General features: G+C 44.3%; 1 protein-coding gene across 4 annotated transcripts in view; it reads left to right on the forward strand.

Annotated features, from left to right (window-relative positions):
- The first annotated feature begins 70,738 nt into the window (after window positions 1-70,738).
- Window positions 70,739-72,089, forward strand: part of OSBPL2 (oxysterol binding protein like 2) — a 214,866-nt gene continuing 213,515 nt past the window's right edge. For all 4 annotated transcript variants that reach the window (XR_015869405.1, XR_015869392.1, XM_088442733.1 and 1 more), the window contains exon 1: window positions 70,739-70,843. The gene's annotated coding sequence lies outside the window, so the exon portion shown is untranslated. The remainder of the gene's footprint in view (window positions 70,844-72,089) is intronic.

Raw genomic sequence — 72,089 nt, forward strand, 5'->3', positions numbered from 1 at the left:
ATATTTTGGAACCAACATTCCCTATGTTCAAAGGAGTTGCAGTTTGAAAAGCATGAGAGTGCCGAGTTTGTATGATATTTTTTTATGTAGATGGTGTGGTCACATACCAAGGGCACCCCAGATGGTCGAGTGCCGTGGATTGAGCCTGTCGTTTATATATATTTAGTGATATAATTAATCTGCCTACCTCTTTAATGTCCCCCCCCTGTCTGAAGTGCCCCGGTTCCCCCATAGCCTTACACCCTTTTGCCGGCCCCTGTGCCCGGTATTTGACTTGGGGAGGGAAGGGTGTCAGTGGGCGGGGCTTCAGCCGGACAGCTGCTGTCACAGGGAAAAAAAGATTCCTGTCTACAGCAGCGCAGCAGTTTCTGTCCCAGATCCTCGGGGCCTGGTACAGGTGTCCCCTTTGTCCCCCATGTCATTCATTTTGCAAATAAATCCTCACTGTGAGAAACAACGAAAATGTAACTTGACGCATGCACAGTGCGACTCAGACAATCAACTTTTGTAAACATCGCATTGCCTCCTTCTCTGAATCTTCCCCATGGTTCTATCTTAATTTGGAAGTCATAGAGTAACATTTTGTTTTACTTATTTATTTATTTTGTAACTGGAGCTCTTCCTCCCCGAGGGCCTGTCTTACATCCACCACAGTCTATACAAGGTGGCTTAGACAGTCAAGTAATTTGCAATTTGGGTTATTTATGAGAACAGCAAATTAATTTCTCTTTGTATAATTAATGCAAAGTAAAAGAGATTAATTAGTGTCTGAATTTAGAGAGGAGCGCTTCACGTGTTTTCTGTCTCCTGTTGCCTGTTGCTAATTATTTGTCATTAATAATAATAATGAGGGAATTAAGACAGAAAAGGGAAAGAAAGCAGGTGAATGGCTTATATCATCATAAATACTTTTGAAAAGTTGGTGAGTAATACATATGTTTATAATAAATAATGTAGTACGTAGGTAATAATTCTGAATGATGCCTATTCCGGATGATTATGCAGAGCCTATTCAGTAATTCAGTAAAAGTATAAAGAGAATTTGTAGACAATAGTTGCAATTAGATCATTCTAATGAAGGGCTTTCTCTGATAATAAACATACATATGTACTTGATTAGTGGTATAAAAAACAGAATGGTAGTAATAGCGCCATCTCTAGACAAGCCTTTGAAAAATGCACAGCTGGAAAATTATATAAGCCTCAATTGAATATACCAAAGAGAGGCCCAGGGCTTGAAATGATCTGAAAATACTCAACATTTAACAGAGGAAATAATGTGATTTTATTTATACAATTTACCATAGTGCACCCTATAAGTAAACTAAGCAGTTGCTTGGCTTCCCCCACAAGGCACTGCACCTTGCACTATGGTGTTCAGATGTTGACCACAGTGTCTGGGACTCCAATGGCTATATTTACTAAGTGGAGGTTTTGCAATCTATGGATTTACTAAAGCCCAAACAGACAAGATACTGCAGAGATGCCAATGTTTACAATAAAATAAAACATTGTTTCACCATCAATGTTTTTATCAGTATAGAAATCCCGTATTTAGTAAGAGGCGTGTTTAGAAACTATAGAATGTGAAAAAAGTTTACGTTAACACTCATTCACTGTCTTGGATCTAGCCAGAATTTTAAAAAAAGGTGTTTGCACTTTCCCCAAGGTTCTTCTATGTTTCTCTTCTCAGGGATTACTAACGTCACTGATTCAGGCTCAGTGCAATTGCCAGACACCATACACCTAACATCCCAAATCCCAGACCGCTCATAGGGCCTGATTCTGCAAGGATCGCAATTGCAAAGCTGCACGCAGGCTATAGATATATGATGTATGCACACAGGCAGCTTTGCAATTGCGATCCCTGCAATTATGGTAATGCTGCAGAAGGCATCACGCCTCCTGTGCATTACTTATCCGAGCTGCGTTGTCCAACACAGCAACGGATAATCTGCATACCATCGGCCGGCTGCGGTGACCCATGGGGTCACGCAGCCAGCCATCACAGTTGGGAGGAAGAGGCTAGGAAATCACCGTCAGTCAACAGAGATCCTGGCCTCTTCCCTTCCCCCCAATGGAGGTGACACGCCTCCATTTCAGGAAACAGAGGCCATCGCTGCCCCCTCTTCGCCCACAAAAGGCAGCAGACTATCAATCACTGACAGTCTTCTGACAGTCTGCAAGTGGGATCGCATACCTGTTCTGCACATGCGCAAAACGGGTCATGCACCTGCGCAAATTCCCGATCATCGGGAATCTGTCTTCAGCAGTGCACTAGTGTGCACTGGTGAATCAAGCCCATAGAACCCTCTTAGACCCCTCTCCAATACTTATGGATACAACATGTCCTTCCCTTTCTGATTTGGGAGCCTTCACACAAGACAAGACTATAAGGGCAGAGTGGTTACAGGAAGATTTTCATCTTAATAAAAATATTCTAAAGAACAGAACAGCAAAACTAGCTCTTCAATAATCTGGTGCTTAGACAACATAACAGCAGTGTTCTATTGTACATCAACAGGATGGATGGCACTTACTCTGTACTCTGTACAATGAGGCTTTGGAGGTTTGACACTGAGAAATTCAGAGCGATAGTATTATAAAAGTGACTTATGTACCAAGGAAGATGAACAATAAGGGATATTCCCTTTCAAGGCAACAATTAACCCTAGACAGGGTTACATTGAAGCCAAACCATTTTGGAACATACAGTTACAGTAGTTCTAACATTCAGTAATCTTATAATTAATTTATTTGCCACTCCATTCAATGGGCAAGCTCTCTTCAATGTGTTGAAAACTTGGTCCAAGAGCTCAAAATCGAAATCAAATCGAATCAGGTGCCTATTTTAACCAATTTGGCCATCCAAAGTCTGTTTCCCACTAATAACTCCACTAAGAAATTTGGTTCTAAATTTCTGCTAGGGCTTTCTGAGGAGTGTTGTTCTTGATATTCTCCCAAAATGCATGTTGATTACAACATTGCTAGGATGCTCATAGACTTACATTTAGCCGATTCCACTGCAGCCTTGATTAATATTTATTGGGGACCATAGAATAGAGTCAGATATTGGGCTATGCTTAATGACTTCAACAGGTGACATTCCCAAATGCACTGAATCCAGAGTCTCTCACTCCTTAAACTTGCTCTAGACTTTCTGGCACATAAATATAAATAGAAATTACTTTGGCTACCATTAGATTTTAACGGTCAAGTCTAGAGCTTATGATTTGTCATTTTTTTGCCCTGTGCTTTTTATCATCTTTAGATTTGACTACAGACATACTGTATGTTCTATATTAAGGAAATTAGTTTATCCATTAGATTTAGTATTTGTAGCCAGGGAAGTTGAATGACTTTAACCAATATATCTGAACCATGGTTATCTTAAGGTCTTATAGATTATCACATAATTTTAAAGGATTGAATTAAAACTTCTCTTACTGTAAAATCCTATGGTGAAATTTTATATCATTAAAGATGATAGAAAACCTAACTTAACTCTAATGGAGACCAAGGGCCAAATGTAATAGGGTGAGAGTTTAGAAAATGTGAGAGTTTAGCAGTAAAACTCTCACACTAATACATTGATCAAGTTGTATTTTCAAAACAGGAAACATCTGGATGAGAGTTTAAATCTTGAGAGTTTTTTGAGTCTGTAGACATGCCAGTTTCCATGTTCTGTGACTTTATTACATTGGCTGAGTTTAAAAATGTGACAGTTTTCTCAACCATTTTCTAAACTCTCACCCTATTACATTTGGCCCCTAGTGTTTAAGAAAAGATTAGGTTTTGCCTAATGGCATATAAGGGTGATGTGGAGGGGTCTTATTATTATTATTATTATTATTATTATTATTATTATTATTATTATCATTTATTTATATGGCGCCACAAGTGTTCCGCAGCGCCTTACAAAGTACATAAACAAATTGTAGACAAGCGACTTGCAGAACAATACAATACAGGACATGGATAATATATATTGCTACATTAGCGACCATAATACCCAGATAAGCAGCAGAGCATAAAGGGAGGGTGGGGGCTGGGACACTGAGGGGGGTTAAAGGGAGGGTGGGGGCTGGGACACTGGGGGTTATAGGGAGGGTGATAGCTGAGACACTGAGGGGTTACAGGGAAGGTGAGGGCAAGGACACTGAGGAGGGTATAGGGAGGGTTGGGGCTGGGACACTAGGGGGGGTTACAGAGGGGGTGAGGGCTGGCTGGGATACTGAGGGAGAGGGAGGGTGGGTGGGGCTGGGACACTGAGGGAGAGATACAGGAAAGGTGAGGGCTGGGACACAGGGGAGTTAAAGGGAGGGTGGGGCTGGGACACTGATTGGGGTTACAGGGAGGGTGGGGGCTGGGACACTGAGGGGGGTATAGGGAGGGTGGGGGCTGGGACACTGGGGGGGAGATTACAGGGAAGGTGAGGGCAAGGACACTGAGGGGAGGTGTATGGAGGGTGGGGCTGGGACACTGAGGGGGGGTTACAGAGGGGGTGAGGGCTGGCTGGAATACTGAGGGGCAGTTAAAGGGAGGGTGGGGGCTGGGGCACTGAGGGTTAAAGGGAGGGTGATGATGGGGACACTGAAGGGAGTGAGGGTGAGGGCAGGGACACTGAGGGAGAGATACAGGAAAGGTGGGGGCTGGGACACTGAGGGGGGTATAGGGAGGGTGAGAGCTGGGACACTAAGGGGCAGATACAAAGAGGGTAAGGGCTGGGACACTGAGGGGGAGATACAGTGATTATACATATAAGTAAATAAGGTGCACACACTTACCTGATAGTGTTTGGCAGTGCCCCTCTCCTCTCCTCTTCAGGTTCCAGAAGATGCAGCTGTCACATTGGGTCTCCTCCTGCTCCTGTAGTAGCGCTGCTGCTCTTCTTCGGCACTTCCAGGTCTTCCCTTCACACACAGCAGGCAGGGGGGCGTGTCAGGCAGTAGCTGTTACTAGAGGTCCCGCTGGTCCTCTAGTGTCTGCTGGCAGAACATGGCCAGTGGACACTAGAGGACTAGCAGCACTTCTAGTATCATTACTGTTCTTAATGTCTTCTCTATGGCGGCGGCCATTTTGGGAAAGACATTTTGTACACTAGCGTCCAAGTGGACGGCCAGAACAGCCCACTTGACCATCAGCCCTTCTGGCATTTGCCAGAAGTGCCCGATGGCCAGTCCGGCCCTGGCTGGGACCCGCTCTGTTAATCCCTAGAGGTGAATCCTTGGTTGGTAACCGAGTAGACAGGACTTTCCTCTCTGTGAGGGAGTTTCCCAGCTGCTGGACTTGGGGCAGTTGTTCTCCTGTCAGCAGGGCCAGATTAACAATGGGGTGGATGGAACTTCAGCTCCAGGTCTCACTCTCCACATAAAAATAGGCCCATTATCATTGCAGCAAGGTGACAAACAGCTGAATCACATAGTCGGCCAGAAATCTTAACTATTAAAATGGTGTTTCTATTTTTTCTCACAAATCACAGATTTTCCCCTTCTCAATATAGGCCATTGAACATTTACAGCCCCAGGCCCATGTAGTCCTTAATACAGCCCTGCCTGTCAGCCATGGTTAGGAGAAGCAATGCTGTTTTGGCAGTTTATTCTTCAAAGGGGGCTGGGCAAGTGGTGGAACTTCAGTTAGGGTGCCCAGAGGGAGTAGAGACATTTACACCGTACACAGGGCCTCATTTATTAACAAGTTTTATCACCAAAACGAGTGATAAATATCACTGTGTATGATAAATGGTGCTCCAGCCAATCAGCTCCCAACTGTCAACTGTTAGAAAAATGACAGTTGGGAGCAGATTGGCTGGAGCCACAGTACGTACAGACTGTGTTATACAGCCTATTTGAATGGCTGCACACAAGTGAGTTACACCGCTGGGCAGCGTAAAATATTATTTACAGTATATAAATAAAAACACAAAGCAGTACACTGGGAATTACTGGTGAAGCTATGACCAAGCAATTAAAATGTAATTAAAGGCACTGGGTCGTATAGCCATGTGTAAATTTATACGATGTGGGGCACTGGGCAGAGCCTGATTAAGGGGGGAGGGGGCATGGTGCCCAGGGCCCCATTTGTTAGTGTCCCCCTACCCCAGCCCGAGCACACTGCTGAACTATGTAGTCCTGCACTTTTTTTTCTTAAATGTTTTTATTTGAATTTTGAAGGTATTAATTACAAAATAATAATAACAGAGATAATCACATTAATTGATATACAAGCAAAGAAAAATAGTAATACAAACAATTGGTTAACAAATTATCATTGAATGCTATCCTCTCAAGAAGGAAGAGTGAAATGAAGAGAAAGGAAGAAAAAAAAAAGGGGTGATGGGGAATCACCCATAGCCCAGTACACCCTTCATATAATCTAATACATTAATCAAGTTGAATAGGAGAATCAGATTTAAATATTCTGGTTTCATACCATAATGTTGTACATCAGCTGTGAAATTATTGTTTAGTCAAAATGTTTAAGGTGTCAATAAAAGATTCCCAAACCCAAAAAGAACTTCTCAATGCGTTTTTCTTTATGGAAAGATGTCTCCATCCAGTCCAGTCCTGGGCATTTTCTAAGGGCTGGACGTTGAGTGGGGATGGGACGGGCCCAATGACAAGTGAGGGTGGTCCTTTACAGGAGGGGGAGGACTGGAGGAGTGTGGGCGGACCCCTCTTTCTTAAGTGCCCCAGATTCCCAGAAGAATTAATCCTGCCCTGAATAATAATTTATATTGCTGGAACTTCAGCAGTTTGTTTATGTGGGTACACAACCCAGACCTGTATTCACTGATTTGCACTAGTATATTGCTTTACATATTTGAATGTATGCTAATTTGCTTTTTTAATATTGACCTTTTATGTGGAACACTTTTTGATTTTTATTTAATAAATGTTGAATTGTTACTCTTATCATCCGCATCATTATATTTACTGAATATTTATATATTTCAATTGGTAACAGCCATTGTATTTATAATAGTAGTGAAAACGTATTAGTGTTGTATCATCATTCCCACTATACTATCTCTCTTATAGGACTCTATTTACTACAATCCGCATATTGAATGCGGATTGTAGTGTGATATTACCGAGTGAATTCGCATTGCGAATTCAGGCAATATCACAGGGATTTACTATAAATCCCTTGCAGGGACAGAGCTTGTGATAAAGCTCTGTCCCTGTGGATCCCATCCGCACTCTAGTCACGGTATTTTCAGAAAAAATACTGCGACTAAGAGCCCGCGCATGCGCCGACCCACCGTCGCTGCTACCCCCCACCGACGCTAAGCCCCGCCCCCTGTGATCGCGGACCCCTGCGACCCCCCCTCCCTTCATTACACTTACCTGCATCCTCCTGGCCTCCGGTGATCTTCTCCGGGCTTCCCGATAAGGTGATCTCCCATATTGCACTGGGACACGATCACCTGATGACCGGGCCGCAGTGCACTATGGGAGACCAGCTGACCGGAGAGGAGCCATCACCGGAGGCCCGATCACCGGTCCCTGGATTCAGGTAAGTAAAAAAAAATGTTTCAATTTTTTTTTTCTTTTTTTTACAGCAATCAGCTTGCGGGTCTGTTTAGACCACATAGCTGACTACTGGTACCGGCTCCCGCCTCTGCTCTCCCCGTTAGAGCAGAGTGGGAGCCCGGTAACCGGGGGAGACCCTGGATAACGCCACCTCCAGGTGGCGTTATTATCACAGGGCTTCCCCGGTATTTTTTTACAATTTATTTTTAGTAACTCTGGTCGGATCACATTTCCCATTACAATTATGGGAAATGCGATCTGCTTTACTAAAAATAAGTGATACTTAGGGGTTGGAGTAGAATTTTACTAATTCTACTCCAATTGCCCTGTAATAACTACAGGTGAAACTAAAATAATGTGAAAAGGGTGTGAAATTTTAGTAAAAATAATGTTAATAAATAGAGCCCATAGAAGGATGATATTACAGCCGTATTGGGCTCACTAGCCAGGGCCAGTGTGGATCACTTTTTCTTTTTAAGATGAGATAAACTGACATCTGTATACATTTCATAGGAGAGCATGCAATGCTGAAATGTTCCAACAGCTTCTAGTGATCTTCTTCACAGCAGCTTCATAATCTCATAAGTCATAAGTGTTAGTGATTCTGTTTTTTATTTCTTTTTATTTTAAACTTATTTGCATATTTCTATGTGTCATTTTGATAGTGATTCTGTTTTTTATTCCTTTTCATTTGAAACTTATTTGCATATATTTGTGTTATTTTTGTACATTCTAAGCATTTTCAGTAATTGTTATCAGAAATATAAAGGTGCGCTTAGTCCCAAGTCAATTGCTACAAACTGAGTGATAAAGCGATTTAGTAGTCCCACAAGCATAAACGGAATCCAGTGTCCATATGCTGATTCCCTTGAACGCACCAAAGTCCACACATGAGACCTGCAGCTCCCCTGTATTAATTAATTTTGGACTCCCACGGGCTGATCAACCTGTAAGAATAAAGCAAACTGGGAGCTTCCTTAGTGCATTAAAGTTTTAATGACATAGGTTAAAATAACACCGGGTACTAGATGTGAGTCTGTGGAGGTATGCAGAGGCATCTGTGGCCAGATGGTATGTGTATGCCCATCTGATCGCCTGTCTGTGAAGACGGCGGTTGCCTGGAGGAGAGGTAGAGGTCATCCGTCAGGATATTTTCGTATATATGGAAATAAATAATACGAAAAGAACGGAATGTGTAGATTCTTCTATTAGATAGTATAATACTAATAAAATGGACGAAAAAGCTAACCCTTCAGAACTGCACCTTATGGGAGTTGGTGTGTACTGTCCCAGTGTGCATCTACTTGTAGGTAGGAGGACTGTATGTGTTAAATGTATCACAGACCACTTAATGTGTACTAAAAACTACTCCCGTATGGGTAAGATAGCCTGGGTTATACACCTGGCTTACATTCGTAGGAGTATTGCAAGACGTGTACAGGTTATTTTCAAACTCCAAATCTGTACTAAAAAAATACTTTTGTATTGGTGGAACAGCCTAGATTACACACCTGACTTACATTTGTAAGGTGTGTTGCCAGACGCATAAAGATTTCTTTCAAACAAATATTAACGAAACTTTCAGCCGCCAGGACCAACGCGTTTCGGGATCAAAGCTCCCTTTATCAAGGTCAGGTGTTGTCTAGATTTGGATTTCAGGGAGATATCCTTCATTCTATTTCTGCCATTTATGCTGGCCCTTCCGCCCATATCTTTAGCAATGGTTTCCTTTCTTCTCCTTTCCCAATTTCTAATGGCACTAGGCAGGGTTGCCTGTTAGCCATTGAACCCCTTGCCCAAACGATTTGTCTGTCCTCAGCGTTCCCTGGGCTTTCAGTTTACAATATTCCCCATAAATTGTGTCTTTTTGCTGACAATGTTTTATTGTTTGTAACTAGCCCGGAGACCTTGTTGACTACCCTACATACTATTCTAGATAACTATAGTGCTGCTTCATATTACAAATTGAACACCACCAAAACTGAAGCTCTCCCTATCAATATTTCCTCCTCGACTTTTCAATCTTTGAAGACACATTTTCCTTTCATCCGGAAACATTCCTCCCTATCATATTTAGGTATCTCCATCCCCTCTAGTATTAAAAATGTCCATAATGTTAATTACATCCCCTTATTGACCCAGTTGACGTCCTTAGCCACAGCTTGGATGCATTACGAGATCTCCTGGTTGGGTCGCCTGGCAGCATTTAAAATGATGTTGTTACCAAAACTGATGTATCTGTTTTGTGCTATTCCCTATGCAATCCCCCGTACATTACTACAACAGATGAGACGATTGATGCTTTCTTATGTTTCGAAATGTAAGCCTCCCAGAATGGCTTAAAACCGTATGACTCGCTCGAAACCTCAGGGGGGTCTGGTTCTTCCTGATCGTCTTAGATATCATGAGGCTGCCCTACCCTCCCAATTGTGTAACTGGTTTCTGCTCCCTAATTCTAAGACCTGGGTGGATTTGGAACGTGCTCTAGTTGAAGGTTTCCCTCTCCCTGACCTCTTTTGGCTACCCTGTCAGCTCCATCCACAACCTCCACTGTTCCCCACAGTTGTCCTCGATGTCTTAAGAATTTGGGATCTTAAGCACAAGACCTATTTTGAGTTTACCCTTCCCACAAGGAATATTTCCCTCCAGGCATTAAATAGATATTTGCCCCATTGCATATCTCTTATTGGATGCACCTAGGTATTGACTCTCTGACGGATTACTTTCCCCATCTTCTATCTTACCATTTTCTGATCTTTGTTTAATTTAAGTTATTCAGTCTGGTTCTACTACTTTCAAATTAAACACTGGGTTGATAGTATGTATATTGATTATAATGTGTTTCAATCACCTCCGGATCGAGTATTAGACAGGTTGACTAGACCTTCTTCCCGTGATGCCATATCTTACTGGTATCGTTTATTGTCCCCCCCAGATTTGACAGATAAGTCCCTAGTTCAGCTTAAATGGGAGACTGATCTTAAACTTACTTTCTCCCTTAAACAGTGGGAATCCATTCTCCTTTCTTCCTTTTCCCTCTCTAAATGCAGCAATCATACTGAAATTCATGTCAAGCTTTTAAATAGATTGCACTTAACGCCCTCTAAACTCCATCAGATATGGCCTGTGACTTCAAAATTTTGCTGGCGTCTCTGTCATTCTGATGGTTCTATTTTCCATATTTTTTGGGAATGTCCTGTTTTGCGTTCTTTCTGGCTGGAAGTGTTTACCCTTATATATGATGTATTCGATCTCACCTTAACCCCGGACCCCTCCTTAGCCCTCCCATATTGGTATCCCTCCATTGTTCCTAATCTTCCCGCTATGTCCTTGGTCACATTTTAGTAACAGCCAGGGCCACCATAGTCCAACACTCCCCCCTTGCCCTCCTCCATTTGCGAAAGTCATTTCTAAAACTCAATTTCATTTTGAAATGGAGACTAGGGAGGTTCCTTATTCTACTAACCCTTCTTCCCCTATTACGAAATGGCTTCCATGGCACATATATGTTACAGAGGATAAGGGTGCCCCTCCTGTACATACTACTCCTCGGAGTCCCTCCCCCGTTTTTAATTTTGATCTAATTGATACTCTAATGGTCAGACGATTGATCAATCTATCTTGTTATTTCTGATTTATTTATCTACTGATGCCTGTATGTTCCCCCCTATTCTTTTTTCTGTACCCCTACAATTTATGTTTGCATAGATTCAATAAAAATATATTGATGAAAAATAAAATCATTCATTTTAGCTTGGCCTCTGTGTTCTTTAAACAGATCCATAAGCCTGTGGATTGCTAAGGTACACGCTACAATATGCTACTATTATTGTTTGAAAAATGATAATAGCGGTACCTGAAGTCTTAAGCTGGCCACACGTCTAAAGATTATCTGTCCAACCAGCCAACTAGCTGATTAGTTGGAATGAAAATCTGGTAACGTATGGGAGTAACTGATGATCAGCAATTTGCTCCTAAATGCTTGATCTAAACAATTTGTTCAAACAAGTTTTTGTCCGTTTTCCGGTGTTTGGGAGCAAATTGCTGATTGTTATTTGCTTTCATACCTTACCAGATTTTCATTCCAACCAATCAACTAGTTGGATGGTTGGATGTAAGTTGGTCTAGCTTTAGGTAGAACTCAAGGGCTACTAAGTGCAGTGAACCTTCCATAATTAACCCTTAGTGGTAGCAGTGAGATTTGTGATATTAATAGCGAGTTACTGACTTGACCATAATCACTGACAACAGTTTTCAGATTGACATATCTAGGAACTGGCTGATTGTGACATATGTGATACAACTTTTTATTTTTGTTTTGTTCTTTTTCACTGCAATGTCATTAAAAAATTAAAAAATTACCTGATTAAAAAATAGCATTTTTTCAGTAGGAGTCCTCTTCTATCACCATACTGTGGAACTGCTGCTGACCTTGTTAAATAGGTTTTCCAATGTAAGGTCACAGGTTTTGCCTGCTGGAGGGCTTCTTATGTAGGGTGAAGTCATATTTCAAATTATACCCCTTCATTTTGCTCCTGTTTAACTGCTGAAAGCATAACAATTTGCCCTGCCATATTCCCATTTGGGGGTATACCCATACAAACTATCTGCATAAGCATTTGGAGGACTATTGGTCCACTTGGGAATTGAAACACTCATGGCAGCAAACATATAAACATAACATTAGCGCCTCAAATAACAACTTGTGTGGAATTTTAAAATGCATGTAGTTGGAGCAATCATCATTGCCATTGAGCATATGTAGCGATCAGGTTATTTAAATAGGAATTAGGCGCTCCACCCCCTCGTACAGTGGGATCTCCCTTCACTCCCAAATGCACAATTTCTACTCATTGCTCATTTATATATTTTGCCCTAAGGCACAAATCTTTTTTTGCATGTAAGTGGGAGATGCATTTCTTCACAGCCCTAAATTCATCAAGGCATGCTGTGATACGCCCTAGTGCTTCCTTTCCACTCCAGCATCCAGCAGTTGGTGCCAAGATATGCATAACCCCATTTGACCCAGAGCACTGGAACAAACATAGTTGACATCTGAAAACACAAATTCAAACAACATGTCAGACGCAAACATGTTTGACATAAGTTGTTAACAAGCCGCTAGAAGGCTGAGGGGGGGTCTGGTTGCCGTCCTGGTGGCACCTCCAGTTTATGGGGTGTCTGGAAGGAACTCCTTACTGCCTGGAGAGGCATCCAGAGATCAACTTCTTATTCCTGTTCTCCTCTACTGTGATGTCACATACGCCTGATGCTCAGCTTCATGCTCCAAGCCTCCTGTTCTGTGATGTCATAATGTCACATGTTTGGCACAGCAGAGGGGGATTGGTTGGTAAGACGCTACCCACCTATATAACCACTTATATATCTTGATAGCTGCATGGTACACTTTGATTATATGTGTTACACATCTTAATAGCATGTGATAATTATTTCTCTGTTACCTACACTTTTCTTATAGACATCTTTGGTCTGGCTACTGATACCGATAGTTTTCTATAATCATTACTATCTACACTTTTTTTTTATTTTACATTTTTTTAAATACATTTAGGGGTAAATTTACTAAAGTGAGAGTTTTTAGAAATGGAGATGTTGCCCATAGCAACCAATCAGATTCTAGCTATTTTCTCCTAGAAGGTGCTAGTTAAATGTTAAGTAGAATCTGATTGGTTGCTATGGGCAACATCTACACATCTAAAAACTCTCACCTTAGTAAATTTACCCCTTAGATTTTAACATTCTCGTTTGGTCTGCCATTATATCGTTTTGTTTTTATTCTCCATTAAATGACAGAATATACTAATATACTGTAGCAGTATATAATGGTTCTCCTGTTTTGCTTTACCTGTTGAACAAAATAAAGATATTTTAAATATGTTATGTAGAGCAGGGCGATAATGTGTAACTAGACAAACAGCTTCACAGTTGCTTAACTTTCTCTTTACATTTGTAACCTGACAACACATCCCATAATACACTGATTAATTCATGTGCATTATGTTAAATATTATCTAGCATTGTCTTTTGTGCAATACATTTTAATTGGAGTTTATTTTTATGGTATTCAATCTTAGGAGACAGCAGCATTTATCTAAAGGCTCTTGCTGTTATCGCAGAAACTGACAGCTGAAGGCCAGCTCCTGAAATCAATAAAAAACTGAAAAAAAGAAATGCAGGATAACAGTAAAGGTGGGTACACACCTGACAGATATATCTGCAGATGATGGTCGTTCATACACACTGAACGACCATCACCTGCTTGCTGCAGCTGGTCCCGTCGACCGGAGGGCGGGTAGGGGGCGTGGCCTAATCGTGGCAGGCATGGCCACGCCCCCTTCATGGGGGAAAAAACATTTGCGCCGCGCTGCTAATGGGGGGTGTGATCAGTGTGATCGCTCCCTCCTTTGGCATAGGAGACTGCTCGGGCTGCTGCTTTAGCAGCCTCGGACAGTCTCCCAGTGCAGCCCAGCACACAGCAGCACCTACTGATCTCTTTCCCCAGGATAAACCAGTTTCCTTCTTTACACTTTTCCCTAAGAAGATTTATTATTTTATTAATAGTCTTTGGGTCTAATTGAAAGTTGCACGCAATGCCAATTTTCAGGTAATTGAGCGATTATAACAGAAATGTTGCGGAAATGTGATGGGCGTTCCTGGGCAGTGGCTAGAACTGCATGCAAAATGGCCCGTTCAATGGACGTATAATGGGAGTGTTGTGGGCGTGTCAGTGCAAACAGCCGCAGGCATAGAAGGCCATGGTCAGAGGTAGAAACCCAACCTGCCATACCAATGGTGGCATATAAGGACATACCAATCAGTTTTACAGCATGCACGGGTGCTAAAAGTGGGCGTCTCAGGCCTTGCACATTCCACTAAGGGAAGGAGTTTGTAGGGCATTTGCATAAACTGACAGACAGGCTACAGCCAATAGACGCTGCTGTGTGCGCTTTATATCTTCTCACAAACATATAGATACGATTCACCAATGCACATCAGATTCATACGTCACTGGTTCAGTTTGAGAGAAGTTTTCTTAAGCTGTAGAAATACTCATCGATGGTCCTCATATTTACAAAATGTGTACAGATCCTCGGGGTATAAGTTCATTTATAAAATACTAAGATTCATTATACGGGATGCAGTTATCATGCCGACGGACGGGATGCCGCCAGACAAAATACCGATGTCGCCATTCCGCCGCCTGGGCATAATGCCCATATCCCGATGGACATCAGGATACCGGCGTCAGCATTACGAACTTCTGGATAGTGGGTAAATATGCGGGTAATCCGGGGATGGGGGTGGTTAGGATTAGGCACCCCCGGGGGGAATTAGGGTTAGGCACCCCCCTGGGAGTGTTAGTTTTAGCAAGCAGGGAGGGGGGGATTAGGGTTAGGCACCCCCTGGGGAGGTAAGGGTTAGCATGCGGGGAGGGGGGATTAGGGTTAGGCACCCCCCAGGGAGGTTAGAGTTAGGCACCCCCCGAGAGACTTAAGTTTAGGGTACTGGAAGGGGAGGTTAGGGTTAGGCACCACTAAGGGTGGGTTAGGGGGTACTGTCGGGCTTCCGCAGGTGGTAATTTGAACCGGCGGCTAAAGAGCCATCTGCATTTCAATACCATTCCCATTAAACAAGTGTTTCCAAACAGACATATTGTTGAATTGGCATCTGCCCAGTCCAGATTCCCACTATGTTCTTCCTGGCATTTTACAGTCACAGACAAATTATTCCATACTATTAGTTTGCGTTAAGGGCCTGATTCAGAGCTGAACGCTCTGACCAGAGCGCTCGCTCTGAATCAGGGCCCTCCTCCATGAAAATGGAGCGGCCTCCTGACTGCTCGCATAGCTGTGGGTGACCACCCACAGCATATGCGAGCGGCCAAAAAGATGGTCGCAATGGTCTTGTCCATCGCGACCATCGGACTTGCGACGGAGACCCTGCGGTAGGGTCTCCCTGCCACAAGCCCTGGAGTGATTTTGGCTCTATCAGAGCCAAAATCACTCCCACTGACATCACTCGTGATGTCAGTGGGGCCGGCTTCAGACGGTAGGCGTTCCCATGGGAACGCCTCCGTCTGGCAGGCACGCCCCCGTCTGGCAGGCACGCCCCCGGCACGCCCACCAAAGGGGGCGTGCTGTCAATCAACATCGACAGCACGCCCCCTTTGGTGCGAGACCCGGAGTGATGGAAAGCCCGTCGCTCCCCGGGTCTCGCGCATGCGCACGACGGAGCTCCCTCCGTTGTGCGCATGCACAGTGGGGAACATCGACCCGCTTGCGAGCGTACTGCCGCTCGCGAGCGGGTCTGAATGACCCCCTAAGTGTATAACTACAACTAACAAGCAGAGTTCTGGAGATACACCTGATGTAGAATCTAGAAATATCTGCAGCCAATAGTTCTGTAAAGAATAACAGTGCTGTGTGGATAAAGGAAACTGAATAAAGACTGTGGGTATAAAGGAACTTGTCTCAAGATTTCATCTCTCTCAAATATCAGTAGATATTACCCTAATTACTTTCAGCTTCACTGGTGTATAATATACTGAAAAGTCATTTCACATGTATCCGGACCGGTAATCCGTAGCATTAACTATAAAAGACCAGGGGGCCTATTCATCATAACTTAAAATTCTCTGGAGGTAATTAGGTTTAGAACTTGCATGGAGGAATTCATCATTCCTCCTCCCCATAAGTATCTATTCCAAAAATCTGTAATTTTTGCGATGACAGTATTTCGGGAAATAGATAGTTTTCCCTATCTACACTACCTTACCACAGCTGTAATCTGTGCTGCGCATGCGCTGTTACTTTCGTAAAAAAAACCCTCCCCTCTCCGCATACCTCCCCCCCCGTCCTACACTTACCTGCTCGCTGCAGCTCCTCCGACTCCGGTGTCTGTTCAGACACATGTTCTCCCGGCAGAACACTGTACAGTTTAGAAGAAAGAAACAACAAAAAAAACACACAATCTAGCGCTGGAGACAATAAAACTAATCACTTACTTCCTGAAGAAGCCGGAGAAACGCATAGAAGGCTGTACGGCGGCGAGCCGTGAGTGTGATCACACTGTCGGTGCTGGCTATTAAACCGGACATCAGCGCTCAATAGCGATTACCGCTTTGGACATCGCATGAGGAGTCATCTCCATGCATTAGAGGAGATAGTCTTGATCCCCAAAACGTGAGTGCACCACGTATTTGTGGCAGTAATCTACTGCGGGTCAGACTTATTCCCCGGTCTCCACATAGTGAGGAGGCGTTTTATATACTGGAACCTAATTTTATCAGAACAGTTAATATTGCCTTGCTCTATGTTCATTGATTATTCAGAAGACTATCTAGTCTGCTAAACAGAGAGACTCTGAAATACTGGCATTTTTAAACCTGCAATTATTCTTGACCCTCAGGGACACAGGTGTCTTGAAGTTGGATTTATTTTTGATCTCTGAATCCGATATTACGCTGTGGTTTATTTATTTTTATTTCTCTTGTGCTTTATTAATTATTTGTGTTTTATTGCAACATTTTATTCAGTTTACCTTTGCATGGCAATTCTATATATTGATACTATTGTATTATAACGTTAGTTAGGCTGGCTATGGTAATTAGTCATTAGGTTTTAATTATCTGCTATATTGCCACCATCTCATCTATTTGTTGAAATTATTGGTTGTGACATATTTATGTCACCTTTGTTCCTGCTAGGGTGTATATAATATGTGTTTTTATTTATATTAAATATTGATGTATATTTATAAACATTGAGACAGCACTTCAGTGTTCTATTTTTTCTGGGGGGTTTTTCTAAACTTTATTGTGTTCTGCTGGGAGAACACAGTGTCCGAGCAGCCAGAATAGGGACCAGAGCGCCGGAGGAAGACGCCGGGGGTCCTGCACACGCTGACACAATTAAGTCTCACCTGCTATTCGCCACCTCACAGTGGCAGATAGTAACTCCATTAAATTCTGAAAATACATACTTTTCAGAATTTGATGAATAGCATAATTTCCATATCCCCACACTGATGTACTAATGTATGGGGAGTGTGGAAATTAATGCAGGGGGACTTAGCAAGGAGATATCAGTGATATCTCCTGTGTTAAGTCTCTTCATGAATACTAAAATAACGTTATTTAAGGAAAATGTCCTTAAAAACTTTATTTTAGTGTTGATGAATAGGCCCCCAGAAGTGATGATATTGTGGTATGTCTTTTTCTATTTAACAAGTACCTTAAATAATAGGGAGGGGAAGTTCAATACAAAGACAAGGTAAAATATCTTTCTCAAATGCATCACAGTGCAATTAATTTCCAGATTATTATTTTTATTGAGCCTGATTCAGCAGTGCACGATTATCGGGAATCTGCGTGTGCACAGGACCCGTTCTGTGCATGTGTAGAATGGGTTCTGTGTGATAGCAGGCAGAGGCGTTTACAGGGCTGTGAGGGGACGGCCTGCATTCCCGGATATGGCGGTGTGTCACCTCCGTTTTCCAGGGGGTGGCAAGGCCAGGATCTGCGTCCATGGATTCAGATTCCTGGCCTCCCATGCCAGTCAGCCTGTGTAAGCTGAGGGTCGCAATGGTGATCCCAGGCTGCGGCATCAGTCGCAGCGCTTAGGTCGCAGATGCACCTCCTGCTGCATTTACATTTTCTCAAGGACAGAATTGCAAAGCTTCTTGTGTGTGGCTTTGCAACTCATCCTCTGTTGAATCAGGCCCATTATCCCTTATTTACATGGTGCCACAAGGGTTCCGCAGTACCTTACAAAGTACATAAACAAATGAGCAACAAGAAAACAGTTAATAACAATGCAGGACAGGAACATGGTTTATAAACATTGCTGCATTGGCGATTATAACACTTACATAAGCAGTAGGGTGCCAGCAACCAAGTGTTAGGTGCTGTTGTGGAAAGTTAGAAGTAAACGATAGTGTAAGTGAGGGAAGGAGAAGCACATGAGGAAAGAGGGCCCTGCTCATGAGAGCTTACATTCTAAAGGGGAGAAGCAGACAAAGAGGAGTGACGCAGATGGGGCAGACAGTGAGGAAGGAGCATGGAGCAGTTGGTTAGGATAAGAACTGGAAGGCTTTGCTGAAGTAGTGGGTCTTGAGAACCCCTTTAAAGATTAGTAGAGAGGTGGAGCGTCTGATAGAGAGGGCGAGAGAATTCCAAAAGTTGGGAGCAGCACGGGCTAAATCTTGGAGATGGAAGTGGGAGGAAATAATCAGTTGGCAGGAGAGGCAGAGCCGGATTTAGACCTGATGGGGCCCTAGGCAAGATACCGATTTTGGGGCCCCCCTCCCTCAAACAATCCATATGACTATACTTTCAATGCTAATTCATGAACCCCATTCCCCACCCCTCTCCCATTTCCCATCACAGCACCCCTCTACTCACAGCACAGACCCCTTTCCCCTCTGAGCACCCCTCTCTACTCACAGCGCAAACAGCTGTCCTCTCACAGCACAGAAGCCCTCTCTCCACAAAGCACAGACCCCACTCAGCACACAACCCTTCCCCCACACACCACAGATGCCTTTCCCCTCTGAGCACCCCTCTCTCCTCACAGCACAAACAGCTCTCCCCTCTCAGCACAGACCCCCTCTCCCAGGGCCGGATTAAAGGCAGGGCGACAGGGGCGGTCGTCCAGGGGTCCCATACCCTGTCCCCTGCCACTACTGCCCTTCCCCTACTAAGACCGGCGGAGTACAGCATTTAGCTGTCTCCGCTGCGGTCCTCCTCAGCAGTCACCGGTGACTGCAGGCAGGCAGCGCTTGCTGAGCACTTTAACTCAGACTCAGAGCGCAGCGCTGCTTCAGAAAGCGGACAGGCTGCGCGGTGGGGCTGTACGGTACTGCAGGCGTGACGTCAAAGGTCGTGCTGCGCAGCCCCACGCCAGCCCACTTGCTCGATGGCCGCATCTGAAGACCACGGACGGAGGTGAATATACAGGAGCTGCAGCTGCTGTACCCCCGGGTCTGCTGCTGTGTGCTTGCCTTCACCTGGAGCCTGGAAGGTGAGTCAAATAATGTTTTTTTTATATGTGTGGTGGTGCTACTGGTTGTGGGGTTGGGCGGGCACAATATTAAATTAAATATATATATATATATATACACACACACTGTGCATGTGTAGTGTGTGTAGTGTGTGTGTATATATATATATATATATATATACATATATACATACATGCACATATATATATATATATAAATATATATAATGTGTGTATGTATATATATATATATATATATATATATTTAGATTTGGATCACTGATAGGGCCCCCTGTCAAGTTTGTTGCCCAGGGGCCCCGCAGACCTTAATCCGGCCCTGCCCTCTCCCCTCTTAGCACTGACCCCTCTCAGCAATGACCCCTCTCTTCTCTCAGCACAGATCTCCCCTCCCAGCACAGATCACCCCTCTCAGCACAGATCCCCCCTCTGCCCTTTTAGCACAGATCCCCCCTCTGCCCTCTCAGCACAGAACCCCCCCTCTGCCCTCACAGCAGACCCCCCCCTGCCCTCACAGGACAGATCCACCTCCCATCCCCTCATAGCAGCTTTCTCCCATTCAGTTACAGGCAGCTCATCAGCGTAAGAACTTACCTGCCTGGCCTTGTTGGCAGTGCCAGATTAAGGTCCACGTGGGCCTGGAGTTGATATTTATGAAAGGCCTATGGTGTGTCGCTGTAGGGGGAGGGACAAGCACCGCGTAGTGTGATGCGGGGGCATGAACAGTGTTGTGGGGATGTGGGCTGTGCAAGGGGCACTGTAGGGTGTGGCTAGCTGTGTGAAAATAGTGAATGATCAAACATTTTAGCCCCCCTCCATCAGCCAGCCACCAACATTAAGAAAATAAACACCAGAACAAACATTCAACAACAAAAAGTACTGACAATAAACAAGGCCAGGATATGTTATGTCTTACCTGCACTTGCATCCTTGACAACTTGCTCCAGATGTCAGCTGGTAATGCAAGTTCCGTTGGTGCTTGCCTAAACTTTGGCCTGTCTGGAAGAGATACTGTAGGTAATAAACACCTGCATTTAACCACTTACCTGGATGATAATATTTTTTTTTTACAATTTTGGGGGAAAAAAATATCAGATCATGTAAATAATAATCATTTAAACCTGATTCAGTATAAATTAATTAATAAGTATGCAGAATTTGTTAATACAATTATACTGAATCAAGGTTAAATAGCTGTCATTTTTGACTATTTAAAAAATATACAATTTTTGGGACATTTTTGGATTTTATTTATACAATTGAACACTAGGAGGCATAGGTCTTATTGCCACTTCCCTCCACATCTCTCATTGCCACCTTCCTAACATCTCCCTGATTGCCCCCTCCATAGTTTTGTCATTACTCCTTTCATAGCTCTCTCATTGTTAGTTTTCTCCATATCTCACACTGCTTCCCTCATATCTCACTGCTACCCACCTCCGCAGCTCATTGCCCCCACACCTCACCGCTCCCCCCTGCAGCTCACTGCCCCATTACACCTCACCACTCCCCACACCTCACTGCCCCATTACACCTCACCACTCCCCACACCTCACTGCCCCATTACACCTCACCACTCCCCACACCTCACTACCCCATTACACCTCACCACTCCCCACACCTCACTGCCTCCTTACTGATCAGACGGGAAGCAGTCGTGAAGCTGGCAATGCCGACCGCCAGCTTCCCGACTGCTTAATCCCAGCAATGGTTAAATGACAGGCGTCGAAATCTCGACACCTGTCATTTTACCTACGCAGGAGACCGGCGCCCGGCATCCCGAACGAAGGTATGCTGGGCACCAGCCGCGGACAGCCGCTGGGGGGGAGGGTTACGGATAGGGCTCCCGGAGGGGACTTAGGGTTAGGCTAGGGGAAGGGGGGTTAGGGGTAGGCACCCCGGGGGGAGGTTAGGTTTAGGCACCCCCCAGGGGGACTTAGGTTAGGCGGCAGGGAATGGGGGGGTTAGGTTTAGGCACTTAGAGGGGGGATTAGGGTTAGGCACTTGGGGGGGAGGTTAGGGTTAGGCACCCCACCGGGGGGGTTAGGTTTAGGCATTTAGAGGGGGGATTAGGGTTAGGCACTTGGGGGGGAGGTTAGGGATAGGCACCCCTAAGGGAGAGTGAGGGTTAGAATAGGTTAGTTTATACTTATCTGCCGACGTTCGGGATTTCCACCTGTGGCGTGCTGCCGCTGCTGGGATTTGTACCGTCGGCCATGCGGCCAGCGTTAAATCATACTGATCCCGATCAGACTGCCCGCTTCACATATCACGGCACCCCATAGTTCACACTGCCCCCTCACTCCTCCCCCCCCAGCAGCTCACTGCCCCATCACACCTCACTGCTCCTCCTCACACATCATTGCTCTCCATGCAGCTCACTGCCTCCCTACTGCTCACACTGTCCAGTCACAGTTCACTGCTCCCATCAGCTCTCTACCCACATCACACCTTATCCTCCGCCCCATAGTTCAATGACCCATCACACCTCACTGCTCACATCACACCTCACTGCTCCCCTTGCAACCTATCATTCCCATCACAAGTCACTGCTCTCCCGACCCCACAGCACACTGCCCCCACATCTCACACTGCCCCATCACATCTTACTGCATACTGCTCCCATTGATGTGCCACCCTGGATGAGTTGCACTACCTGAGCCACTTGTGTGGGTTGTAGACTCCATCTCATGCTACCACTAGAGTGAAAGCACCGCCAGCATTCAAAAGTGACCAAAACATCAGCCAAAAAGCATAGGAACTGAGAAGTGGTCTGTGGTCCATCATGCGCATGCGCTCTGGGCCACCATCGACCCGGTTGCGAGCGCTCAGCGCTTGCGACCGGGTCTGAATCAGGCCCAGAGGTCCTTGTGATAGGTCACAGGACAGGGCTACAGCATAGCCAAACAACAGGACTTACGCTTGGGGGTTCAGAATTACAAAACACTAAACATGTGCGGAATCTTGGTTTTGTCCTGGATAGTGGCTTGACACTTAAACATCAGGTATCAGCCACAATCAAATCCTCATTCTTTCAACTGAGGAACATAGCCAGAATCAAGCACTTAATTCCCTCAGAAGATCTGCCTAAAGTCATACATGCATTTATATCATCACGCCCTCTACATCGGTCTCCCAGCAAAAGAATTGCACCGCTTGCAGATGGTACAAAATGCAGCTGCCAGGCTATTAACCAACCAGCCACGTTCCAGCCACATAACACCCATTCTCTACTCCCTTCACTGGCTGCCTGTCAGATGGCGAATTGTTTTCAAGATTGGCTTACTAACTTACAAAGCCCTACATGACCTGGCCCAGGGTACCTGAAGCAGCTTCTGATTCCTTACCATCCCTCTCGATTACTGCCATTGACGAAGGACTATTAACAGTAACTAGAATCTCACAGAATTCGTCTGGGAGTCAGGCTTTCAATTTTGTGGCTCCAACCTTTTGGAACTCAATTCCCTGCACAATTCGAGAGACCTCCACTCTAGAATCCTTCAAAAATAGACTCAAGACTCACCTATTCACCCAAGCATTTCACTAATGTCCCTTTTGTATTTTGTACTGTAAATGTAAAGCACTTTGAGTCCTTAGGAGTAAAGCTCTATATAAATAAAATTATTATTATTATTATTATTATTATTATTATTATTATTATTATTAAAAATGAAACACAATACAGTACATTTAAAAACACATCATTCCTGTAAAACAGGGGTCTTCAACCTTTGGCCCTCCAGCTGCTGTGGAACTACATAACCCAGCATGTCCTGCCACCCTTTGGAAATAACAGCATGCTAAAACTGTTGCAGGGCATCCTGGGATCTGTAGTTCCACAACAGCTGGAGGGCCAAAGGTTGAAGACCCATGCTGTAAAAGAAAGAAAAACATTAAAATCGCCAAAAATACACACGTCATTCCTGTAAAAGAAAACACGATTACAATACCATAACAAACATTAAAAACCTGTAAAACAACAATATAAAAACAATAAAAAATGTAAACATAACAGAAAATGTAACAAAACTATATACACTAATATTTATATGTCCGTTTTTTTTATTCTTCCTAGAAATGTTCATGGATAGTGAGCGTGAGTTCGTGGCTGGATTCATATAAATCCTGCAGTCTAAAGAGTGTCTGTGGCAGATAAGCTGTTGCCAATATCATAACAAGTCACACAAATTGGCAGTTTTACAGCTGTCATTGGACTACACGAAAAGGTTCATTGCCGATGCAGACCTCAAAACTGTCCGGCAGAAAATTCAGAACCTGCGTACAGTGGACCTGATTCAAACCCGCTCGCAAGCGCATTGTGCTCGCAAGCGGGTCGATTGTGGGCCAGTGCACACGCGCGGCATGCGCACTGCGTGTGTGCGGGCCAGGAGCGAGCGCAAAAGCACTTGCTCCGGTGCTCGCAACAAATGGGGCGGCTGTCAATATTGATCGACGGCTCGCCCCATTTTGTAGGCGGGGAGGGGGGGTGGCTGGGCAAACGGAGGCGTTCCTGCAGGAACACCTACCATTTGTGGGCGGCCCTACTGAAATCACTCGTGATGTCAGTAGGTGGACTTCCTGCTCTATTAGAGCAGGAAGTCCACTGGGGCTTGCAGCAACCAGACCCTACCACAAGGGTCATCGCAAGGCAGATGATCGCGATGGTCTTGAATAGGGACCACCCACAGCTTATGCGAGCGGCCAGGAGGCCGCAGCTAAAAAAACAAGTAGCCGCCCTGATTCAGAGCGAGCGCTCGCTTTTTGCGAGCAGCTCTGAATCAGGCCCAGTGTACATTAAAGAGTAGAAGAAAGTCGATGACTCCAAAAGATCCGGCACAGACACCAATGATGTGTATCAACCTTCGCTGTGGTATTACAACCAGATGTCCTTCATAAGCGAGCAGGAGCAACAACGGCACTCTCTGGTGTTGATGGCTGAGCGATAGGGAGAAGAGGAGGTTGCAGAAGTGACTAGACCATCTGCTGAAGTTTTGGTAAGTAGTGACACAGTACCAAAACCTTTTATTGTTTTTGTAGTTCAATCCCAATTGTCCAATATAGTCAGTTAGTTCACAGACATTCCTCCTGCCATGGCACCGCACCTAGGGCCTGATTCAGACCCACTCGCAAGCGGCTGTCCGCTCGCAAGTGGGTCGATGTTGTGCTCTGCGCATACGCATGACGGCGGGAGCTCAGTCGTGCGCATGCGCCAGACGCGACGAGCGAAGGACTTTCCTTCGCTCGTTGTGTCTGATCAAAGGGGGCGTGCTGTCGATGTTGATTGACAGCACGCCCCCTTTGGTGGGCGTGCCGGGGGCGTGCCTCCCTGACGGGGGCGTTCCCAAGGGAACGCCTACCGTCAGAAGCCGGCCCACTGACATCACTAGTGATGTCAGTGGGAGTGATTTTGGCTCTGATAGAGCCAAAATCACTCCGGGCCTTGCGGTTGAAAACCTCAACCGCAGGCTCCGGCTCGCAGTTTCGATGGTCGCGATGGTCACGACCATCGCGGCCATCAAACTGCACGCTCGTATAGGCTGTGGGTGGTGACCCACAGCTATACGAGCGTCCAGGAGGACGCTCCATTTTTATGGAGGCCGGCCCTCATTCAGAGCATGCGCTCTGCTCAGAGCGTACGGCTCTGAATGAGGGCCCTAGTCCGTTGAAATAGGCCATGTACTCCTCCCTCATTTCTTTGGCACGTGCGGTCGATATTGTAGAAATTGTTGGTGCAGACACATATGTAAACTGGGCAATGTCCTCCATCTTCTGGGCTAGCTGGGATTGGTCCTCGTTGGGTAGATTTTCATCGCTGAAAGTTGTGCAGCACACAGCACGTCATCACGACCCAGTCTATCTTCTCCAAACGTAGGTTGATGGTGGTTTGGAAAATGCGGAAGTGGTTGCTCAGTATTCCAAACGCATTTTCCACAATGCGCCATGCCCGTGATACACGGTAGTTGTAGATCCTCTTCTCTTTGGTCAGGCCCCTCTGTGCAAATTGTCTTCATCACATGTTCATGTAATGCAGAAGCCTCATCTGCGATGAAAACGTAATTTAGGTTGTGCTTTGTCTGGTCCAGTGAGGGCAAGTTAAGGGTTTTGTTGGTGAGTCTCTGGTAGCAAGTCGTCTGTTTAAAGGACCCACCATCCGAAGCATGGTCATTCTTGCTGACATCCACAAACAGAAATTCGTAGCTGACATTCACCACTGCCATGAGAACGATGCTGAAGAATCCTTTGTAGTTGTAGTAATATGATCCGGTGTTGGCAGGTCGGTTGATGCGGATGTGTTTTCCATCGATGGCTCCTCCACAGTTAGGGAAATTCCAGCATTGTTCAAACTCTTCAGCAATGCTTTTCCACTCCTCCACGGTGTTAGGAAACTGTAAAATTAGTAAAAAATGGGTTAAAACATGACTTGAATATTTTTTCTTATTTGTTTCCTATATAGACTCCCACCCAAGAACCTGATTTGGCCTCCACACCGGACCTTAGTCTATTCGGGGAGAACGATGTGGATAATACCACCCCACTGGCAACACCCTTTGTACCCGGACCCCATCCTCTTCTGTACCACCCCAAAAAAAAAAAAAAACGGGAGAAAGGAGATTCACATTAAACAGGAGGACATACAGAATACAGAACGCCTCCTTCAAAAACCAACAGATGCTGTAGACGACTTTACGGCACATATAAACAGCAGTATGAGGAAAATGGACAAGGATACTCAGAAAAATTACCTCAGGCTCAATTATGACCTTTTGAGTAGGTCTATGGGCAAAAACCTACACAACTCCACTTATATAGCTGACCCAATGCTTTGTTCCCCTGCCCCAAACACCTATGCCCGCCCCCCCCCCAGCCCAGTTGGAGATTACTCCCCCACCCAGCACCCCAAGCTCAAGCACTACCATGTTTAGTGCTCTGCTAGATGCAGTGGATGAATCGCCCCGTTATTCACATCTTTCATTTATTTCCTTTTTTTTTTCTTGCTTGTACTATCACCAAATTTTGGAACTCCCAATAGGTGCTGCTGTATGGTATTGGGTAGTGATGACGCTGTTTGGACAAGGTCACTACACACATGGCACAAGTACAGATTGTTGGAAGCCGGGGCCACAATCTATACTTGTGCCATGTGTGTATTGGCCTGTTCAAACCTTCGTCTGACCCACCCTATAACATGCAGCAGGCTACCTATTGGGATTGATAAAATTTGGTGATAATGCTGTTTTGTCAAATTTATATTGCAGTCTATTTGCAGACAGTTCAGTGCACAGTTTGGTTTGCCTACAGGTCAGTGCGCAGTTTGGTTAATGCTACCTATTATTGACTGTCTATTAATAAATAAAAAGTTTACTAAAAAAAAAAAAACAGCAAAATTGGGAGGAACTAGTGTTCAAGTGTTTTTTATTATTGTTATAATCAGTGGCGTAACTAGGGGGGGTCGGGCAGGGTGCGTGCCTTGGGCGCTGTGGGACTGGCGGCGCGGGGGGGCGCCGCCGGCCACGGTCCGGCCCTCCCTAGTTAGCCACCAGTGTAGTGCCGACCGAAGTGAGTGCGGTCTGCGCTACACATTTACACAGGACCGGTGCTAGGCTTCCAGTGCCGGTCCTGTGCTGCACAGCTGAGCCCGTTCCCTCCCCCTGAGCGCTTGCCCAAGAGCGCTAGGAGGCGGGCTCAGGCTGTGCATAACACACGCATCGCCACCAGCGCTGGCGGCGATGCGTGTGTTAAATAGCAACCAATGAGAGTCAGATAGACTCTCATTGACTGCTGCAGCACCCACTGCAAGAGCCAGGCTTCCGTCCGGCTCCTGCAGTGGGTAATGGGACAGACATCATGGGACAGACGTCATGACATCATGACGTCTCTCTCCCATAATGCTGAGCGCGCCATGGCGGGAGGACTGGCGGGCGGCGGGAGCAGTGTCCCGGTCCGGAGCAGCAGCGTGGATTTAGGTAAGTATATTTTTATATATATTTTTTTTTAAACCTGCCTGCACTACTGGGGGCACAACAGGGGAGGGGTGGCTACTACTGGGGGCACCATTATTGGGAGGACCTCTACTGGGGGGGCTACTACTGGGGGCACTTAATTGGGAGGAGGAACCTCTACTGGGGACTACTACTTGGGGGGGAACTACCACTGGGGGTATTATAAAAGGGGCCTACTACTAGAGGCACTGCACTGGGGGGACCACTACTGGGGGCAATAATAGGAAGGGCCACTACAGGGGGCACTGGATAGGGGGGATTACTACTGGGTGCCTGCATAAGGGGGACGACTACTGGGAAAACTGCATGGGGGGAACTACTGCTGGGGGCACTATACAAAGGGCACTGCATAGGGGAGGGGGACTACTACTGGGGGCACTATATAAAGGGCACTGCATAAGGGGATACCGCTACTGGGCGCACTGCATTGTGGGGACTGCTACTGGGGGCACTGCATAAGGGGGAACACTACATGGGGCACTGCATTTGGGGGGGCCACTACTGGGGGTACTGAGTAAGGGGAACTAATTGGGGGCTGTATAAGAGGGACCACTACTGGGGATACTGTATAAGGGGCACTACTTTGGGCCTGCATAAGAGGGACCACAACTGCATACTGGGGGTACTGCATAAGGGGTACTACTGGGGTTAAGGTGCATATGGATAGGAATGTTCAGCATGAAAATAAAGGGGTGTGTCATGTTGACACACCCCATTTTTAAGTGACCACGCCCATCGGGGGTAGGGGGGCTCCCTTTTCAAATTTGCCCTGGGCTCCAAATACCCAAGTTACGCCACTGGTTATAATGTTTAAAAAAAACCTTTACTACTATGTAGTGTTGTTGACACAAAATGGCTGATATGCAGCACCGTTTTCTGCCTTATTGGCACAGTTAAAGAGTTAAATTTAAAACAATATATGAAAAAAAATAAAAACAATTTTTTTTCTTTCACAAGAAACCAATGTGTGGTGTGTTTTTCTTGTTACCTTGCAATACTGATACTGCAGCACTTTAACAATAGCTTTGTAGGTCTCCGGAATGATGACGCCCAAGGCCTGAGGTGAGATGAGTGTCCCAAACTTCAGGTCTTCAAATTACCTTCCTGTAGCCAGATACCTCAGGGTAGCCACCAGTCTCTCTTCAGCAGGGATTTCCCCTAGCCACCTTGTGTCCTGTCTCTTGATGTGGGGGGTCACCAGATGCAATAATTCCTGGAAGGTGGCGTCATCCATGCGCAGGTAGTTCCGATAGTCATCCGGGTTGTTCTCCTTGATCTCCATCAGCAGGGACATGTGAGAGCAGGTATCCCTTTGTAGCAGCCACTCCTTGGTCCAGCATGCTCTCGTCCTTCTTCGCTGGGCCCTCTTCCTAATCTCCCGGACCCCAGCTTCAGCAACCAACACTTTATACTGATAGGGATGCATCAGTACAGAATTCAAGAACAGGATAGAATGCAGGTAGGTAGCACACACTTGCAGGTAGAATAAACTTTATAAAAGGCAAGCCAAATACAAAGAGCACAGTAGCAATGTACAGATTTAACTGGAATACACCTAGCCTCACTAGTAGCAGAGCAGAATGTGCACAGAGATTAAAGGGCGCCTGCTTTTTATACCCCCTAGTTAGCCCCTCCAATTGTTATGACTATTTAAATTTCCCACCAATTGTGAAGAGCCTCCTGTATTCTTTTGCTAAACTTCCGATTCGATAGATCGTGAGATCGTGAAACAGATTGGGTGGTATTTTTCCAAAATCGTGATCACGACGGCCAGGGGGCTCCCGGGAGAGTTCATGTGGAAATTGTACAAGAAATTGGATCGTGAGCATATCGCTATGTGTGTGGGCACCTTTAATCCCAGGTGAGAAAAGATAACACTAATTGTAGAATAACAGTACTGTATGTCTAAGCTGTAAGTAGCAGAAAACATTGTGGGAAGGTATAGAAACTATTACGTGGCTAAAAGGAACTCTATTTCCAAACAATTTACCTATATTCTTTATACCTAGCCGGGAACAGTACTTCATGCTATGAATATTACACATTTACTCATGGCCGGTTCTAGGTTTGCAAGCGCCCTAGGCAATTCTTCACTTTACCACCCCTGCCCCGCACGGTTTTCTATCCACTTGTTCAGTTACCTTAGGCCATCATCTTGTCTCATGCTGTGCTCCTCCATTCCTCGTCTGTGTCTGCTCTGCCTCCAGTGCTCTCCTCTGACCTGACCTAACAATCTGCAACAATCTGCAGTGCTGTGTTTCAGCAGCCGGCTCCTCCAGTCCAGTGGCAGTGTTGCAACGTCATGACATCACGTCCACAACGCTGCCGGAAACAAGTACCACCTGCAAATTGGGGCTTGGGGTCCGTTTGCTGCACCATCCTGGTGGTCCTCCCTGTGTGATGGGGACCCTCACACATGAAACATTACTAGGCCCTGCCAGCACCATGTAAAAGAATGATGTTTTGAGAAACATCCTTCTTTTTTTTGCTAGGTGGACTCTCTGGCGCCCTCCACAGGCTGGCGCCCTTAGGCAGCTGCCTAAAGCTGCCTAATGGTAGAGCAGGCCCTGCATTTACTGAAGTTTATGGTTCCTCTAGAAACTAATAAACTATAACCATGGTTATACGTTTATGCCTGAGTATTTTATGAATGTGAGCGTTAAGTGTTACTTGCCTAGATATGTAATACAATTGCAGATGTGGGAGAGAATACAAAGAGAGAAAAAAAGATTTTGTCCTTTGGGTGGCTCACATAGATTGTATTGTAATTATTAAAAACTTAACATTTATTAGATATGCTCTAAAATTGTCCTTTATCTTTTAGGACATGAGCCAGCGAAATAAAGATTAAAAAATAGAGAAATATCAGTGAAAGAAGTAATAAAGAATGTGTAATAAAATAGTGACCCTGCTGTGTGTCTGTGTGGTTATTGCTAAGGGGATATTCAAGTTGGATTCTGGGTTACATATGTGATAAAAAATCAGAATTATATTGTCCAGTTAATCAATTGAGACCTGATAATTATACAATATTGAGATTTTTATCAGGTAAGATAAAGTCTATTGTATGAGACTCTACATATATATCTTGACTGCTCCAATCAATATGGGTAATTGCCTTCCCTCTTCTGACTACACCGTATTTAAATATTAATACAGTGTAGTCAGAAGAGGGAAGTCAATTACCCATATTGATTGGAGCAGTCAAGATATATATGTAGAGTATAAGCAAAGTCTATGATCTCAAGTCTATATGCTGCAATCTCCATATTGCAATCAGATGGAAGAATTAAATCCAGCAACTTAATCTGCATTATGGTATTTAGGAGGGGTTCACTGGCCTCTAACTGGTCAAATACTACATTAAAATTTCTTGTGATCAAGAACATGATCCTAGAGTAGAATAAAGGACCTTGGAGATCCTTTAATCTCATAAATTCCAATTTAATGGTAAATGGGACATAAACTGCTGCAATAATTGGAAAATTCATAGCTGGAAGATGTAATTAGGTTGACAATCACAATACCTACATTCATAATGTCAACACCACAATGTCAGCAGTTATGATGTCTACACTGTTGAAATGTTGTCATGCAGAGTGTCGACATTTTCACAATGTCGACATTTAAAATGTCGACTGTCAGAATGTGAACATTAGGGTTAGGCTGTGGGCGGGATGGTTAATGGTAGGCTGCGTGGGGAGGTTAGGGTTAGGGTGTGGAGGAGAGGTTAGGGTTCGGCAGTGGGGGGAAGGTTAGGGTTAGGCTGTGGGGGAGAAGTTAGGGTTAGGCTGTGGGGGAGAGGTTAGGGCTAGGCTGCGGGCGGGAGGGTTAATGTTAGGATGCATGGGGAGGTTAGGGTTAGGCTAGAGGTTAGGGTTCGACAGTGGGGGGAGGTAGGGTTAGGCTGTGGGGGAGAAGTTAGGGTTAGGCTATGGGGGAGAGGTTAGGGCTAGGCTGCGGGCGGGAGGGTTAATGTTAGGCTGCGTGGGGAGGTTAGGGTTAGGCTGTGGGGGAGAGGTTAGGGTTCGACAGTGGGGGGGAGGTTAGGGTTAGGCTATGGGGAGAAGTTAGGTTAGGCTGTAGGGGAGAGGTTAAGGTTAGCCTATTGGGGGTTAAGGTTAGGCTGTTGAGGAGAGGTTAGGGTTAGGGTTAGGCTGTGGGGGGAGGTTAGGGTTTGGCTGTGGGGAGAGGTTAGGGTTAAACTGTAGGGGAGTGGTTAGGGCTAGGCTGCGGGCGGGAGGGTTAATGTTAAACTGCATGGGCAGGACAGGGTTAGGCTGTTGGAGAGAGGTTAGGCTCTGGGGGTAGGCTAGGGTTAGGCTGTGGAGGGGAAGGTTATGGATAGGCTGTGGGGCAGGGGCGTATCCCATATTATCTAAAATTTTCCTCTCCGACGTCCTGCGTCAGGGGTCTCAGCGCTGTTCAAAATGCCAGAAAATGCCCGCCGCAGTCAGTTTTCTGTCGTTTTGCGCATGCACAGTGAGGAGATTGCCGGGAAATGGTGGCCGTGCCATTTCCCCAGTGATCTGCGCATGCGCAGTAGACTCTGGGCACACTCTAGTGGTCGATCTGTACTTTTGAAGGCGGTATAGCAGATTCTAACCCACCAGTATGAATACGCCAGCCTCATTTCATTGTGATATATCTGAACAATCTATATTTTAAGTGCTAAGATTCTTTGGCCGCTGACATCTCTTTCAGGATTACAATGTATGTGACATGTTACTTAAGAAATTGAAATACTAAAAAATTATACATTGCACATTCCATGAAATTACCATACAATTGTCCATCTGTGCTATAAAGCATATGTTAGAAGACAAGGAGAAAACATTGTGAAATCAGCCTTCCCAAAGATTTGCGTAGCAACACAGGTCTTCTTGTTTTATAAAAATAGCTTTGCCCATTTACACATACTACTATATTATTCCTATACATTGTATGCACTTATTTTAAAACTGAAAAAAGTACCAAATAGTTTTTAGTTAAAAAATTCTAGTAAAGTGTAGAATCCTGCTTTTTAAACAAAATAAAAAAAAGATTATGGGTATTTTCTTAAAATGTAAAATCTACTGGAAAACAAAAAAAAAGGTAAAATTTTTGTGGGTAATGCTTAAAAAAACATGGAGATAATGTTGAAATGTGACCAGTGCAAATAAACTCAGCAGAAGGGTGAAAATAGCCTCTACTAACAGTGCCAGAGATATCACTATGCAAACTTATGCGGTTTCCTAAGACTCCAAGGTTTAGTGGGTGGCTAAAGCTGAGTACATACTAGGTCGACGGGACAATTGGTAAGTGTATATACACACTGCCCAGGCTTGACAGCTCAAATGGGCTGGCATTTAAATCGCCTGCCCAGTTGAGCTGTCAATCACCGCCGGGTGCTGCAACATGTGTACGGACGATCGGCGGGTCGCCCGTACACACCAGCAGATGGCCAATATATCTTTCAGATATGTTGGCCATCTGCTGTGCTACACAGCCGATCGGATATGTCTGTGAACGACGTCGTTCACAGACATATCTGCTGTACATAACCAGCGATGCACTATAGATGGATTGCAATATATCTATCAGTGTGTACCCAGCTGTAATCAATGAATGAGTTATCTAATGTCACTCAATCTGTGTTTTTATTTTCTCTGTAGTGCCCTCACATTGAGTGTTGGCCACAGGCATGCAGAGACAGGAGTCAGTAGCTTCTTATCTGTGAAGCTGCTGACTGCTGCTCTTCTATGATAGGGATTTGCTGGGAGTATGTTTCTGGGCTATGCCAGTGGAGTCTAGGGTGGTGCCGGAGTGCAGGCTGTACCGAATGACACCATCCGTGGGTGTGACACCAAAAAAGTAGAGCTGCTCTGCTATTTTGGTGTCACCCCTCAGATGATGCCACCAAGCGGCGAGCAGTAGTGATGGATGACGAGCACATGCTCAACCATTCCACGTACCCGTGTCTGGAAAGGCTGGACATTTCTCAGCATCTCTCAAAGTGCTAGGCAAGCCCCCAGTTTGACTACAAAGGGGACGTGACACATATTCACAAACCTGAAACGGGACAAACCAGGGGGCATGACTTTAGGCTATGCTGTCATTCCTAAGCACCACATTCCCAGTCTGACAGGAAAGAAGATGCCATATGTAACATTAGGAAAGGGAAGGTATGAGAAAATGGCTGCACAGGAGCTGATCTCTGAGAATGGTAATCCAATAATTAATACAAAAATAGCAAATGCTCTTATAAATTCAAATGGAGAATAAGTTCATTGTCTCTGCATATTAGCAAGGATAAGAAAGGTGCGCCCATGAGCATATATATGATTAGAGTGACCGCAGGGAAAAGATTCCTTTGTGATGGTCTTATGTTAATTTTAATATATACCTATTTTAAATATTTCCATATATTTATATATTTATATAATCCTCAAATTCATCTTTTATTCTTTTTTTACTTACTTGTCTATAACCATAATTTATTATATCTATTCACTCAATGTAAGTTATTACTGTCCACGATATTATTACTCATATATCCTCAGCAGCTCAGTGTAAATAATGTAACCTTCCCTAATTGGTCCATTGAGATGTCAGTTATGCATTTAGTCTATACTCTTAAGATATATCGCCTGTTCCATTGAACGGGCGATATATCTATGGTGCATCTGCTGGTGTGTACAGCGAATATGTCTGTGAACAACGTTGTTCACAAACATATCCGATCTGTCGTGCAGCACAGCAGATGAAGATATATCTTGCAACGCTAATCGCACAGACACATTGCCAGAACAATTGGTAAGTGTGTATACCCAGCTTTACACATTGTATCAAGACCAATGTGCTTACTGATCAGGCTCACTAATTAGCCCACACTTTATAGCTACTGCATAATGTGACACAAATATACTGAAATCATTTACCTGGGATACAGTCAAAATGCCGACGGCCGGGAAGCCGTGTAACTAAATCCCAGGGGCTACATACCGACGCGGGATTAAAGACAATTGTTGAAATCCCGACGTCCGTCTATTTCACAACCCCGGAATCTAGACAGACAGAACGAAGGTAAGCCAGGCAGTGTTAGCGCTTAGCCATGGGGGGGAGTTAGGTTTAGGGACCCCCGGGGGAACTTAGAGTCAGGCACCACCCCAGGAGGGTTAGGTTTAGGGTGCGGGGAGGGGGGGTTAGGTTGGGCACCACCGGGGGGAGGTTAGAGTTAGGCACCACTAAGGGAGGGTTAGCGTCAGGGAGGGAGAGGGCAGAGTTAGGTACTTACCAGCCCTAGTCGGGATCTTCAGCATTCAGGATTGTGGCGTCGGGATTTAGTCAGACGGCTTTCCGGCCGTCGGCATTTCATACCCAACCCTATTTAATGTGGTGACACATGTCAATGCAGAGATTTGATTGGATTAACTGAATGTCCATCACCATTAGAACAGGTCCATCTCTATTGGCACGCCTGCATGTCTATCAATAAACTTGGCTTGTGATTGGCCATATTGCATTATTTACTTCCTGGCATTCACCAGGAACTTTAAACTTCCGAAAAAGCTCTGTGGAAAAGGCTAGTTCTAGATCGAGGTGCTGTACGGGACCCATGATGTCACAACCACGTGACCCACTGCAAAAGAGGAAGGGGCAAGGTTCAGAACGGGGCCAAAAGTGTTCCCTTGTGCAGTGGCGTTCCACCTTGCGGAGTCACCCGGTGACAGCAGATGCTGCACTAATCTTTCTTTCTACTGTGCCTGTGTTACTGCAGCTCTCATCCCCTGTCCAATGTCTATTGATAAACGGGATAGTAAATTGCAGCTCATTTAACTATACAGGCTCTACTTTTCCAAACATTGGCCCCATTTATCAACGATGCATAACCCCTTTAGCGCTCACTAAAGGGGTTATGCCAGGTTTCTGGATTTAACAAACAGCGGTAATCTAAGATTACCGCTGTTTGTCAAGCATCGTTATTAGACTCATAATAGGACGGACAAACACAAAAATGCGTAAGTTCGCTCCTGTGCGTGCACTGTATGCAAAAACTCTGTTTGATGAGAGATCAGCATGACGCAGAATTAGCCACAAAATAACAATTACAGAGGTGGGACAGCATGTGAAGGAGGCCATCTGAGGAGGTAGAGTGAGCGAAGGGGTGGGAACTAGGGCACTACTCCCTACTGCCAGTGTAGCAAAGTGCAGGCTCATCTTCAAATGTTCAAGGAAGTAATCTCAATTTTAATGATAGAAATGCCCAAGATTTCAGGGTACAAACCTTTTTTTGGTTACCAAACATTTTATGAATCACTGTACACCAAAATATTGAAAATATTGTGCATTTCTGTCAATCAACGATACAATTGGTATGTCTTCCAGGACTTGGAAAGCTGACCCATAGTCTGTCACTATTTGCACGCTTGTGTCTATGGGGTCTATTTACTAAGCAATGTTAGGAGACATAGTGAAAAGTGATAAGAAAGTGATAAGGTGCCAGCCCATCAGCTCCCAACTGTCATTTTTCAAACACAGCCTGTGAGATGACAGTTGGGAGCTGATTGGCTGGCACCTTTTCACTTTCTTATCACTTTTCACTATGTCTCCTAACACTGCTTAGTAAATAGACCCCTATAACTTTTAGAAATTTGTCACATAATGATTTTGCTGTACTTCACCTATATATCACAAATAGAGAAGTGTAGCGTTACGCAAAAGGCGCATGATAAATGTGCTAAATAACCAGCAGGAAACTAGCAAAGTAGATCTTAATCAAAATTAGTTCTGAAAATCATTTAGTAAATTTGCTATGCCAAATTTGTAAATTTGTATTAGGGATTTTCTTACAGACTGGCTAACAGGAACTAATGCATTGGAATCAATCGACTAGGAGGTTTGGGCTTTTTTAACAAAATGAACAGACCCCTCTGTGTATTAATGCAGATTATTCACTAACTGTATATGACAAGTTTCCAGGAATGTCTGGTCTTTTAGGCAATGGATGAGTAAGGAGAGGAAGAGGATGGGAGGCTACATAGAGGCTACTATTATTGTATAAATAAATAGAAGCTTGCCAATGTTATGACATCACCAACCATTGTGATGATGATATCACATTTACAGAGATATTACTTACAGGAACTAATACATATGTTACTAGTAACTGTGAGTTATTGTCATTTATTTATTAATATAGAGAAAATAATGCAACCTATGGCATTACGTTTCCAAATAAACAGTTTGTACTGGTCTATTCCTTGTAAGGCTACTAATAAAACACCGTAATTAAGGGACATTTCTGTTATGCTGGGTACACATTTAGACGATGCATCCATTAGTAGACCGGGCCGCCTTCAAAGCCGAACGATATGTCAGTGTCACCAGTCCCTGCAACCAGTGTACAGGCGATCAGTGGGTCGCCCGTTAACACATGCAGATGCACCAATATATCTATTAGATATATCATCTTCGGCTGTACTGCAGGGCTGACCTGATATGTTGTGAACAACATCGGTCACAAACATATCAGGTGTACACACCCACCGATGCACTCGCGATATATTGTTCGTCGATAGAATGAGTGACATATAACCAAGTGTATACCTGGCATTAGCTTGATGATATTTCACTTTGAAGAATGTTGCAGGGCCTTACTATATTTTTTGTAGTTGACAATTTGTCTGACTGGTAGAAACTTGTGATTTCTCTAGAAAATCTGATGTAACTTTCTTTAAATTTCATACAGTTTTCGAAATGTCCATCAAATCCTACCATTAAAACCATTTTTTTCCTTTCTCCAAACAGCATGAAATACTCAAGTGTCAACCTGTACAACAACTTGGCTGTGGAGATTAAAAACTTCTTTGCACTGGGGTTTATCATTCACTTTACAAGTGTTGCTACTGCTTGTAAAGTGCATGGAAGTGCATGTTTCCTTGATCACTTTGGTCCTCAAGATTTCCCTGTTCACCCTGATATATGGAACAAATAAAAGACAATGCCACCGGGAACACTTCAAATAGCGTTGTCAGCATGGTGGTCCCTAACATTAATAAATCATGTTATTATGTGATGCTAGTCATTGTATCTATAGTCCCCTGGTCACTATGCACATAACATGGCCGAAGCATAGTTAGCATGAGCTGGCAGCATTGCCGGTGAAGCAAGTAATTTAATCTGTAGTGTCAATTAGTTTTTAAAAGATGGATGAAGTTTTTTTGCGGGCTTACCAATGTGGTACTGTATTTTTCATGACCAAATATTCATCTGGGCCTAGATCCTAATGCGCTGCATTCTCAGAATGGCTGTCTCCACTATGTGTAAGCAATTCATAAAGTTCAATTGACAAAAAGTCTTACTAGTTATACATTATAGAAAATAGTACTGTCTCGCCTTTTAGCTATGGTAAAACATTGAGGGGTCTATTTACTAAACAGTGTTAGGAGACAAAGTGAAAAGTGATAAGGTGCCGGCCAATCAGCTCCTAACTGTCATTTTTCAAACACAGCCTGTGAGATGGCAGTTGGGAGCTGATTCGCTGGCACCTTATAATTTTCACTCTGTCTCCTAACACTGCTTAATAAATAGACCCCTAAGTCTTGTAAATGTATGCCACTGTGATAGCCACCAGTAGTAAAATAACATTGTGCTTATTTCTGGTTCACGTAGGGAAATACATTCATGGACACCTTGTATTTACCAGGGACCACTGCAAGAATATCCCTGAGGGATGACCACATGTGACCATTAAGCTAAGTCAACCATACAGCAGCTGGGAAAGGAAAAATGTTAATAGAGATATGATAAGGGAGAGACCACCATGCACCTAAACCACCGCATCTATACAAGAAACAAAATGAAGTGCTGTTTGTTTCCACTGCTAATCACCTGACCCTCCAACATGACCCACACTGAAAACATATTTAGCCAACCTTTAGACATGACCCATTTGACCAGGTAGGAAATGCTCTGTTACCAATTATCTTGCTTATGTCTCTTGCAGTTAGCTCAGCTTCATAATTTAATTGATTAGAAGGGTATTCTTTTATTGAAATCACAATTCTACGTGCATACCGGCTTTATTAATGCTGCCATGCACCAGGTGTGGCAGGATGTATCGCATCCAAAATGCAATGCTTGGTACATCCCATCCTAAATCTTATATATTATGATTTGGACCACATGCAGGCGGATCCAGCTCCCTTGAGCCATGGAGTCACTGTGAATATGAATCGCCAATTTGGATGCATCTGGCTTTGGCAAAAGTGCTTATTTTTCAGTTGTTATACCTTTTTTATTACCTTTTTCTTTTAATCACCACTTTAAATCCTGCAGCAAAATTAGTGCAAAATGTGCACTTTTTCCAAATTGTGACATTACATCTGGCTCTAGATCTCTAGGAGCTGTGTGCTCAACACATGACTGCACACACCAGCTCCCAGAAATCATCTGCTGACTGGATTGTGGAGCACAACAGGAAATTACAATACTGATTCGTATTGCTCATTCTCAGGAATGACTACTGTTTTAGGGCTATATAAGATGACAATTACATAATTTGCAGATATTGGTGATCGATATGGGTGTGTATGTGAATGTTGTTAGTAAGTATTTAAACAAACATAAACATCACATTTAATGGTTATTTTATCTCAATTTCTAAAGCTTGGTACACTCTATACAATGTATCATATGATACATCATACACATACCACTGTGCATTGCATTGTCTCATCTGCACTTTTGTACCGCAGATCGGGTGATGCAATTAACAACTCGGTCAGTTACATGCAGCATGTAACAATTCATTGCACCATCGTACACCGGGTACGGCGTGTGCAATGTATTATTACAGTGCATAGAACTGATGCTGGGTTGCACTGTTGTATGGTGTGTAGTATGTGTACCCAGCTTTACACTATTTAAAATATATTATATATATTGCAGCCAGATAATGTACATGACAAATATTTTTATATCATTTCCAGGGACTCTCTGCTATTGAGCAGATATGTTTAAGCACTTAACTGACTCTTCTAAAGCCGGGGGGCACAGCGAGGCGGCATGATCACATGTGATGCGACCTTGTCGGCTGAAGCACAGCTGTATCACATACGACTACGCCACTTAAGTAGTTAAGCAAGTCATGCACTTTGCTGTGTAGATAAACCTTTGTGTGCAATAATCCGATCATAATGGGCTGATCAATATTGACAATGTAACAAGTTAGTGGATCACTTGTCAGTTGTTTGTGAGTTCCTACAGCTTGGTACCATAGCGACCAAAAAAATGTATACAAAAGACAATTCCAAACAAGTAAGAGATATAATTGTAGAGAAGCTCAAATCTGTGAAAGGGTACAAGGCCATTGCAAAGGCATTAAACATATCTCAGAACTCAGTCTGTCCATTGTATAGAGGACGTTTTTAACTAGAGCCACACGCCCTATTTCAGGTCACCCACTAAACAGTTTACAAAGAAAGGAACTTATCAGAGAAGTTACTGCAAGGCCACCTGTGACAGTAAACAGCTATAGAAGTCAGTGTATTTGATGTAGAAATATTGTACATTTATTTCTTAACAATCCCCACTTCCTTAAACACAAAGGGCTAAAATTACTATGCAGCACTTTTCAAAGCTGCTGTGTCATCAGAAGCTGGACTTATAGGGAAAATTAGTCTGGTTCAGTATTGAATTTAATTGCCCCTTTAAATCCAGTGCGGTTTCCCGACTAACCTAACCTAGGTTGCTCAATTATGAAGAGCAATTGGCAAATATTGGTCCATCTCCAAGTTCAAAGTTAACAGAAACTTAGCTGAAAGAACTTATCTGTGAACTCTAGCTCAACTATATATTTAACATGGGGGGCGTGGCCTGGCCGTGGACGGAGCAGGCAGTTGGTTACATTAGCTCCTGTTTAATCTCTGTATACTATCCTGTTCCCCTTGTGGTATCGGGCTGAAACTTGCACCGTAGGTGCCTTAACCATCACTGCACCTCCGGTGGTAGTTTGATCCCCCTGCGTGCCCGCTTACTCTACTTACTGCCCGGGCGCATATTTATAATGGGTGCAGTGTGTGCAGTGCATACGGGCCCATGGGTCCAAGGGGGGCCCGCACCGAACACCCTGCACCCATATTATCTAAAACTTACCTCTCCGAGGTCCGGCATCTATTCTCTCAGCCCTGCCATTTTTCCAGCGTTTTTCACATTCGCTGTGAGGAAATCGCCATACAGTAGACTCTGGGCACACTCTAGTGCCCAGAGTCTACTGATTCTGCAGTGGCCGGGCAGCTGCGTCAGTCAGCTGCCGGCCGCCGGGGTGAGAGGAGGAGGCCCTTGACGGGGGATACACATGGGTCCCCTCCTCTCTAAAGACACCTCTGTTACCGGCTCCGGTGCTGAAGACAACCTCCAGGTCTAGCTGCAGTCCTGGCTGCAGTTTCCATCATGCTGCTTCCGGCGCTCCTGTGTTGTCTGGCCCACGGAAACCCCCGGTGTATGGCGTATAGAGCCCAGAGATTTGGAAGTCAAAGATGCAGATGGCTGATCTGGCTCGCTACTAACTTGCCACGCCATCATTCCGTGCCACCACTATTTTGGGTGAGGAAGCTTTCTGCTGGATCTGCAGCCCCTGTCCTGTGTATCTCTTTCCTTGTGTCAGTGGTGTATGACTGCCTCCTTTGCTTCCACCTCTACCTCCCATTAAGCTGCTCTAGAGGTTGGTTGATCCTGGGTGTATGTGGAGGGGCAGTTTACCTGCAGGATTACCCACACTGTAATCTTCTGTCAGGTCCATATTGACTGTGCCCCCCCTCGCCTCCATTACACAGCTTCCATACCTCTTCACTGCTGGTTTTCTCCTTTCATGTGTTATTTTGTATAAGGCAAGCATAGAGGCCTAATAAAAAAGGTAATAGAGTCCGCACAAGTGTTTTACAGTAAATCACTATTGACACGATCAGGTGACCAAGCCATAAACAGCGAAACGCGCGTACTGAACAGTGCACAGCACTAGGGTTCCCTCACACAGCTCATGCAGCTCTGGTCTCTTCATTCCTGGGCAAGGTACTTTCACTATCCTCTCAAACGCACTCTCTCATTTGAGTTCCCTGCTTGTGACTCCTCCCGCAATGCCTTAAAGGTAACAGGGGAGAGACCCAGCTTCTTCTCAAACAGTAGAAGTGCAAACTGTTGTTTCATCTGTGTGTCACGCTGTCCCACTCTCTCATCCCTTGTCTGATATAGACAAGGGAAAGCAGAAGTGGTTCTGCGTTTTTCAGCACCACAGATCTTACTTCTTTCTATAGCGATCTCATAGAACTGTGCTATTTTGGCACATACATTATATATACTACTCGTGTATGATGTTAGATTATTATCAATTAGCATCATCATAAATATGCTGTACTTTGTGTCAACGATCATTCCTTTGATTATACGCAACAATATTGTGAATCTATACTTGCACCTACATTAAAGTGATTACTGCCCTTTTGTGCAGATCATAAAAACGTATCACTTCACTTATGTTTGCAACTACAGGTCAATAATTAGAATTTTCTTTAATTAAAATATAGGATATTGATCTTAGTTACTCTAATCATGATTAAATTGTGATATAATTAGTGGTTTTTTGATTGTATTATATATACTATAATAGCATTGAGATCTCTAATCTATTTTGTTGATGTCGAGATAAAATTTAGAAAGAAGCTGGGTTCAGCATTGTGTGTATTATTATGTGGAAACAGATTACTTTCTTGCCCCAATAATTATTATTTCTATTGAACAAAAAATCAGATGTACCAGTATCTATGTGTTGGTAATTGACCATTACAGGTTATGCTGCATGAGTAACAGATTTACTGTTATAATAATTAATGTGACCTTAATAATTTAATATTGTTACAAAACTAGGTGACTAATTGGTCACATCATCCAAAAATTGTGTGTGGAATTTTTTCTCCTTACCTCAGGGATTCATTTAGTAGGTAACTGAAATAGGACCCGATACATCGTCATATGTTCGCCCACTTTTTTCTTTTGCTAATTTAATAGCCATCGGTACCATGTAAAACAATTTATGTTGCTGATATGTACATTTAACTAGGTAGAACTATTATAAATATTTTTGCACTCTAACTGGATATACCATTTTTCATGTGCATACTACCACAGGTAAATACATGGTAGAACATCGACCAAGATTTTTTGCACTTTAACTGGATATACCATTTTCATGTGCATGTTACCACAGGCAAATACGATCCTGATTACTATTCACCTATTGTGTATATTTGTATATCACTTACTTCTTTTATACATTTGTCTTTATCCTCTTTCCTTCATTTTGTGGATTGAAATTCTATTTTAGCCAAGGTAATTAATAAAAGTTTAATTTTAACCTTATTCATATTACTCTGATTATATTATCTAGATTTGTTTCAAGAGTGCCCCAAAAATACTTATTTGTCTTTTTCTAGTTTTTGCCCCTTTGCAAATTCTGCCCTTTGTCTTAAGCATGGAGGCCTCTCTACAACAGATTATTCAAGCTATTAATGGCTCTATCTAGAGGCTTATTAGCAGATTTGGTGATTTACAGGTGGATATTGTCTCTCTTTGCTGTATCCATTGGAAGCCTCAGGAGGAAGTTGAGGTGTCTGAATCTCCATTTTCTGATCCTGCAGTTCACACTCCATTTGTGGAAAATCACTTCATGGATTTCTCCTTCCCTAAGACTGTGGTTCTCCCTGAATTTGATAAGCTCCATCTTTTAATCTGATGGGGAGTGCCTTTGTTCCCGAAATTGCCACCGTTATATTCTATGTGCTTTATTGTTTGTTCTTGTGTGTGTTGGGACGGGACTGCTCCTTATGTTAAATTCTCACAGGAGGCCAAAGCATGGCCAGATTGATATGTATTAACCTATTATTTTGCCTTACCATTTGATGTATGTAAGTTGTTATTAAGATATGACCTGCCCTAGTTTATTCAAAAGCTCTTCTGTAATTGCCCAGTTATTTGTATTATGTCTTTATATATCCTCTTAGCTACATATTTTTATATTATTTATTATTATTTGTGATTATTCTACTATATTTGGTTATAATTTTTTTTTTATTTAAATATCTGTACACAATTCACTATTTTATATGTGACTCCTGCTCTGTCTAGGTACTTTTTTTATTGTGGTTGTTTCAGAGTTTTTTTTCATATAAATGAATGTATACGAGTTATTATTTCAAGGGTAAAATTTACCTTATTTAGTTTGGGCGATTTATTTGGCTGCTTAGATATTCACATTATGGCCCTCATTCAGAGGTGGTCGCTAGAAGTGAGCGCTCTCTCTGAATGAGGGCGGCCGGGAAATTGTCTCTCGCTCCGGGGCTTGCGCATGCGCAGTACTGCGCGTGCGCAGGGCCTTAACATCGACCCGGTTGCGTCACTTTTTAAGTGCGGCCTCCTGGTCGCTAGCTAAGCTGTGGGTTAACACCCACAGCTGTAGCGACCAACCAGGTTGATGGTCACGATGGTCAAGACCATCGCGACCATCGGGGCTTGCGACAAGACCCTAAGGTTGGGTCTCGGCAACCGCAAGCCCCAGGGAGCTTCCTGCTCTGATCGAGCAGGAAGCTCCCCACTGACATCACTGCTGATGTCAGTGTGGCCGACCACAAAAGGGCAGGCGTTCCGTCAGGAACACCTCCGTTTGTGTAGCCACCCCCCCTCGCCCCGCCTACAAAACGGGGCGAGCTGTCGATCAACATCGACAGCCGCCCCTTTTGTAGTGAGCTTCGGAGTGAGAGAAATTCTCTCTCGCTCCGGGGCTTGCGCACGCGAAGTGCGCCGCACTGCGCGTGCACAGGGCCTTAACATCGACCCGGTTGCGAGCGCTCAGCGCTTGCGACCGGGTCTGAATGAGACACCATGTCTGTAAATAGCCTTATATCTAATAAATTTATGTATTTTATTATTTTACGGGATTACCCTGCTATATTTGGTAAAGGTCATTTCTTTGTTTAAGCACTCCAGTTATTTATAATTTGTCTGTTTGTAGCCTACTATATTTAACTATTTCTGTATATTTTTTACTATTTTAAATATATATACACATGCAAAAAAGTATTTTGCGGGAGGATCCTGCTGCCTGCTTCGTCTCGGATATAACCACATACTTTTTTGCCCCAGTCACTTATCTGGTTATTTACCCTTTATATCAGGGGAGGGATTGTTAGAAGTAGGTTAGTGTAGTTAGGAGGGAGGGCATTGTGGGATCCAGGTATACCTGAGTTGGAGTTATGTTATACAGGGTGGGGGGTTATAGGGGAGGTTTGCTTTGGGTGTATTTTTTTTGTTTAGTTTTATTATTTTTATTCTTTATTGGCCTCCGGCTCCAAGGATCCGAATGGCGGCTTCGGGTACTTGGTATGTTTTCCTTCTGTTATTTGGGGTTGTATGCATATCCTGTTTTGAATTTTATGTCTTTAAATTGTACTCTGCCTTAAACGTGTATGTATGCCACATTTTTTCTTTCCATGCTTGCCTCATTTTCTATTATTATTATTTTTTTGTTGGGTGTGTATTCAAAAAACTTTATAAAAATTATTACATTTAAAAAATATTTAACGCAGGGAGAATACTTATTAAATGATAATTTTTATTTAACTGTATCAATTTATGTATCTCTCTTTTTTTTATAAATCTTTGAAGATTAAGTAATTATTCACAAATAAAGTTTCCCTTTCTGGAAAAAGAATGCCACAATGTTAGATTCTAAGGAATGAGATGCAGTTGGGGTTGAACACTTATTAAAGGCACTATATATTTCACAAATAGTAATTATTGTGAAAGAAACATGCAGTAAAACAAACACACAGTGACTCATCCAGCACTGGGAAGTTACTGATGTGAATAATTAACCATTCCCTGTGAAGGGCTGCATTATATATTCCCTCTATATAAATAAAAGTTAATAATAAAAATCATACTGTACACAGACTGCTACAGAAGCTATTTATTCCTATAGCTGATGCAGCATTTTTAATTTTATTCTTCCATTAAATTTTTTTTTATATTTTACCACCCTCCCCTACCCTCACCCATGCCCAAACAGCCTGCTCACCTGTATATTATATGCCCCATCGATCGTTGATAGTCTGGGACACTATTTTATGCAAGCCATCACTGTTCACAACACCATGTGAATGCCTTACATATCCTAGAACCATTAATCTCACATATAATCGGTAGTTTGGAGGAGAGAAGCTGGGAACAGTGCATTCAGGTGTATATATATATATATATATATATATATATATATATACTGTATATATATATATATATTATATATATACACTGTATACCTGCACTGAGAAAAAAAGGAACAAAATAAAGGTAAAGTGAGTAGGAGACAGTCATGTGGGAGCAGTGACAGGGAGGCAGCAATTACAGAATAGGTGCTGGGGAGTACACAAACATAATGGCGTCTCACGTTGCATACTGGCTGCGATGGGTCAGAATGCAGGGCAATGTGTGACTGGAAATGTATGCACACCATACTTTGCACACAAAGGGAAAAGTTCACTTTTGAACTTTGTAGCGTGAACACCCAGTGCTGGTCACCTATGTCCTCCTCTCTCAGGGGGACCCCAGGTTGGAGAACACTGTTGCGCTGTACAGTGTCTATACTTGCTGACGCGGGTTGGGTACAGTATCCGGCATTCAGAATTCCAGTGGTCAGAATGCCGACAGCAGGATCCCTACAGTGAAAATGCTGGCGAATTTCAATATTTTTAAGCTAACACTTACTCTAATACTAACCCTAACACACCCCTCCCACAGCTTAACCCTAATTCACCTTCCTGCAGCCTAACCCTCCCCCCTCAGCCTAATCCTAACCCTCCCCTTTTGCAGACTAACTCTCATACTTACCGTTAGACATTGTCGGCATTCTGACTCGTCAGGATTCATAATACTGGGATCCCGACTACATCCAGCTGACACAAACTATTGAATTTAATTGCTTAATCCTTAGTATTATAGCTTGGGGACATACACTGCTAGTGTGTCTCCCCAAAATATAATACAAGAAAGGATTAACAATACAGCAATTAAATTCTATATTTTGTATCAATGAGCATAGACAGAGGCGGATTAAAGCTTATGTGGAGGCCATGTGGCAACCTTGTTGTGGGGACTTACTCCAATAAAATTAATAATGCCCATAACCCCCCCCCCCTGCTACCAAGTAGGTTCACGCCTCTCTGATTGGATGCTCACACCCCTTTCAGCTACTGGCCATGCCCCTTAGTGGGCCTCTGTGTTTGCATTCCCCTGGTGGGCCCTTCATTCCCCAGTCCGACACTGCGTACATCGCACCTTCAGGTCTGCCGTGCTGTAGGGCAGATCTGACAATCTCAGTCATGATGCACTGGTAAATGAAGGATGCACGATAGATCATTTGTCACATTGGATGCATTTTTACACCAAATCGTGCAGGACTGCCAGGGAGAGTTTCAAGGGAAATCGTACACGATGTCAGATCGTGAGCAAATCGGTAAGTGTGTAGGCACATTAAGAGGGGGAATGAGGAGGAGAAAATAGTGTGAGGAGTGCTGAAGTGAGAGAGGAGGAAAGAGAGGAAAAAAAAACAGTCAGCGCCAGGGACAACACCTCGGGGTAATTTTACTAAGAATCGAGTCTGGACGAGTTTGCTTTTTTTTTAACTCGATTAGCATCGCCAAAACTCGGGTGATTTGAGCCTCCTGAAACTCACAAATTTACAAAGAAGTGAGTTTAGCTGAGAGTGAGTTGGCCGATGGTGAAGCAGATTGAGCTTTCTCCCCCATGTAGCAAGTTTTGAAGGAGATTGTTGTAGCTGTAAAAAACAGGTTAAATGTAAAAACAATTTTTACGTAGGGCCTCCCCCCCAAAAGCATAACCAGCCCCTAACTTGCCAGCCAGTCGTGGTTCCTAAAATTACGGGGAACAAAATGTGTAAGGTTCCCCCGTACTTTAAGAACCAGCACATCCCCCTATATTTAAAACCAGCACCGGACCCAAACCGACTGTGGTGTAATGCCACAGCCAGGAGACCCTATTTCCATAGCATCCAGGGGTCTTGGCAAAATTAAGAAAACTGAACACGATCCATATACTTACTGTAACGGTGTATGTGTGTGGCCACATACACCGCTACCCAGCTCCTGACTGATCAGTGTGAACTGTCAGGGGCCGGCAGCCAATCAGTGGCCGCTAACTGTAAAGTGGCCGCAGATTGGATCTGGCTCCTGACTCACTGACCAGCCCATGTGGGAACTGTCAGGAGACGGAGCCAATCAGCAGCCGCTCTACAGTTAGCAGGAAGTATATGTATAAGTAAGTATATGGATCGGGTTCCGTTTTTTTATTTTGCCAAGACCCATGAAAGCTACGGAGACCAGCACGAGGATGGAGGACAAGGGGTACTCCAAATGGACTCTACGGGGACAAGGGGACAGACCAGCTGGCAGGAGGTACTGAAATATATGTGAGTGAGGTAGGTAGGTGTGTAATAAAGTTTTACTGTATACAATATGTGTGTACTGTGTTTTTTTAACTATTTATTTTACAGTGTAGGTACCGGTGCCATCCGACTGTTGGCACTTGTAGTTCCACAAGTGCAAAAGGGCTGGCATGCTGGCACCTGTAGTTTCACTGTAAAATATAATAGTTTATAATAATTTAACACATTATTACCCCCGTACCCACAGCCCAGGGATTTGGGGAAGAGCCCCGGGCTTCAGACCAAGCCTGGGGTTTTGGTAGAGGAAGACCCCTTTTTGGGGGGGGTCCCCACCTCCCCTGAGATCCCTGGCTTGGGGTGTGAATGCTTTGGCCATGGAGCCCCGGTGATAGGGACTCCTTTCTGTGGCATTACACCCTGGTCGTTTGGGTCCGGTGCTGGTTTTAAATATAGGGGGACCCCTACGCATTTTTTTTGCCCCCTATATTTAAAACCAGCACTGGCCCTGCAGCCAGGTGCTGGTTCCTAAATTATGGTGGAACCCTACTCATTTTTTCCCCATAATTTTAGGAACCAGGACTGGCTGAGCAGTCCGGGGCTGGTTATGCTTTTGGGGGGGAAATATACGTAATTTTTTTAAATGATTATGTAACCCTTTTACTATATACAGGCAGAAACATACATGGATCACACTGATCTGTGTATGTTTCTGCCAAACTCGCAGCTCACAGGCAGGTGAATTGATTTCACACATTTTTACATTGTTCAATCTCATGAGAGTTTATAAACTCTCATCTTGGTGAATTCCCAAATTCTATCTTCACTAGTGAAAAGTTACTCGAGTTCAGCCGTTGGTGAAGTGAAGAGAGTTTGCTAACTCTCCAGTATTTTCCCGTAACAAAGGAGATTTCTCTCCCGAGTAATGGAGCATACACACGGTCAGATTTGTCAGATTTGTCAGATCTGTCAGATGAACGATTTGAACGATTAGAACGATTGTTACCAAAGATTTGAACGATTTGAACGATTGAACGATTTTTTAATGCATTAAAATGAATGGAAATCGTCCAAGTCTGACTGCAAACACATCAGATGTCAGATATCGTTATCTGACCATCGGGAACGCGCATCGTTCAAATCGTTCATCTGACAGATCTGACAGATCTGTCAGATATGTCAGATTTTCCTTCAGATATGAACGACTAAACGATTTTTAAATTGTTATCGTTCAGATCTGAAGGAAAAATCTGACCGTGTGTAACTATGCACCATAATACATTAGTAAATTTGCGAGTGAAAAAATTCCCATACTCTCTAGAGAATGCAAACTCTCCCAAACTTGATTCTTAGTAAATTAAAGAAAAATCTAAATACAAACAAAAAGCCGAATCCCTCAAAAAATAAACAAAATACACAGAAACAAAACGGAAGTGCAGAAAAAAGCCAGATCCATGCTATGGGGTATATTTATGTACATGAACTAAATGTAGTGCTAACTGTTGTTTTGTACCGCAGCTTACCATAGCGGTACAGAATGAGGGCCTGATTCAGAGCCGGACGCTATTTGTGCTCGCTCGTTCAGAAAAAGGGGCCGGCTATTTAAATTGAGCGCTCGCTCTTTGCGGTCTGTTGACGCCTCTATGTGTGAGCGAGCGAACGAAATATGCGCTCGCTAATTTGTAAAGACGCCCCCTGGCCGCTCGCATCCTATGTCATCTCCGCTATTTATTAGATTAATCGAGTACATCGAAAGGCGTCTGAACTGCTCGCAGTGCTTGTGGTTGGATTTTCCTACCGCAATCATGCGAACAGTTCAGACTAAGAGACAACCAAGTGACGTGGTCGATGACGCTGCTTTGTTAATTATGCACATCCTTAAAACGCCCATTTTGACCGTTTGGCACGCCTGCGTTCGGATCTCCACTCCCCGTTTTCAAGCAGCTTCCCTTGTTACCACCTACAAACACCTCATCCTGTCACTCAAATTAGCAGGCACTCGCTATTTTGCGAGCGCTCAATTTCCGACCGCAATGACTGGTTGGCGCATGCGCATTACGACCCATATGCATGCGCAGATGTGCGAACATCGCTCGGAGCGAACGAGCGGCCACTTACGAGCGGCTCTGAATCAGGCCCTGAGTTCCTACTGCAATTCCCATAAAGATACCCCTGCTAGGGTAATTCCCAGCATATGGGCCCCCACATGGCAGTAACTAAAATACTCTGGTGGTAGGCTTCGTGAAACATTTATTGTTATTATTATTATTATTATTATATTAGTACACAAATAGAAACAGTATGAACAAGACAAGAGAATAGAGACAGTACAAAACATTGCAGGATGTGACTACAAGGTTTATAAACATTGCTGCAAACATAAACATTGCTGGTAAAGGTTGTTGACAGTGTGGAGAAGATTATGGTATAAGGCAGGGCTGCCATCAGAAATTGTGGGGCCCGACTTTGACAAAATGGGTAGGGCCCCTGGGCCCCCTCTTCCCCAGCTCCCCTTCCCCCGTTACATCTCATTAATCATGACTTATCTAATCGCTTTGAAGAACGCTCCTTTCTTCTGGCTTCTTCTCCTTCAGGTCTGGCTGGCGCTGCTCCTCACGCACCACGGCTCCTCTGATCTCTCCCTCCCAGCGGTATGGCGTCATGCAGTCGCGCTCGCCGACTCTAAAGGGAAAAATAAATATTGAACAAGAGCAGGGCCGCAACTGGGGGGGGCTGAGGGGTCATGTGAACCGGGCGCCATCTTCCAGCTGCCCCGGCCACACACTTCTCTGTGCCGGAGGTCTGCAGATAGAGGCCTCCGGCAGCGGTGCGCGCCGGACACTGAAAATCGGCAGAAGATCCCGCCCTCCCTCCTCCGCTCGGAAGTTAGGGTAAGAGCTCAGGGGGGAGGAGGGGGGCGGAGAGGGAGTGAGAGGGGCGGCAGTGCTGCACAGGGCGCACTGCCGTCTAGCTAGGGCGCTGACAAGAGCAGGGGCAAACTATGGCTTTTCTGGGGGAGGGTACATATACAGTCAGGTCCATAAATATTGGGACATTGACAGAATTTTCAGATTTTGGCCTCTATTTACCACCACAATGGCTTTGAAATGAAACAAACAAGTTGTGATTTAACTGCAGACTTTCAGATTTAATTTGAGGGTAATTACATCCAAATCAGGTGAACGGTGTAGGAATTACAATGGTTTCTATATGTGCCTCCCACTTTTTAAGGGGCCAAAAGTAATGGGACAAACTAAACAATCCTAAATCTAACATTCACTTTTTAATACTTTGTTGCAAATCCTTTGCAGGCAATTACAGCTTGAAGTCTGGAACGCATAGACATCACCAGACGCTGGGTTTCATCCCTGGTGATGCTCTGCCAGGCCTCTACTGCAAATGTCTTCAGTTCCTGCTTGTTCTTGGGGCATTTTCCCTTCAGTTTTGTCTTCATCAAGTGAAATGCATGCTCAATCGGATTCAGGTCAGGGGATTGACTTGGCCATTGCATAACATTCCACTTTTTAGCCTTAAAAACTGTTTGGTTGCTTTTGCAGTATGCTTCGTGTCATTGTCCATCTGCACTGTGAAGCGCCGTCCAATGAGTTCTGAAGCATTTGACTGAATATGAGCATATAATATTGCCCGAAACACTTCAGAATTCATTCTGCTGCTTTTGTCAGCAGTCACATCATCAATAAATAAGGGAACCAGTTCCATTGGCAGCCATACGTGCCCACGCCATGACACTACCACCACCATGCTTCACTGATGAGGTGGTATGTTTGGACCATGAGCAGTTCCTTTCCTTCTCTTCTCTTCCCATCACTCTGGTACAAGTTGATCTTTGTCTCATCTGTCCATAGGATGTTGTTCCAGAACTGTAATGGCTTTTTTAGATGTTATTTGGCAAACTCTAATCTGGTCTTCCTGTTTTTGTGGCTCACCAATGGTTTGCATCTTGTGGTGAACCCTCTATATTCACTCTTGTGAACCCTTCTCTTCATTGTTGACTTTGACACATATACATCTACCTCCTGGAGAGTGTTCTTCATTTGGCCAACTGTCGTGAAGGGGTTTTTCTTCACCAGAGAAATAATTCTTTTGTCATCCACCACAGTTGTTTTCTATGGTCTTCCGGGTCTTTTGGTGTTGCTGAGCTCTCCGGTGCATTCTTTCTTTTTAAGGATGTTCCAAACAGTTGATTTGGCCACACCTAATGTTTTTGCTATCTCTCTGATGGGTTTGTTTTGATTTTTCAGCCTAATGATGGCTTGCTTCACTGATATTGACAGCTCTGTGGATCTCATATTGAGAGTCGACAGCAACTGATTCCAAATGCAAATGTCACACCTAGAATCAACTCCAGACCTTTTACCTGCTTAATTGATAATGAAATAACGAGGGAATAGCCCACACCTGTCCATGAAATAGCTTTTGAGTTGATAGTCCCATTTCTTTTGGCCCCTTAAAAAGTGTGAGGCACATATTGAAACTGTTGTAATTCCTACATCGTTCACCCGATTTGGATGTGATTACCCTCAAATTAAATCTGAAAGTCTGCAGTTAAAGCACATTTCGTTTGTTTCATTTCAAAACCATTGAGGTGGTGAATAGAGGCCAAAATCTGAAAATTCTGTCAATGTCCCAATATTTATGGACCTGACTGTATATATATATATATATATATATATATATATATAAAACATGTATATATTATATATAACACACATATATACACATTAAACATCGATATACATATATACTGACTAACATATACAGTGTACACACACTAACACATACATACACATATATGCACACTAGCAGATACATACACACTAGCACATACATACACATATACACTAACATGCATACACATATATACACACTAACATACACACTAGCACATACACACCAAACACATATATACACTAGCTCATACACACTAACACATACATATGTACACACTAGCACATATTGTACACACTAAAACATACAGACACATACATACACATGATAAAACACATACATACTTCTAACTTCTTCTAACACTTCTGAAGCCAAAGCAGCTTGGTAATGGGGGCGGCCACCTTGCATCGATAGACTCCGCCCCTCCGCAATGACGCGATTCACAGTCGTACGGGGTGGGGCTTGCTGCATTGGCTCTGCCCCCATTTTGATTAGACTGAAGAGAGAGGAATTGAATCGGTATATCGGAGGAGGCTTTCAGGTTAGAGCAGGAGCGGGCAAACAAGTAGTGTGAGCCGGCAGGCGATAGCAGTACCCCACCCAAGTTTTAACTCCTGGGGGTAGCGCGTGTTATGCACTGGTGGTAGGAGCAGGCGGTACTTGGTAGGAGCCGTCACGGGCCACCTTCAGTGCTGACGGGGTCCGGGCCCGGGACTCCAGTCCCAGCAGTCCCCCCCTGATGGCTGTCCTGGTATAAGGGGTCTATTTATCATCCTTAATTGCTGCAAAGCTAGGTAAAAATTTAAAATTTTACCTATTTTTGTAGAAAGAGACATTCATCAACTGTGTAACACAGGAGATATCACTGATATTTCATAGTTCCAAGTCTACCCCAATAATTGTCACAGTCCCCATACTTTAATATGGGGATGTAGAAATGATGTACAGTAATTCATCAAGTTTCGAAACGCATTTTTTTGGAACTTGGTGTTACTGTACGTTAGGGTGGGTTGAAGTTTCTGCATCGATTGCAAGTGTTGAAAAAATTTGTGGGACCACTCGAGAAGATAAATGCCGTTTAGTTTTTCAAAATCGGATTATATCTTAGGCTCGTATTCAATTAGCCACGATAATTTCGCCGCCGACGGCAGAATCTGGTTTCCACCTACATCACGTTTTCTGGATGCGGAAACTTAGGGCGTGCCCCACTATTCGCCCTATTCAATTCCAAAGGTCGCGAAAACGGCAAGCCGCGATGTCGGAACAGGCGGAAAGTACTGTCAGAAATGGGGAAAGCAGCCTGAACCCCCCAAAAAGGTGCACTAACATTGGGGATCAATGAAGATGTCCCCAAATAGGCCTAATAAAGCTGTTTGGGGTTCTTAAGTTGTTTCAATAGCTTCTTATTAGCGTCTTTACACAAGTGGTGAAGAATGGCATAAAGCAGTATTTGGAAAAAAATAAGTAGCCCTGTCAAATTTGGGGTACTTCAGAATGGGTGCTAGCATATTTTAAAGTCTCTAAAAAGAAGTTAAAAATATTGTGAAAAACCCACCAGTTGCAAGCACCTGCAATCCAAAAAACACCTCACCCATACTTGCAGACCCCCAAGTCTATTTTGCTACTTTTTATGTTTGTACCCCAACTTTGTACTTTTCGCCCCCTTTTTCAAAGTCATTTTTTAGGGGTGTTCCATTTTTTTTTAAAGCAGTTATACTTTGGGGGGTTGTCCCAAGGATGCAGAGTGGTTCTCCCCCCTTTGCACCCCAAAATTGTGATTTTGCACTTCTTCTCAACACCTATTCATAGGCAAATCTTTGTCGCCTAATTACATTGCATTGCGTTTTCGCTTAAGCGAAAAGTGTTTGAATTGAATACGGCGATACTTGTCAGCCTGGTGAAATTACGTAATCCGCGATACTTTTCCGCGGATTCCGACTTTTCGCTGCTAGTCGGCCAACCGGCATATAAAAATGTAGTATTTACACCCTATAAGCCATACATGCCTACCCAGGGTTGGACTGGCACACAGGGGTATAGGGGAAATCCCCGGTGGGCCCCACTGCCTGTGGGCCCACCTCCCCTCCTCTAGGTGTCAGGTTTTAGACCTCAAATTATAGGTTGTTACTTTATTAGATAGTCAGTTACCTGGTAGAGAAGGACCCCTGAACAACATGGGAGCTTGATTCTCTTCTATAGAAACTACACCAAGATTGGTTAGCCAAGCGTCTGTGGTGGCTGGCCGCACCCCCTCTGGTGGATGACCACACCTTTACCACTGATTCCCCAGGTGGGCCCCTCATTGCCCAGTCCGACACTGTGCTTACACTCCAGGTAGTCTCGGGAGCTCCCCATTTTTCGGGTAACCCCTCAAACCCCCGGAAGGGTGGGCACTTCTCCCACATTCTGCCCGCTTCCTAGTGAAGTGGGCACAATAAGGAGAATTTTCTTACAGACCGGAGGGTCCGTGAGTAGGGGGGTTGGGCACTTACTCCGACGGTTAGTGTTAGGCACTTACCCTAACGGTTAGGGTTAGGCACTTACTCTGACGGTTAGGGTTAGGTACTTACTCCGACGGTTAGGGTTAGGCACTTAGGGTTAGGCACCAGGAGGGAGGGTTAGGGTTAGGCACCAAGAGGAGGGTTAGGGTTAGGATTAAAGATTAGGGAAAAAGAAAAATGTGTCGACCATGTGCATGTCGACTATATGAGTGTCGACATAATGGCCCTGTCGACCTTCAGTATATGTCGACCTTGTTACTAGTCGACCTTTAGGTTTCGACCTTCAGACCCTGTCAACCTTTGGTCCCTGTCGACCTACTGCCTGTCAACCCTCAGTACCTGTCGACCTATTGCCTGTCGACCTTCAGTCCCTGTCGGCCTACTGCCTGTCAACCTTCAGTCCCTGTCAACCTATTGCCTGTCAACCTTCAGTACCTGTCGACCTATTGCCTGTCGACCTATTGCCTGTCAACCTTCAGTACCTGTCGACCTACTGCCTGTCGACCTTCAGTACTTGTCGACCTTGTTACTAGTCGACCTTTAGTGTCTCGACCTTCAGCCCCTGTCGACCTTCAGTCCCTGTCTATCTTCCATTGTCTACCTAAACATTGTCTATCTAGACCAGGGGTTCCCAACCACGGTCCTCAAGGCACACTAACAGTCCAGGTTTTGAGGCTAGCCATACTGGAGCACAGGTGACTTAATTAGTACCTCAGTTATTTTGATTAACCATCTGTGCTCAAGCCTGGATATCACCAAAACCAGGACTGTTAGTGTGCCTTGAGGACCGAGGTTGGGAATCACTGATCTAGACAATGTAGATCTAATGATCCACAACCGTGGCTGTGCTAGTAAAAGCTGCAGCAGTGCAGGGGAGAGGGACAGGCTGTGCTCTGCTTGGTTATCACTGTCTCAGTGAGCCAATCAGCGCTAGCAATGTGTTTGGTTGCATACTTACGTTGGAACCCCAAATCCATCTGTGGACCTTGTTGCCCTTGTAATGTACATCCAAAAGGTGTATGCTGTTGTGTGGTTTTCTGTCAAAACTAAACCAAAGTGTAAGGAGGGTTCAAGACACTTCTTTCAGTTAGTGAAACTCTCTAGGTACCTCCCTGTCTCACTAAGAAATGTCATTGATCCTGTACTCCACAGTAATGCTTCCTGGGCTCACCCAGAAAATATCCTCTTGTCGATCATCACAGATGAGAGTTGAGATATTAGGTTGCTTGGTTTGAGCTACATCTTACAGGCTACGGCAAGTGCAACTCCATCTGAAAATGTGCAGGTATTTCAAGTACCTGAAATCGATTTAAAGGCATCAAAATACTACCAGCTCATAAACTGTGAAAAGGTCAATAGCACAGAGGGCCTGATTCAGAGGGCCCTAGGCAAGATACCAGTTTGGGGCCCCCTCCCCCAAACAATCCATTTTTTTTAATATAACAAGTTATTCCACAGAAGACAAGTACAGTAATACCAAGTAGTCAATATATATTGTCCTCCACAGGAAAAAAAATATATACACAATGTCCGCTACAGAAAAAAATGTGCACAATATCTGCTACAGAAAAAAATACAGACTATGGCCCTCATTCAGAGCCGCTCGTTAGCGGCAGTACGCTCGTTCCGAGCGATGTTTGCACATCTGCGCATGCGTACGCTTTTTAGTACGCATGCGCGAACCAGTCAGTGCGGCCGAAAATCCTTTGTACGCTATATAGCGAGTGCCTGCTATTTTGAGTGACAGAATGAGGCGTATGTGGGTGGTAACAGGGGAAGGTGCTTGAAAATGGGGAGTGGAGATCCGAACGCAGGCGTGCTTAAAGGTCAAAACGGGCGTTTTATGGGTGTGTATATTTAAATCAGCAGCGTCATTGACCACGTCACTGGGTTATTTTAGAGCCAGAACTGCTCGCAAATTTGTGGTAGCAAACACCAACCACAAGAATAGCGAGCAGTTCATACGCTGGTCGATGTACTCGATTAATCTAATAAATAGCGGACATGACGTAGGATGCGTGCGGCCAGGGGGCGTTTTTAACAAATAAACGAGCGTATGTTTTGCTCGTTCGTTCAGACTTAGAGGTGTGAACAGACTGCAATGTGCGTACGGATCATTTGAATAGCCACCCCTTGTTTTTAAACGAACGACCGCAAATAGCGAACGGCTCTGAATGAGGGCCTATGTCCGCCACAGAAAAAAATATACGCACTACGTTCATCACAGGAAAAAAATATACACACTACGTCCGTCACAGGAAAAAATATACACACTACGTCCGCCACAGGAAAAAATATACACACTATGTCCGCCACAGGAAAAAAATATACACACTACGTCCGTCACAGGAAAAAATATACACACTACGTCCGTCACAGGAAAAAATATACACACTACGTCCGCCACAGGAAAAAAATATACACACTATGTCCGCCACAGGAAAAAAATATACACACTAATGGTGCATACACACGATCAGATTTTTCCTTCAGATATGAACGATAACGATTTAAAAATCGTTCAGTCGTTCATATCTGAAGGAAAATCGTTCATATCTGACATGCCTGAACGACGGACGATCAACGATGCGCGTTCCCGTTTGTCAGATAACGATATCTGACATCTGATGGGTTTGCAGTCAGACTTGGACGATTCCATTCATTTTAATGCAGTCAAAAATCGTTCAATCGTTCAAATCGTTCAAATCGTTCAAAACTTTGGTAAAATCGTTCAAATCTTTCAAATCGTTTAATCGTTCAGTCGTTCATCTGACAAATCTGACAAGTCTGACAAATCTGACCGTGTGTACGCTCCATAAGTCCGTCACAGGAAAAAAATATACACACTACGTCCGTCACAGAAAAAAATATACACACTACATCGGCCACAGGAAAAAAATATACACACTACGTCCGTCACAGGAAAAAAATATACACACTACGTCCGCCACAGGAAAAAAATATACACACAATGTCCGTCACAGGAAAAAAATATACATACTACGTCCGTCACAGGAAAAAAATATACACACTATGTCCGTCACAGGAAAAAATATACACACTACGTCCGCCACAGGAAAAAAATATACACACTACGTCCGTCACAGGAAAAAATATACACACTACGTCCATCACAGGAAAAAATATACACACTACGTCCGCCACAGGAAAAAAATATACACACTACGTCCGTCACAGGAAAAAAATATACACACTACGTCCGCCACAGGAAAAAAATATACACACTATGTCCGTCACAGGAAAAAAATATACATACTACGTCCGTCACAGGAAAAAATATACACACTACATCGGCCACAGGAAAAAAATATACACACTACGTCCGCCACAGGAAAAAAATATACACACTATGTCCGTCACAGGAAAAAAATATACATACTACGTCCGTCACAGGAAAAAATATACACACTACATCGGCCACAGGAAAAAAATATACACACTACGTCCGCCACAGGAAAAAAATATACACACTACGTCCGTCACAGGAAAAAAATATACACTCTACATCCGCCACAGGAAAAAAATGTACACACTACATCCGCCACAGGAAAAAAATATACACACTATGTCCGCCACAGGAACAAAATATACACACTATGTGACCTCACCTCACAGAGCTGCATGGAAAGTTTCAGGAGGACCTCCATAATGACCCATAGGACCAGTGATCCGGTCCCTCACTTGCCTTTAGCCCGTTGTAGCACCGGTATGCAGCAGCAGCAACCTCAGTGATTACTAGTCAGTGGTTGCACTGGCTGTGGTTTGCAATGTGTGCGTGGGTGGGACCAGGGCCGGCAAAAGAAATCTTGGGGCCTGACACACTGATGTCTCTGGGGGCCCCCGCTTGAAACTCCCCCTGCCAGCCCCCTCGACCTAAAATCTTTGAACCCCCACATTTAATGACAGGCGTTATTCAATCACTTGCTAATTTTCATGCATGGTTATCCCGTTAATAATGAGTATGAACCCATAGTGCCCACAGTTATGCAAAGATAACTGAAGTTTTCCCTTAAAACTGAAGGCTCATAAACCTCAAGTCAGGGACGGAATGAGTTAATAGTTAGGGGTTTGTGTTTGCAGTTTGACAGACAGCATGGGTAGCAATTTGATTGGTGTGCATCATCTTTAGGGAGGGGTCTAGAGCAGGGGCCCAATTTGCTTGGTAAGCGAATATTCTTTTTTGCGCCCCATAAGTTAAGTTTAAGGGGGTGTGGTCTTGTGGTAAAAACCATATATATACAGTATTGCCTCCCTATACCATCCCTGCCTGTCTGCAGTCCCCCAACAGGGTCACAACACTTACCAACCTACTTATTCATCCAACTGTTGATCACTGCTACCACCCACAGTCACAGAATGTGTGGTCTTCGTGGAGTAGGAGCGGGTGTCGCAGACCACTTTTGCTGCCCTGTCATGTGAGTAGGATCCACCAGTGAGACCAGTAAGGGCACTGCTACTATGGCTATACAAGCTGCGATGCACTTCTGCCTCTGCACTATACAGATATATCTGTATAGTGTGTACTAAGCATAACAGTGGGCCACAGCTGCTAATAAGACAGTAGGTCTGGCAGAGCAGGAAGTGAGGGGCAGCCCTAAGAGGTCCTATTTGGGCGGCAAGCCAGGCTGAGTGCAGCCCTGGTAACAACCCGGATTAAGCCTTCGGGGGGCCCAGGGCACTTAAGACGGCCCACCTTCCCTTGTCAGCACTGCCCCCTGACTGTGTCAGCTATGTGCCTCCTGCCCCGCACCTCCATGGAGCAGCACACCACAGGTCTTACCTGCACTGAGGTGGAAACAGATATAATATATCCACAGATAATAGCCTGGTCCCCTCCTTGTAGGCTGGCTGCTGTAAAGAAGCTGCAGTGAGGAAGTTTCATCTTTTTTTAATCATCCTTGTGTGCCATTGTTATGGTATGTGCTGCAGCACATTGAGGCTGTTACTGTCGGCGTTATGTGCACGCCCCCCTGACCCAGGTTGTGTTTGCTTGGAATGAGCACTGACCTCTCCTGATGAGCTGTGACCCGAGGACCATCAAGTTACGCAGCCCCGCACTCCAGAGCTATCTGCAGGAGGACTCAGCTACATGGAGGTGCTGAACACGGGCAACAACTCCCGGATTGCAGAGACCAGTGTGCGGGCAACCTCCAGTTCTCATCCTGTGCAGGAACAAGTTCCTCAGTGCCCCTCCGCCGTGTTCACGCTGCGCAGTCTGACCAATCCGGTTAAGCTGCAGTGGATCTGCTAAGACCGTGAACCATCTGAGCCATGACCTGCAGCGGGGGCAGACTGTTGCTGGGAAAACAGCTCCAGCCGGGGCTTACCCCTAAGCCCTCCCTTGATCCGGCTCTGCCTGGGGAGTCCTGTTCGGGCGGCAGGCAGTGGAGGGGTGGCAGTGGGGGGACCGTGCACTACATTCAGTGTTTGTAGTAGCCGCACTGGGGACTGAATTGTGCTCTAGCAGCTATTCACGGCGCCCTCTACTAGCTGGCGCCCTATGCGCCTGCGTAGTTGGCGTAACGGGTGGGCCGGCCCTGGTCTAGAGAGATTTAGGTCAGTGATGTATATTATTCCTGCCTCTTTGATTTGATCTCCCACCCTCCCTTCCCTTATTGTGTCTTGTCTGTGTCACCTTAATTGACGTGCAGGGGAAGAACGGCAACTTGGCGGCCAGCTTGCTGCAGTATGGGGGGTGCACTCCTGTTCAATGCATTGGTTAGGCTGATTTCACCCTAATGGGTTCAGCGGTGCCTCTCACCCGAGGGGGCCTTAATAGTGCATTGGTATGGGTGTCGGATACCTCCCCTCTTGCTAGAAAGGGATAGTTGGCCCTTGCAAGCTAATTTCACATTTGCCTTTGACATTGGGATAGTTGGCCCTCGCAATTTGTGACATCATTTGCCTAAGTCAACTGGTTCGCAATATTCTGCCGTTCTTTCTTATGCCACCATTCTTCTGTTGTAATAAAATAAAGCTGACCATAATTTTGAACGGCACTTTTGGTCTCATGTCTTTATTTTAGTTAAGTTTAGAGTTTAAGATTATTTAGTATGGTTCATCTGTCATCTGACGATAGAGAAGTTTATTACCCCACGTGGTAAAGTCCCAGAGGGACTTAAAGGGCAAACTTTAAAACTAGCGAAATAGACTCAGGAGAGTTCCCCAAGTGTTTTTGGATTGCAGGTGCTTGCGGCAGGTGGATTATTCACATTAGCAACTTTAAAATATGCTAGCACCCTTTTTCATGTACCTCAAATTTGATAGGACTAGTTATTTTTCCATAAAAAAAGTTGCTAAATGCTAAATACACTTTCTCAAAGATGCAAAATGCAGCTATCGAGACCATTTAAAGACCCCAAATACCTTTAGCACGTCTATTCGGGGGTACCCATAGTGATCCCCCATGTCAGAGCATCTTTTGAGGTGCGTCAGGCTGATTTCCCCAAAAATGACAGGACTTTCCGCTGATTTTGTTTTTGCCGGTCCAGTTTTCGCCAATTTGGAATTGAATACAGGGATATGCAGGGACAAGTGCAATACTTTTTCGTCCGTGAAACCAGCGATGACAGCAAAAAGTCTGGCAACTGACTTTTCGCTCCAAATTGAATATGCCCCTTAGTGCAACTTCTAAAGCTTATCGCACAGTTTAGCTCCAGTGATTGAATAGCTTATGGCAGAGCTGCAGATGCAGCACGTCCCATGGCTAATTGAATGTGTCCCACCATTTACATATCCCTTTGATCTGGATCACTGAATATTAGGAAGTAGCCTGCTCTGCCTAATAGATAACTGGCCTAGGCCCTATATAAGAGTCTGCACCCACATCTCACAAATTGATCAACTGTTATACACACGCATATATTATATATATATATATATATATATATATATATATACAGTATATATATATATATATATACATATATATATACAGTATATACAGTCAGGTCCATAAATATTGGGACATTGACAGAATTTTCATATTTTGGCCTCTATTCACCACCACAATGGCTTTAAAATGAAACAAACAAGATGTGATTTAACTGCAGACTTTCAGATTTAATTTGAGGGTAATTACATCCAAATCAGGTGAACGGTGTAGGAATTACAACGGTTTCTATATGTGCCTCCCACTTTTTAAGGGGCCAAAAGTAATGGGACAAACTAAACAATCCTAAATCTAACTTTCACTTTTTAATACTTTGTTGCAAATCCTTTGCAGGCAATTACAGCCTGAAGTCTGGAACGCATAGACATCACCAAACGCTGGGTTTCATACCTGGTGATGCTCTGCCAGGCCTCTACTGCAAATGTCTTCAGTTCCTGCTTGTTCTTGGGGCATTTTCCCTTCAGTTTTGTCTTCATCAAGTGAAATGCATTCTCAATCGGATTCAGGTCTGGGGATTGACTTGGCCATTGCATAACATTCCACTTTTTAGCCTTAAAAAACTCCTTGGTTGCTTATGCAGTAAGCTTCGGATCATTGTCCATCTGCACTGTGAAGCGCCGTCCAATGAGTTCTGTAGTATTTGACTGAATATGAGCATATAATATTGCCCGAAACACTTCAGAATTCATTCTGCTGCTTTTGTCAGCAGTCACATCATCAATAAATACAAGGGAACCAGTTCCATTGGCAGCCATACATGCCCATGCCATGACACTACCACCACCATGCTTCACTGATGAGGATCATGAGCAGTTCCTTTCCTTCTCTTCTCTTCCCATCACTCTGGTACAAGTTGATCTTTGTCTCATCTGTTCTTAGGATGTTGTTCCAGAACTGTAATGGCTTTTTTACATGTTGTTTGGCAAACTCTAATCTGGTCTTCCTGTTTTTATGGCTCACCAATGGTTTGCATCTTGTGGTGAACCCTCTATATTCACTCTTGTGAAGTCTTCTCTTGATTGTTGACTTTGACACATATACACCTACCTCCTGGAGAGTGTTCTTGATTTGGCCAACTGTTGTGAAGGTGTTTTTCTTCACCAGGGAAATAATTCTTTTGTCATCCACCACAGTTGTTTTCCGTGGTCTTCCGGGTCTTTTGGTGTTGCTGAGCTCTCCGGTGTGTTCTTTCTTTTTAAGAATGTTCCAAACAGTTGATTTGGCCACACCTAATGTTTTTGCTATCTCTCTGATGGGTTTGTTTTGATTTTTCAGCCTAATGATGGCTTGCTTCACTGATATTGACAGCTCTGTGGATCTCATATTGAGAGTCGACAGCAACTGATTCCAAATGCAAATGTCACACCTAGAATCAACTCCAGACCTTTTACCTGCTTAATTGATAATGAAATAATGAGGGAATAGCTCACACCTGTCCATGAAATAGCTTTTGAGTTGATAGTCCCATTACTTTTGGTCCCTTAAAAAGTGGGAGGCACATATTGAAACTGTTGTAATTCCTACACCGTTCACCCGATTTGGATGTAATTACCCTCAAATTAAATCTGAAAGTCTGCAGTTAAAGCACATCTTGTTTGTTTCATTTCAAAACCATTGTGGTGGTGAATAGAGGCCAAAATCTGAAAATTCTGTCAATGTCCCAATATTTATGGACCTGACTGTATATATATATATATATATATATATATATAAAACATGTATATATTATATATAACACACATATATACACATTAAACATCGATATACATATATACTGACTAACATATACAGTGTACACACACTAACACATACATACACATATATGCACACTAGCAGATACATACACACTAACACATACATACACATATACACTAACATGCATACACATATATACACACTAACATACACACTAGCACATACACATCAAACACATATATACACTAGCTCATACACACTAACACATACATATGTACACACTAGCACATATTGTACACACTAAAACATACAGACACATACATACACATGATAAAACACCTGACTGTATATATATATATATATATATATACATACATACACACACATACAGATATATTGTTTATAAATATACAGTATATATATACATATATAATTATATGTGTGTGCGCGAATAACATATATATATATATATATATATATATATATATACACACACACACAATGAGTGTGTATATATAAAGTAAAAATCCACTTACCGTATCTCAGAACTCCCTGTCCTTGATGATGCTGGCAGCCAGCCAGTGAGTGCAGTGAGTAGAACTCAGTGCTTCTGCGGCTGCCCCTAGGCTGGGGAAGGTGGCTGGCATAGACTCACCTTGCTGGCCAGCCCCTTGCTCGCCCTCCTCCAGCAGTACAGGCCCGGCCTGTGTGTGTCAGTGGCCCCGGGATAACATCCTCTCTCCGGCCTCAGTCCCGGCTCATTGACCGACCAGGAGCTCGGCGCGGGGGATGGTGGGAGCTGTAGTTCCTAACACCTTCCCGCAGAGGAAACAAATACATAACACTACACAATTCCCGGCATGCCCTGTGCAGGAACGGAAGCGTCCTCTATATCCACGGCTACAAACCTATTTAGAGAATAGGGAAAGTGGAGAGCCGTGCGGGAGAAGGGGCGGGACCGCGTGACGCCACGTCATGGCTACTCGCGCAGTGCTCCTTTGGGAGCGCTGTGGTCATGTAATTTCTAAGGGCAAAGGGGCCCTTGGGTCCCGCCGCTAGGCGTGCGCCTAGGATGCCTAGCAGGAAATCCGGCCCTGTGTGACAGGGTGGGTGGCGGGTGGAACTCGAGCTGTAGCCACCTCCACATGGTGAGTCCTGGGTTGTTGCATGTAATTGTTCGCAACAAGCTGAGAGCTGCAGGCAAAGGGCAACAGATACCCTACTACTGCATTTTAGATGATACGGCTATGTTGAGCGCACTTACTATATAACACTATGCGGTGAACAGGGCGTGTATTACGAGGCAAAACTATTGTATTTTGCTACTTAGCTACAACCAGTGCAAAACAAAGCGCTGCCAGAGTGCTTTACGGTGGTGTTCTGCGGGCATGCCTATAGGGCATATATATGAAGTCTTCAGGTGCCGGTTGGCCGACTAAAATATTATCCAATCTTGAAAAACTAAACAGCAATCATCTTCTCGAGTGAGCCCACACTTTTTTTTCAACCCTAGCAATCGACCAAAGCTTTGGCTGCATAGGCCAAAGCTTATCTCAACCTGGCCGATGCCTGATCACTTGCGAGGCTAGGAAATCTGCTTCCGTCCTTTAAAAAGGGGGCAACACCCCCCATTTCTGGGAACAGTGGCCAGCCATGCCACTGCCATGACAACCAAACACCACAGTATGTTAATCATGCTGTGGCTAAGTGGGGACTGTGAGCAGGACCCATTCTGGCAGTTAGTGAAACTGTCTAGGTACCACTCCGCAGGAATGCTTTCTGGGATTATCAAGTTAGCAAACATCTCTGAATCAGGACCTTAAAGTTTCCAAGACATACTTGAAAATGAGAGAGGAATCAATATATTTCTTCCTGGTAAAATAATTGTCAAAATAATGCGATTCACCGTGAACCACGTCCTTGGCCCCCTGCACCGCCCACTTGTGCTCTGTAAGTGGGCAGCTGTGGGGAGTGCGAGTGGGTGGAGGGGGGCCGTGGGGTAGTGGGGGAGAGGGCATAGTGTGGGATATGGGAGACTTGACTACTTTTCCAGATGGTCGGGAGCACTGCCAGATTTTTTGGAGATTCCCGGCCATTTCGGGAGAGTGTTCAAGTATGACTCAGGCATGCCTCTATTAGCTCTCTTTCAGTGCATCTTACTGCCTGTGGTGTGGCCCCACCCCCAGCTCTGCAAGCAGTGTCTGAAAATACAGAAGCAAGGTTGAGCTGTTGCTGCCTCATCCCTCGTCTTACTGCAGTCCCAGGGAGCTCCACAAAGCTGGTGAGGGTTAATCAGTGGAGGCTCCAGAGGTGGGGCTGCAGTGCAGTCCAAAATTCAAATAGGGGAGCCACATCAACTGCCACCCCAAACTCTGCCAAACATCATCAGCTGGGACTCACAGTTGATGTGACTCCCCTATTTGAATTTTGGACTATGCTGCAGCCCCACCTCTGGAGCCGCCATTGGTGTTAACTATAAAAATTATTAAATAAACAAAGACGATGTTTATAAGTTATAAATAACTTATTTGTATTATTCTAATCATTTTATATCAAATCTCAATGTCCCTGCATCGTCGCCAGGTTTGATGTGCTGCGACATGTCTGCTGTGTACACATCACTCAGTGTGTGCCCAGCAGAAGACCGATGTGTATCCTAGCTGACCTGAGACCTGATGGAACGATATATTGGTCAGCCATACACACTGCACGATCCAGTGTACGACCGCACAATATAGCCTTCCATCCTCCACTTACTCACATCTGGGGCAGAACAATGGGAGACAATGGAGGCACCTGCTGCCGGGTGCCAGCACTAAAGGGGCACCTCCTCCATTGCCCACAATATATTCACCTCACTTAGGGCTGTAAATATGTACCTGGAGTATACTGTCACAGCCACCCAATACATTCCACCTCTTCCCGGCACCTGAGAAGCTACCATAACCGTATACTAGTGGAGTGCTCCATGTCAGACCATCAGATGCCACTTCCATCTATCTATAGCCTATCCCCACTCATTAATGTCGCTGCACCTCAGCAGCTTCTCATGCCAGTGTGACTCGGGCACCCACCCTCACCCACAACTCCACGTCTCACTCCTCCCTAGTGGCAACTCTAGCCGTGGACCTGTGCGTCGGGCCATAGCATAAGGGTGGCTGCAGAACTTCCAGTAGCTGGATGTCAACAAGGATGCACCAGAATGAGCTGCGGGTAAGTGGGCATGGGAGGCGGAGGCCTGGGGCACCAGTGACTGAATCTGGAGGAAGATCTTTTGGTGGAGCAACTTCCCGGCATGTGAAGCAGTCGGTAGTAGAATGGGTATTTTATGATTTGTAGTTCCACCACAGTAGCAGTCTAAAGCTGGGTACACACGTAAAGATTTTCTGTCCAACCATCCAACTAGTTGATTGGTTGGAATGAAAATCTAGTAACGTATGGGGAGTAACTGATGATCAGCAATTTGCTCCTAAATGCCAGAAAACAGATGAAAATGGTCATCAGACACGTTTGTTAAATGTTTGATCTAAACAATTTGTTCAAACAACAGTTTTTGTCCATTTTCCGGCATTTGGGAGAAAATTGCTGATTGCCATTTGCTTTCATACCTTACCAGATTTTCATTCCAACCAATCAACTAGTTGGTGGTTGGATAGAAAATCTTAACATGTGTATGCACCTTTACAGTATCTTGACTCAAACTCAGTCCTCAAGCTCTCACATCAGTTGGTTTTCCCCTCTATCATGAGTATCAGGAGGACTCCCCATCCCACATCAGTTGGCTTTCACCTCCATCAGGAGGACTCTGAGCCTCATGCTAATTGCACCATACAAGTCACTATCTTATCTGTAACTAACGCATAGCTGTATATATCTCAAAATGTACTTTAGTAAATAAGCCTAATAGAAACAAATTCACATATTCTATATTAGTATTTTTGTGCGTATGGATAGATAGATAGATAGATAGATAGATAGATATAGATAGATAGATAGATAGATAGATAGATAGATAGAAAGATAGATAGATAGATATGGTGATAGATAGATATGCACCATATTTATTTTCCCTTTTTTTTAGGGGGGGAGCGGCACCAGTGGCGGATCCAAGGGGGGGCGATTGGAGTGATCGCCCCCGTTAGCACCACAGTCGTCCTTGATCATGATCTCTCTCCTCCTGCACTGAAGAAGACGCTGTGCGCCATCCCCTTATCTCTGTACAGCCCCTCCGAGTCTCCTGTGTGAATGATGAGTCTGTGCTGTGATCGGAGGTGGGGGGTTAAGTACGAGAGCGAGCTGCAGTATCCGGCAAGTCACTCCTGTGTGCATTGTGCAGCCAGCTCCCAGCCTAGGGCAAAGGGCACATAGTTCCTGCACAATCCAGGATTCCATCCAGGTAGAGTGCAGTGGGCTTTTCCTGGGGGTGGGAGTGGGTCAGGTGACAGGCAGCTGAAAGTTTTGCTCATGGAGTGGCTAAGCTGCAGTTAGCAGAGAGGAGTTTGGCATGTAACATCAGCCAGCAGCAGCATCCTGTCCTCGCTCTCTCTCCCTGTCCACACTACACCTTTTCTGTCCACAACAGGGCCATAGCTAGGGTAGTGCGGCCGGTGCCATCGTACAGGGCACCACAGGTCAGGGGGCGCTATTTGGGCCTGTCAAATTTCTGTTTATTATCATTCTTGCTTGTAGCTTCCTCTTATATCATCCCCAGCATCTCCTGGCCTCTCCTATCTCTTCCCTGGCCCTTCCCCATGACGCTATGGCCCTTTTTTGGGTACATTATGTCCCTTTGAAAAATGAGGGGGGCGCCAATGCTCTTTCTGGCACAGGGCACCAAAAAGTCTAGTTACGGCTCTGGTCCACACTAAACCGTGACAAACACGCAGCCGTCGCCGGCAGATGTGTGTTTGTTACAGGCAGCAGCCCGAAGAGAGTCAGACAGAGGGCACTACATAGGGGGGACCACTACGGGGGGCACTGTATAGGGGAGCCGCTTCATGGGGGCACTGGGGGAGCGCTACTAGAGTCAGTGCATAGGGGGGACTACTACTTGGGGCATTGTATAGGGGGGACTACTACAGGGGGCAATGCATAGGGGGGGACTACTACTGGGGGCACTATATAAAGGGCACTGCATAGGGGGATACCACTACTGAGGGCATTATATAAGGGGCACTGCATAGGGGGGACCACTACTGGGTCTGAGGCAGTATATAAGGACCACTACTGGGGGCATTATATAAGGGGCACTGCATAGGGGGACCACTACTGGGGGCACTGCATAAGGGGCATTACTACAGGTGGCACTGCATAGGGGGGACTACTACAGTGGGCACTGCATAGGGGGGACCATTACTGGGGGCACTGCATAAGGGGCACTGCTACAGTGGGCATTGCAAGAGGGGTATTACTACTGAGGTGAATACAAAGGAAAAAAAATGTTGGTATATAGGGGCCACCACAAGTTTGTTGCCAAGGGGCCACCACAGACCTTAATCCGTCCCTGTCCGGCAGCATGTAGTTGTACTCCCCGATCTGCCTCACCAAGTTAAGTGGCTGCAGATCTGGGCATCCGTCCGGGACTGGCACATGCCTAATAGTGCCTTCCTGTGCCTACTTTTAGCAAGGCCTGGTGTTGTGTGTTCCAGGCATTGTGTAGAGGGAACTGCCTGCACATGTCCTGGAGGGGAGATGCCAAGAGGTGGGTGCCCCTCAGTGTGCTGGTGACAGGCATTTCTGCTCTCATCATTGCACCCCTACTGTAGACTCTGACTTTGTATAAATGCATTTAGCACACTTTGGGGTCTATTCATTAAGTTAGCTATTGGGGTCTGAACATACTAACTCAACATGAGCGCTGGATCAATTCATCATTGCTTCAGCGCTGAGACAGCTGATCTGAAAATCAGCTGTCTCCCCGAAACTGTGAACCTTTTCACTACACTAGTGTGCATGCGTGACCTGCAGGTCACACATGCGCACCTGAGCCTCAGATGTCTGGTGGAAGGAGCTGGACAGGTACAGAAGGATCCTAAAAGGATCCCTCTTCGCAACCAAGTAGTGGGTTGCAAGCCGCGAATGAAGGCAAACACCATCTGAAGATGGCGAATGCTCCCATCTTGATGAATTCTATCCACATACTAGTGTATGGGGACAGTGGGCCATTCCACATTCCGCAAGAGGAAGGTAAGTAGGAGATATCTGTGATATCTCCTGCTTTACCTACTTGATGAATGGCCCGAAAATTTAATTTCTGCAAATGCTGGTGAAAATTGTCACCTACTTTTGTAGAAACTAAGTGATGATGAATAGACTGCTTTGCATTATACAGTACATGTACACACACAGTGAATACATAAACATATATAAATTGGAATAGCCAATGTGGGAAAAAAAAAACCCTTGGCGGCACCAAATTATAACTTGCCTCCAGGCGTCTGGGATGAAATTTATGCCACTGACTAGCATTACATCATCAGCGACAACGTCCCATCTGATGTGCAGCACAGCTGATGGGACGACACTGGCGATGTACATGCACGCGGGATTGTGGCGCACTTTAGACGATATGAACGATATGTTGTTTCGGTCGACGTTGGAACGCTATCTCGCCCAATATACTGTCTAATGTGTAAACTACTGACAATATACTGTTTAATGTGTACCCGAAGTAATTACGCCACATGCTGACGTGTGTCACTCTCACTGCCTCCACGTTGTGTAATAATAAATTCTGTGCTAGATAAACTATTTATTTGATATGTACATAAAATCCAGTGTGTGTGTCTGACATCAGCTCACATGCTCTCAGTCCGGCTCTGCCTCGTACACCCGCCTACTCCCTTTCCACACCTTTTTACTGGAGCTCCGAACTGACAGTCTTCAGTCGCAGGGCGCTGATTGGTGGTTGCGGGTTGGTTGGGCCTGGATCGCACTTCCGCCCGGGTGTCAGTGGAGAAGCTGAGCCCTAACTAGCAGCAGCAGGTAAATAACAGGCCGGAGGGGGCTGCTCAGCGGGCGTGCAGGGACGGGGGTCTCTGGGTGTGGGGCTGGTTACCGTTGGTAGCGAGGTCATGTACACTGAGTTGTGTGGTGCTATGCATTGGGACATGTACCTGCACTGTGTTACCATAGCTTACAGGATTTGACTCATGTCCTGATTATTCTAAAATGGTATACACGTACTATGTAATTACACGTCTAATAATAACATCATTACACCCTGTGTTATATAATCGCACGCAGTGTGTGATGCCCTGATGCTTCTGATTACATTCAAGTACACGTTGCAATATTAAATTAAAATGTCATGCCCTGACTTATATGCAATGTCTTCGCATCCATCATTATATCTCTCTTACACGATGCATTCATGCTTAGATTAATATAATATTCTACCATCATGCAATGTGTTATATAATGTTATGTCATCACTGAATGGAATGCCCTGATGTTTGCAATTATGTTCCAATACTTTTGTATTGTATACTGCAGCACTAATCTCACACTACATTAACCTCAGCTTGGTATCACTCTGAAACTTTACCTGTTGTCCTTACATTCCTTGCCAGTGCACCATCATTTAATATTGATACTCCATGCACTGTTATATGCTATCATATAATTAAGCCACTTATTGTCCTTCTATTTATATTTGACCTTCTATAATTGTTAGTGTTCTTCTGTACAGTACCTCATCATGTCTGTATGTTACATTATATACTGTTATTAACTTACTAGTCTATCATACACTTTTATATTTTAACCTTTTTTACATATTTGTTTTCTTACTTTGACCTTTCTATTGTATATAGAGTTTCTTTTGTTGTGGTGTAAAGCCCTATATCTAATTAACTTATATATCCTATATCATATTTACTCATATACTTTATGGTGTGTAATGTCCTTATATACCAAATTATATTCCCATATTGTATCATGTATAATATATGCTCATACACTATGTAATGTCTCTGAAACAGATTTATTTCATACATTTTATGCATTTGTTTTGCATATTTTATGCCTGCGATCCAATTATGTCGATGAAATGCAATTTCTGCTGAAGCTTTTTAATTCTGTATTTATACGTTCTTCTTTTAAATTGATGTATGAAATAGTATTAATTTAATATATATTTAGGAGCACCCAATAGTGCATATTTCTATTCAGCAATATAACTTGCACCTCTGCTAGTAATTGAGAGTCACAAATCCCTGGGTGGCTTTTT

Source organism: Taudactylus pleione, unplaced genomic scaffold (assembly GCF_031769625.1).
Source record: "Taudactylus pleione unplaced genomic scaffold, aTauple2 ptg000018l, whole genome shotgun sequence".
NCBI lineage: Eukaryota > Metazoa > Chordata > Amphibia > Anura > Myobatrachidae > Taudactylus > Taudactylus pleione.